Source organism: Salvelinus namaycush, chromosome 32 (genome assembly GCF_016432855.1).
Source record: "Salvelinus namaycush isolate Seneca chromosome 32, SaNama_1.0, whole genome shotgun sequence".
Taxonomy (NCBI): Eukaryota; Metazoa; Chordata; class Actinopteri; order Salmoniformes; family Salmonidae; genus Salvelinus; species Salvelinus namaycush.
The window spans coordinates 9,225,179-9,295,784 of NC_052338.1; the positions used below are offsets into that span (position 1 = coordinate 9,225,179).

Sequence of the window (70,606 nt, forward strand, 5' to 3'; positions counted from 1 at the left end):
CAGATAGGTGGTGGAGTTGGCTGTCACCGACAGTAGAAAGCTGTCAGAGGAGAGACTGCAACAGAAAGACATTTCATTAGGGGATTGTTAATCAACAGATTCGTCTGTGGAAAATCTGTTAATGTCAAAGTTATAAGTACGGTTCGTTTTCAGTTACCTGTGACAGTGAGGGAGAGGAGCTCACTCTCAGAAGAGGAGTCATGTAAAATACAGTACATCTCATGAACACAGCTGTAGTTCCCTTGGTGGAAGTCATCTGCAGCGGGGAAGAGGAAGGCAGCAGAGTGATAGACAGCTGGCTAGGTCTGGGTTGTTTTGGAGTCAGGGTACGTGAGGAGGAAGGAGACACCCGGGTGCTGTGGCTGAGTGGAGCAGGTGATGGTGAAGCTGTGGGCCCTGAACACCTCTAGAGTCCTTTGGTGGCCCCTGGAGACCCGTCCCATTGAGATGGTCATGGAGATATCGGGCTTAAGCGGGAGATCTATAAAAATAAAACACAAAAATAAAAACCTCTTTAAAGGGGCAATCAGCAGTTGCTACATCCGTGTTTTGACTTATAAGTTAATGCTATGTACCCATTGATTCTTGAAGAATATAACTTATAAATGCCTTGGAGTCACCAAAGTTGGCCCTGTGCCTCTTCCACAGTCCCTGACCGCAGGCTCAGGTCCATTACAGTACACTTCAAACCCTTCAGTGCGTTTTCCAAGTAGTGTTGAAACAGTGGAGCCACAGTCCAGCTGTCTACACAAAACAAATCAGCGACATCCTTCAATTTCCAGCCATATTTTACAGGCTACATATTCCTCTTTCCCTGTTGGTACCACTCCACTCTACCAACGCAGCGACTGCCTCCTCCCACCAGCCTCACATCATCAGACTCTGGAGAAAGAAGAGTACATACTATTTATTTATATATTCTCAACAAGGCGCTACAGCCAAGCTCCCGACAGACTACCTCTGTATCCTGCCTGTCAAAGTCAGCTTCACACGCTGACGTCCAAGACTGATTGGACTTCAGCTCCACTCTTCCAGAGCAGAAACCAGCTTCATCCACAAACTTAACAAAATCTGAACAAAAAGAGACGGTAGAACATTCAGTTTTGTTGATGATACTAGTATTTTCAGCCCCCCAAAAATATGAATATTGAATATTAAATGAAAATCTAAAATATCCTAATTTTGTTTGATACAATCTTTAATACAACACATATCAATCTTACCTGAACAGATTACATTAGCATAATTACACTTATGCTCAAAGACACCATCTCCACGTGAGACTAATGTACACTTCTCAAGAGTAGAATCCGGACCTTAGCAATCAATACATGCTAGTTGGTATCCTCCACTTCCCTCCAAACTGAGGTCTGTAAATTGCAGCTACAGCATTCCCACAGTCCATCTTTCTCCACACAATATGATCTGCTTTCAAGCCCCAATACAGTCCTCCAGTGTCCATAGAAAAACACCTCTGCTCTCCGAGCGCAGGAGCTGGTTCCATTCATCACTCTGAATGGGCCTAAACACCAGGTAGGAAAATACAAGGGTGAGGACAGATTATATGCCAGAATTATTTTGATTGTAACAGCAGTAGTGCCAGTGCTTTTGACATTGTAACAGCAGTTACTACAGAACAGTTCTTTAGCGATGTAATCTATGTTGATTTTTTTTTATACCAACCTGCTGGGCTGCCGCTTTAAGCCTGTATATCTGAGAATAAAGATAAAGAAGAAACATGAATTTAACATATCCCATAATGTGATGGGAAACATTAATATGTGTGTGTGTGTTCGTGCTTTTTAATCACACCAACTGTGAACTGAACCACACACTGAAAGTTGTTTTTCCACTTGACCACTGGTGGGTGTTTTTCTGGAAGGTTCCATCTTCATGAGGGAGTTTCTCCATACTCCACATCTTCATGGTGATCTTGTCCGTCTTTCTGCCAGAACACCATGACTCCACTGGGGTAGAAACCTGTAGCGTGGCAGGTCACTGGAGAGGAGGGGGTCTTCTAGAGCAGAGACACTGAGGGAGGGAGAGAAGAAGTGACAGGATGTTGTTGTGCCTCACACCAGTAATAGGTTTTGATTGAATAGGGCCCCATGTGTCTCAGACAGTGTCTCTGTACCTATCCTCTTCAAGACGTTGCTTAGTGAAGTACCATTTGAAATACTGGAGATCATTGGTGTTTTTGTTCCACTTGTTTGTTTCTTCATGTCCAATGAAATGAAATCCTCCATAGTGGTGGAAATAATCTTTCAGTTAAGTCTAATCATTCCACTCTCAGCCGTACAAGTTCTGGATTGTACGAGAGAGTGAGAGAAAAAAAAAGATTTTTTTTTATTTGAAAGGCTGATTTTATAGCTTACATTTTCATCCTGATGTTAGGATTTATGTTTATGCACTATAGGCTGTTAGCATATTGGTTGAAGAGGAATATTGTTTTGTTACACACATACACAAACTATACAGAGGGGGGTGTGTGTAGGTGTAAGGACTGACCACCACAGGCCATAAAAGCTGTGGACAGCCTGGAGAGGGGAGGGGTGCATCTCTCTAGGCCAACCAGGAGTTTAGAATACTGGACAATACCATATTAGGAACTGTTTTAGTGTAGAATCGACAGACCCAAGACGGAGCTAATCTACCCAGCAACCAGATGTGGACAAAGGAACGTGCCAAGGGGCTTGGACAAAGGGCCAGCAAAGGGGGGCAAAGTCTAAACTAAGCCCAGCCTCTACTGTGATAGGCCAACAGACGCGTTGAAACTACGTCATCACGGTATAAGAACAGCTGTTTACGTACTCCTTGCCAGTTCCCTGTTAACCCTGTGCGGTGATACAGCGAACCCGTATATACGAAAATTGCATTTGCCATTCATTGTTTGCGGTAATTAAACATAATTAAAGAAAGTTAGCAGACCTTGCTTTTTATTTATCCTGATACCGGATGTGTTACACGCAGCGTTCACACTGATGGTACCCACATTTCGGTTACTGGCCCAACGCTCTTAACCGCTAGGCTACCTGCCACCCCATAATTTCACACAGGTCATCAAAATATATATTACTTATTAAGCCCATATACAAAATTATATTGTTCCACTTTCAATACCTGTTTAGAGCATATCTTACTGCAAACATTATTAAAAGGTCCAGTATGACACTTTCATTCAAATGGTGGACATTGAGAAGTGTAAGAACATTACAGAATGCATGAATTTGGTCTCTAATTTGTCTTGTTGTGGATCACATTAAATGTAATGAAATAATGGTGCCAACAGAGGGCTGCCTTGCTTCTAGTCCATAGGAAACTTTGCGACAAGCATTTCGCTACACCCGCAATAACATCTAAGCACGTGGTGTATGTTTTTATATTTATTATGGCTCCCCATTACTCTTCCTGTAAAATGAAGGCAGTTTATACAATTTTTTAACTTTACTATACATTTACAACACACTGTGTGGCCTCAGGCCTCTACTCCACCACATATCTACAGTTCTAAATCCTTATGTATAGTGCGTATGTTATTGTGTGTGTGTGTGCCAATGTTTGTGTTGCTTCACAGTCCCCACTGTTCCATAAGGTGTTTTTTTGTTTTTAAAATCTAATTTTACTGCTTGCGTCAGTTACTTGATGTGGAATAGAGTTCCATGTAGTCATGGCTCTATGTAGTACTGTGTGCCTCCCATAGTCTGTTCTGGACTTGGGGACTGTGAAGAGACCCCTTGTGGTTTGTCTTGTAGTGTATGCATGATGTCCGAGCTGTGTGCCAGTAGTTTAGACAGACAGCTCGGTGCATTAAACATGTCAATACCTCATAAAGAAAAGCTGTGATGAAGTCAATCTCTCCTCCACTTGTAGAATATGTGACCAATACATTTGACTTGCATTAGATTTGGTAGATCATTGCTTTAAGTGTAGAGCATCCATAATGTACAAAGCACAAACACTTGCAATAAAAGTTGTTCAACTTGACCCATCACCAACTTATTCTACAGAACCTACTGGCCCAAAAAGAAAGAAAAATACCACCACTTCAAGTGAAATATGTACAAATGGAACATGTGGATAGGCCTTGTCTAGCTTATAGTTATACAATTAAACAAGTTAGTGTGCGCAAAGCTTTAACGTCACACAATTGCTGTATCCTATACCACCAAAACATACACATATGAAACTACACCAAACAAAATAATTATGTTTTTCCAGTTCACAGAAAAATAATATTTTAAATGTGATTGTTTTGGTGGCTTCAGTTAGGGGAAAAATAAGCTAATTTGTTTATTTGCAGAATAATATAAATCCACATTTTAAATTTACATGTACGTCTGGGTGTTCCATTGGTTCTAATATACCTGTATGACTTGAGATACATCTCACACAGTGGTAATATTACATTATATAATTCAACAAAATTACAGCACAACTTTTCAAAAGCCAAACCATCAATTAAATGAAAGTAAAACTTAAGGAAATGACCAAAGAATATTTCTGACAGCAGATCTTTTTGGATTATGTGTTTACAGTGTGTGTGCGCGCTTGTGTGTGAGACTGATGTGTGTAAGTATATGCATGTGTTATGTTCTTGAGAAGTCAAACGTCTGTTGTTTCCATTACATTGCTGTCCTCTTCAGCTCCTAAAACACATGAGAAGAGAGAGGTTACACACATAAACCCATTCTAAACAGTAGCAGTGTGTTCCATAATGGTAGTGGTTGTTTCTCTAGTTTGGTCATTAATATGAGGACATCTTAAGTGACTTACTCTGATGTTACAGAAGTGCAGAGGTTTATCAAATCTTCTGGGCACCTTTCCCAGAGTTCTCAGAGTCAGTGTCAGAAGCTAAAACAGAAATAAAGAGATTGATTTGAAAGATAATGAGTTCAGGTTAATTACCAAGTTCCTAATGCATGGCTCACAGTAAATAAAACCTTCCATATTAACTAAGTAGCTACATCAATTAACATTAAGTTTGAACCCGCATCAGAATCTACAAGGAAAAGAGAACCACTCTAAAATGGATACAGTCAAACACAACAAAGAAAAATCTCTGATCTTTTTAGAATAATGAACAATATTAAGGTCCCCACTTACTGCTGGCTGGAACAAAGCCTGAAACAGAGATAAACGTTGTGTTATTATTGATTCTGCTTTGTTGGAATATTACAATAGAAGAGCATGCTTGACAGTATTCTGAGTCCTGTATTCCTACTGCAGACATCACATACAACCTAAGTGACAACGTAATTCTTTATTTACATTAAACAGGTCAATTCAAACATACTTCTACCATCACTAATAACGCTGCACAATACTATTACTTGTAAACCAGTACTATGACTACTACTTCTAAACCACTAACTAAATCACAGCTGATAATATCTAAGATGACAGTGTAGCCTACATATGACAATAGAAAGAGGTCTTTCCACACCTTTCTTGCTCTTCTTCTTCCAAATGACAACCCCAACAACAACAACGACCAGGAGGAGAGCCACCACCCCTCCAATGATGGGGACAATGTTGGGGGCTGGGTCACCTGTAATCATCAGAACAGAGCATTCAGACTACAGTGCTAGATAGAGTTCATTTTAGATCAAAATGTACTAAGCAACATCAATAAAAATGCAGGAGGTCAATGAGAACATGTAGTCAGAAAGTTAGTGTTCCTGAGCAGGTGAGTAAACTTCAATTAGGAATATTTGGTAGGAGGGTTATGTATAGTGTATATTTGAATCTTTCTCCCTCTTACCCCAGTTTGTCTGGATCTCAGACTCAGTCAGAACCTTGATGAAGTCCTTCTTGATACCAGTGACCTGAACCACACACTGATACTTGTTGTTCTTCCACTCCTCAGACGTCACTGTGAGGTGGGTGCTTTTCTGGAAGGTTCCGTCATTGTTGGGGAGAGTCTCTCCATTCTTCACATCTTCATGGTGATCTTGTCCGTCTTTCTGCCAGGACACCATAACTCCACTGGGGTAGAAACCTGTAGCGTGGCAGGTCACTGGAGAGGAGGGGGTCTTCTGGAGCAGAGACACTGATGGAGGGACTGGAGAGAGAATAAAATAGAGGGGAAGGAAGAGAGACATACAGGCATAGTGATGAGATAAACAATTACAGGGAGCAGAACAGCAAGAGATAAAAAAAATAAAAAGAACTTGAATATGAGGTGCAGTACGGAAATGTAAATAAAGATACACAATATCATATCACTTTTCTGCCTGTAAATTCATATAATCTCCTGTGTCTCTGTACCTGTCCTCTGCAGAGTAGTCTTCCCGTATTCCAGATACTTTTTCAGCCACACAATGCATTCCTGGGTGAGGTAGCTTTTCTTGCTCTCAATGCTAGACATGTCCATTTCCCACTTCATTTTGGAGTGGAGAGCCTGCGGGACTGAGGCAATCCATGTCGCTGTCTTCAGGTCAAATGCCAGGAGGTCTTGTCCATCATATCCAATTTGGTGAAACCCTTCTGTGAATCCTGTCTCATCATCCCATGTACAGCCATACATGTCCTGGCTAATATGTATGCCTGAGAGAGAGAGAGATTACATTACAAATACTGACATGCCAACATGAACTTTCTTTACACAGCACTCACATTGAACACACACAAAACCATACGACTTCTGCATGGATTAATTTAAATTACATCAAATTTGTTATCGAAATGTAGTCACACAGACTGGGGTCTCTGAATCTCACCTCCTGTTTGATTGAAACGCTTCTGTGCTATCTGAATGTTGGTTTTAAAAACTTTCTCTGCACCGCTCAGGTCCTCTGTGGTGCTATCCCAATACCGCTGGTCAAAAACCTTCTCCATCCAGCTCTGCCTGGGGACCTTCCTCTTCGTGATGCTGTCATAGCGGCTAATGACCTGATCATTCACCATCCCCATGTCCACAAACTCAGGGAAGTCTGGGATTCCTGAGGAGGCTGTGTAGAAGTAGAGCAGAGAATGGGTCCCTGTAACAGAGAAGGTACTTTAAGGTACTGTACATGGCACGTTAATGAGTGTGCATATGCATGTTATCGTCTAGGCTAAGTGAACGTCTGTGCCTCGCATACTCCCTTAACTTCTTTGTGTTAGGGGGCAGTATTTTCACGTCCAGATGAAAAGCATGCCCAGAGTAAACTGCCTGCTACTCAGGCCCAGAGTAATTTGGACATAAATGGACTTTATCGAACAAAACAAACATTTATTGTGGAACTGGGATTCCTGGGAGTGCATTCTGATGAAGATCAAAGGTAGGTGAATATTTATAATGCTATTTCTGACTTCTGTTGACCCAAACATTTTGCTTTTTCCGTAAAGTTTTTGGGAAATCTGACACAGCGGTTGCATTGTGAAGTGGATCTAAAATTCCATGTATAACACTTGTATTTTCATCAACATTTATGAAGACTATTTCTGTAAATTGATGTGGCTCTCTGCAAAATCACTGGATGTTTTGGAACTACTGAACATAAACGCACCAATGTAAACTAAGATTTTTGGATATAAATATGAACTTTACCTAGAGAGGTTAAAAGACCTTTGCTTGAAAAACAAGGAAAAAATACGGCAATAGTACATTGTTCATCTTGAGACGCCATAGCCAATATACACTTGCTCAAAATGGTCTGAATTAATCAATGATAACTCAAGAAATCTGTTAATTATTAATTTTGATATTTTGCTGATGAGATCTTAAATCAAGCAATTTTACAACTAAGATGTTTGGAGCAGTATTTCTCAAGTGGAAAAAATGTGCATGAAAACAAGTCGTCTCTCATTGAATGAAAACAAACACTTTATTGAAGAATCCCTACGATTGACCAATCATAGACAAATGGGCGTAGCCTTCACCTACAGAACATTGGCTTGCCTCAAATTGTGCGCATGAAGACCCGAAAAATCACTTTCCGAAGCAAAAACATCAAGATGTCGTCATAATATAGGCACAAATTTTAGGATGGGAAGCATGCAGACGCCTTTAAGAGAAGCAATAACAATGTCAGCGCTAGCTAACCTTCGTTGATATTATGGCACCACTTCAACAAACACTACTAACCCTTCCTCAATAAATCAGAAAATCCCCAGTATCTTTGGAGTACCATCATACGGCGAAGACGTGGATGTTGAACATGGCAGCCCCCCATACCTCTGACTCAGAGGGGTTGGTTTAAATGAGGAAGACACATTTCAGTTGTACAACTGACTAGGTATCTCCCTTTCCCTTAAGTATGACTATGACATGAAAACCTATTGAGGTTAAAAATAACATGTTATCCTACTGTAGGCGTCAAATTTTATTCATGTATTTGATCAAAACAATACAGAACCTATAGAAAGGGGCACTCAACATGTACAGCACTGACACAAATGACAGGTGGAAAGAAATTGACAATAGAAGATTGTGGGAGCTGTACTGTTAGATTTCAGTGCGGCCTTTGATATAATTGTCAATAACCTGTTTTTGAAAAAAAAACTTGTTATGGCTTTTCAACCTCTGCCATATCGTAGCTTCAGAGTCATCTAATTGAACATATATCTTAAAAGAAATATATGTAAGCTTCTCTAATGTTAAACATGTAACGTTTGGTGTACCGCAGGACAGTGCTCTTGGCACTTTTCATATTTTGTTTACCAATGACCTGACACTGGCATTAAAACAAAGCCTGTGTGTCGATGTATGCTGATGATTCAACCCTATACAACCATAGCTAGTGAAGTCAGTGCAACCCTAAACAAAGAGTTTGTCAGTTTTAGAATGGGTGGCCAGTAGTCCTGAATATCGCTAAAACTAAGAGAATTGCATTTGGTACAAATCATTGCCTACGTTCTAGACCTCAGCTGAATCTGGTAATGAATGGTGTGGCTGTTTAGCAGGTTGAGAAGACTAAATTACTTGGCGTTACCTTAAGAATGTAAACTGTCATGGTCAAAACACATACACTGAACAAAAATATAAACCCAATATGTACAGTTTTGGTCCCATGTTTCATGAGGTGAAATAAAATACCAGTAATGTTCCATATACACAACTGAGCATTTCTCCTTTGCCAAGATAATCCATCCACCTGACAGGTGTGGCATATCAAGAAGCTGAATAAACAGCATGAGCATTACAAATGACACCTTGTGCTGGGGACAATAAAAGGCCTCTAAAATGTCCAGTTGTCACAACACAATGCCAAAGAGGTCTCAAGTTGAGGGAGCTTGCAATTGGCATGATGACTGCAGGAACGTCTACCAGAGAATTGAATGTTCATTTCTCTACCACAACGTCATTAGAGCATTTGGTAGTACGTCTAACCGGCCTCACAACTGCAGACCACATGTAACCACGCCAGCCCAGGACCTCCACATGCTTCTTCACCTACAGGATCATCCGAGACCAGCCACCCAGACAGCTGATGAAACTGTGGGTTTGCACAACGCTCATCTGCGTGCTCGTCGTCCTCATCAGGGTCTTGACCTAACTGCAGTTCGGCACCGTAACCAACTTCAGCTGGCAAATGCTCACCTTCGATGGCCACTGGCACGCTGGAGAACTGTGCTCTTCACGGATAAATCCCGGCTTCAACTGTACCGGGCAGAGTGGGCGAACGTTTTGATTATGTCAACGTTGTGAACAGAGTGCCCCATGGTGGGGTTATGGTATCGGCAGGCATAAATCGATTGCAATTTGAATACACAGCGATACATTGACGAGATCCTGAGGCACACTGTCGTGTCATTCATCCGCCGACCATCACGATTATGCACAGCCCCATGTCGCAAGGATCTGTACACAATTCCTGGAATCTGAAAATGTCCCAGTTCTTCCATGGCCTGCACTGGATCCACTTGTACGACAGCTTGTTCCAGTTCCCGCCAATATCCAACAACTTTACACAGCCATTGAGGAGTGGGACAAGATTCCACAGGCCACAATGAACAACCTGTCGCGCTGCATGAGGCAAATGGTGGTCACATCAGATACTGATTGGTTTTCTGATCCACACCCCCCATCTGTATCCCCAGTTATGAGAACTCAATAGATTGTGGGCTAATTAATTTTTCAATTGACTGATTTCCTTATTTGAACTGTAACTCAGTAAAATCTTTTAAATTGTTGCAGTTATATTTTTGTTCAGTGTAAAATCAATGATTGTAAACATGGGGAGGTCTGTCCGTAATAAAGAGACACTACACAAAGCAAGTCCTGCAGGCATTAGTTTAATCTTATCTTGATTATTGTCCAGTCATATGGTCAAATGCTGAAAAGGACCTAGTTAAACTGCAGCTGGCCCAGAACAGAGCGGCACATTTTGCTCTTCATTGTAATCAGAGGGCTAATATATCAATACTATGCATGACAGTCGCTCTTGGCTAAGAGTTGAGGAAAGACGACACATCACTTCTTGTTTTTATGTTTCTACAGTAGGGTCTCAAATGACTGTTGCTTGTTCGAATAGTAGAATACACAAGGTGCAATTTCGAAATTTGGTTGTGCATCAACCGTTCTCTTGTTATGGCAGTCACTGATAGTCACTCAATTAGCCCATGTCCACCCCATTGATTCGTGACATCATCAAAGTTGCCCATCCCAGGCCTATAGTAACATAGAACAGACTGCGCATCACCAAACACCAGGGAAAACGACATACTAAAGGTTAATATCGAAACTGATAAATGCACTTCACAGCCATTATAGCATACGAGTTCACATCTCACAGTGGACAGCCTGCCTCCACTCAAGAGCCCACATTGTTGGACATAATGAAATCAACACTTTTCCTTAATGTAATGTGTTTGTTTTATCGAGTGATGCTGTTATTCTATTCTAATTGTCTAACGTTACTCGTCTTGTTAATTTATTGTAGGGCCATTGGCGGACGAATTGTCATTTTTTTCATTTGAAACAATAAAACATCAGCGTTTAAATTGTATGAGTCACGTGTATATATCCTACAAAAAACTAACAATAATTAAAACATACTAAACAATAATGTGGAAATCACTGACCTGACAAAGCTCCATGAATACAAAAGAGGAGAATAAAATATGTCTTCATGGCGCTGATGAGTCTGGTTTTCATTAACGTTCTCCGAATTCAGGAACGGTTTGTAACTAATGCAGTAATGTAGCCAATTTAAACTGTATTACAATTTAAATTGCCTACATTACTGATTTGTTCCACCAAACTTCAGCACCGCTAAGGACACAACCAGTGAAAATGCGTTTCTGTCCTGGCAAGGCCAATTTATACCGCTCTTCTGTTTACCCGATTAACTGTAACCCAATAGGAAATCAGAAAGATACTTCGTCACCAAACACCAGGAGGACAAAAGTATTCAAGGTTATGATCGAAATTGAAAGTAAAGTCATGTCACTGTTGATGTTCAAAAACGGTTGGCAAAGGGAAAAAGGACTATAGGGTGACAGATGGATGACTGAAAATTGACTGGGAAAAAATAGGTTAAAAGCAAAGCCGTGTTCAAATTGTACCCTACTCTGTTTCTGCCGACACTCGGAAGTCGGCGATTTCCGAGTTCCCAGTTGTTTTGCACGCACCAAAACACCTCTGCTGTTTCCATACACACCATGTGACCACCCTGAGAGAAATAACTAACTTCGCCATGGTTCGTTGGACAATGCCTATGGGGAAAATGAATTACGTTTTTGTAAGGATAAATGGTGAAAATAAATGATGTGGTAAACACAGGCTTTAAGAGATATTACGTTCTGTTCTATGAGATTATATTAACCAACTAACATAGCCTAACTTTATGAATTTTGAATAATTTAGGAAATAAAAAAAAAGCACACAAATGCTTCATAATTCATAAAGGTCATGTTAACTGTGTAACGAGTGCGCTGAGAGTCGGGAAGCAAGTTCAGGGAGTGAAAACATTTAATTAATAAGTAAACAAAACAAGAAACATGAACAGCGCACCGACATGAAACAGGTACAGAAACAATGACTACTGGGGAAGAAACCAAAGGGAGTGACATAAACTCAGCAAAAAAATAAACGTCCTCTCACTGTCAACTGCGTTTATTTTCAGCAAACTTAACATGTCATGTGTAAATATTTGTATGTGTGACAGGTTAAAGGAAATACTAATTACCTGTTATACATTAAAAAGTATTAGTAAGTTCCTAGTATGTGAGGATCTTAAAACATCTAAGGTTAAGAAGATCATGCATTCAGTATTAGTTGATAGATTGATAACATTTATATAATTCTGTTAAAATCCGTCAAGCATACAAAGGGTACGAATTGTGAGAGGAATGTGTAAACGTTATGTTGATTACTTTATGTTGTCGTGGATAAAAGTGTTAATCTGTGATCTACTAAATGCTCTTAATCTATGAGCCTGAGATCGATTGCTCTGGTCTCCACTCAAATTCACGGAGAATTCGCGGTCTTTTTCTCATTGCACTAAACGTTCAATGAGTAAACATTCCGTATCACTATCGTGATTCTTTCTCCCCTTTTTCAGGTACGTTATTGATGATAAAAAAGAGTAATTTAAATGTAATAACTTGCTAACATGTCAAGAGTGTTTAAGGTTTGTTTTAGTAACATATTGAGGAAGTTAGTTAAGTTTGCAGAGAGTAATATGAGCCGTGCTCGGTTGCAGCTAGCTTCGTACTGCTAGGTACTGCTACGTAGCTGCCATTTTATGTCGATTGTGAATGAACGTGTGCGCTGTTAATAAGATATTTTGCGGCATTATTTGTGTAATTGTTTTTCAAACACTTTATTGCCTGTTGATAAATTGTGTTATGGTTTACTGAGTTAAAGCTTTGCTTGACAGTTATATTGAAAATAGTATTTGTTTCAGTGATGTACAGTGTATACTGTTATGATTTGAATAAGCCTTGTACCCTACAAAACTCTATTTCCTGTAGATCTGTTATTCTGTAAAATGTGTTACTTTTGTAAAATGATTGCACTAAACATTCAATGAGTAAACATTCCGTATCACTATCGTGATTCTTTCTCCCCTTTTTCAGGGGTGTAACATATGCACAAAACAAGATTCAACAACTGAGACATAAACTGAACAAGTTCCACAGACATGTGACTAACAGAAATTGAATAATTTGTGCTTGAACAAAAGGGGGGGGGGAAAATTAAAAATAACAGTCACTATCTGGTGAGGCACCTGCAAGTTCCCGGACATTTCTGGGGGGAATGGCCCTAGCCCTCACCCTCCGATCCAACAGGTCCCAGACATGCTCAATGGGTTTGAGGTCCGGGCTCTTCGCTGGCCATGGCAGAACACTGACATTCCTGTCTTGCAGGAAATCACGCACAGAACAAGCAGTACGGCTGGTGGCATTGTCATGCTGGAGGGTCGTGTCAGGTTTAGCCTGCAGGTAGGGTACCACATGAGGGAGGAGGATATCTTCCCTGTAATGCACAGCGTTGAGATTGCCTGCAATGACAACAAGCTCAGTCCGATGATACTGTGACACATCGCCTCGGACCATGACGGACCCTCCACCTCCAAATCGATCCCGCTCCAGAGTACAGGCCTCGGTGTAACACTCATTCGTTCGACGATAAACGTGAATCCGACCATCACCCCATGTGAGACAAAACCACAACTCATCAGTGAAGAGCACTTTTTGCCAGTCCTGTCTGGTCCAGCGACAGTGAGTTTGTGCCCATATGCGACGTTGTTGCCAGTAATATCTGGTGAGGACCTGCCTTTACAACAGGCCTACAAGCCCTCAGTCCAGCCTCTCTCACACAAAATGGCGCTGGAAGAAATGGCAGCAGTTTTACGGGAGCCCAACCAATTGTGCTATTATGTGTTTTTTTCCCTGAGCTAAAGGGTAGAGCTGCCGCTTTCAAGGTGTGGGACTCTAACCCGAAAGCTTACAAGAAATCCTGCTGCCCTGCGACAAACCATCAAACAGGCAAAGCGTCAATACAGGGCTAAGATTGAATCATACTCGTAATCATACTCATACCAACGCTCGTCTTATGTGGCAGGGCTTGCAAACTATTACAGACTACAAAGGGAAGCACAGCCGCGAGCTGCTCAGTGACACGAGCCTACCAGACTAGCTAAATCACTTCTATGCTCGCTTCGAGGCAAGCAACACTGAGGCATGCATGAGAGCATCAGCTGTTCCAGGCGACTGTGTGATCACACTCTCCGTAGCCGACGTGAGTGTCATGACTGTCCTGATCAGGTCAGGTTACAGGAGACCACGACCCTACAGATTTCCTCTCAACCCCAAGAGAGGAGGAGAGATCTAGGGGGTCTGAAGATGTCGGGGTTTTATGACCCCTCACACCCATGGTAATTCTGAAGCCACAGACCACATTCCTTTGTCCCTCTCACTATGGAGGACCAGTCTCAGAACTGTAAACATGCAATAAAGGGACTTTGGAACAATGGTTTCCGTCAACTACAATGGTGGTCATGACGATAGATGGAATATGAAAATGTATGTCATTTTTGTTTTGTTATTAAAGGTTAATAGATGACGTTATTATGAAAACATTGTAACGTTAAGAGTTTTCCTCGTATATGCTTGATGTTTATACATTGTACGTTGTGTGGAAAATGTCCAAATCAAAGAGAATGTTTCGGTAGAGATGAAATGTGAAGTTAGTTGTCTAAAATTGGATTTGAGTAAAATCTATACTGGTACGCCCAGGGAATTGCCCTGAAGGCAGTTACGCCCACTTCTGACCCAAGGGTATAAAACCTGTGAGTGCAGAATTAACATACATGACTAAGTGACCCGAGCTGCAGCCAAAGGTCTAAAAGGTCAACGAACCCAAAACGCAACAAGTTGAAGACAAAGAAATCTTTTTCTACCCAAGCTACGGATGAGTAGCGTGTCTAAGCGGGTGTATTCAAGCCGAACCACCTAGCCTCCACTCCCCATCGAATCGTGGTATCTACACTCTTTCATCTTTACGCTGTGAGCTCTGAGCTACAGAGCTATCTGTCCTCCGAAGACCGCTTCCAGAGCAAGGACAAGGGAACAGGCCAGTAAGCCAAAAGGACACGGACATCGTGAGTACACCTAGAGAGGTGCGCAGGAGAAGTGCGTCATTGAGCAGCTTGAACGGTCCACGCGGGAAAATCCACGGAGAACCTCCACAAGTAATTACATCATTATATTCTGACTCATAACAGCGGCAGTTTGGGGCAAGGCTAGGGTTAGAATGAGCATAGCTGACAATTTCACCCAAATGTATATTCCTCTCGTGTACTTTCTCTTTCTCTCTCTTTTAAATCCCCATTTTGGGTAACACGCGCCCTAGTGTGTTGGCCCGTTATACTAAGTTCTAATCAATAGCCTAGAATGTGTTTTTGTGTATGTGTATCTTTTATCATCATTTTAGCTTTTTAGTAAATAAACATTCAACTAAGACTGGTGTGGTGCTAATTCATTAGTGAGACCTGGTCCGTGCAGAATCCCGGGCTATACGACGTTCAGAACTAGACTGTTAGAGGCAACTGGTTAATTAGCGGCTGTGGTAAAATCGATATTCTGATATTCTTTGAGTTAATTTGGGAAATAGAAACTCAATAAAAACTAGTTTTCCCATGGTGCCCCAGGTTAATGAGTTAATAATTGCTTGATTCAGTTAATCACGTAATTAGAAACTTGTAATCATTCGATGAGCAACAGTCGCCACATTAACTAATACAACGTCACGACATGAGTAAGACCTTTAAACAGTTCAACATACACAAGGCTGCGCGGCAAGACGGATTACCAGGACGTGTGCTCCGGACATGTGCTGACCAACTGGCAGGTGTCTTCACTGACATTTTCAACATGTCCCTGATTAAGTCTGTAATACCAACATGTTTCAAGCAGACCACCATAGTCCCTGTGCCCAAGAACACAATGGCAACCTGCCTAAATGACTACAGACCCGTAGTACTCACGCCTGTAGCCATGAAGTGCTTTGAAAGGTTGGTAATGGCTCACATCAACACCATTATCCCAGAAACCCTAAACCCACTCCATTTTGCATACCGCCCAAACAGATCCCCAGATGATGCAATCTCTATTGCACTCGACACTGCCCTTTCCCACCTGGACAAAAGGAACACTTACGTGAGAATGCTATTCAGTGACTACAGCTCAGCGTTCAACACCATAGTACCCTCAAAGCTCATCACTAAGCTAAGGATCCTGGGACTAAACACCTCCCTCTGCAACTGGATCCTGGACTTCCTGACGGGCCGCCCCCAGGTGGTGAGGGTAGGTAGCAACACATCTGCCACGCTGATCCTCAACACTGGAGCTCCCCGTGGGTGCGTGCTCAGTCCCCTCCTGTACTCCCTGTTCACCCACGACTGCATGACCAGGCACGACTCCAACACCATCATTAAGTTTGCAGACGACACAACAGTGGTAGGCCTGATCACCGACAACGACGAGACAGCATATAGGGAGGAAGTCAGAGACCTGGCCGCGTGGTGCCAGAATAACAACCTATTCCTCAACGTAACCAAGACTAAGGAGATGATTGTGGACTACAGGAAAAGGAGGACCGAGCACGCCCCCATTCTCATCGACGGGGCTGTAGTGGAGCAGGTTGAGAGCTACAAGTTCCTTGGTGTCCACATCAACAACAAACTAGAATGGTCCAAACACAACAAGACAGTCGTGAAGAGGGCACGACAAAGCCTATTCCCCCTCAGGAAACTAAAAAGATTTGGCATGGGTCCACAGATCCTCAAAAGGTTCTACAGCTGCAACATCGAGAGCATCCTGACTGGTTGCATCACTGCCTGGTACGGCAACTGCTCGGCCTCTGACCGCAAGGCACTACAGAGGGTAGTGCGTACAGACCAGTACATCACTGGGGCTAAGCTGCCTGCCATCCAGGACCTTACACCAGGCGGTGTCAGAGGAAGGCCCTAAAAATTGTCAGAGACACCAGCCACAGACTGTTCTCTCTACTACAGCATGACAAGCGGTACCGGAGAGCCAAGTCTAGGACAAAATGGCTTCTCAACAGTTTTTACCCGCAAGCCATAAGACTCCTGAACAGGTAATCAAATGGTTACCCGGACTATTTGCATTGTGTGCCCCCCCAACCCCTCTTTTTACACTGCTGCTACTCTCTGTTTATCATATATGCATAGACACTTTAACTATACATTCATGTACATACTAGTGCTCCCGCACAGTGGCTATCCAGGCTATCTGCATTGTGTCCCACCCACCACCCGCCAACCCCTCTTTTACGCTACTGCTACTCTCTGTTCATCATATATGCATAGTCACTTTAACCATATCTACATGTACATACTACCTCAATCAGCCTGACTAACCGGTGTCTGTATGTAGCCTCGCTACCTTTATAGCCTCGCTACTGTATATAGCCTGTCTTTTTACTGTTGTTTTATTTCTTTACCTACCTATTGTTCACCTAATACCTATTGCACTTACTATTGTAAGTAAGCATTTCACTGTAAGGTCTACACCTGTTGAATTCAGCGCACGTGACAAATAAACTTTGATTTGATTTAATTGAGGACAGTCTGAGCACTGATGGAGGGATTGTGCATTCCTGGTGTAACTCGGGCAGTTGTTGTTGCCATCCTGTACTTGTCCCGCAGGTGTGATGTTCAGATGTACCGATCCTGTGCAGGTGTTGTTACACGTGGTCTGCCACTGCGAGGGCGATCAGTTGTCCGTCCTGTCTCCCTGTAGCACTGTCTTAGGCGTCTCACAGTACGGACATTGCAATTTTTTGCCCTGGCCACATCTGCAGTCCTCATGCCTCCTTGCAGCATGCCTAAGGCACATTCACGCAGATGAGCAGAGACCCTGGGCATCTTTCTATTGTTTTTCAGAGTCAGTAGAAAGGCCTCTTTAGTGTCCTAAGTTTTCATAACTGTGACCTTAATTGCCTTTCGTCTGTAAGCTGTTAGTTTCTTAACGACTGTTCCACAGGTGCATGTTCATTAATTGTTTATGGTTCATTGAACAAGCATGGGAAACAGTGTTTAAACACTTTACAATGAAGATCTGTGAAGTTATCTTTGAAAGACAGGGTCCTGAAAAAGGGCCGTTCTTTTTGTTGCTGAGTTTATATAGGGCAGGTAATCAAGGAGGTGATGGAGTCCAAATGAGTGTCATTATGCGCCTAACGCTGGTGACAGGTGTGCGCCCTAACGAGCAGCCTGGTGACCTAGAGGCTGGAGAGGGAGCACACGTGACAAACTGACTGCTATTTTCTCATAGAACAAAACATATAAGATCTCCTAAAACTGTGTTAACCTCAGACCTTATTTTCTGCGTTTATTCCAAATCCCTATAATTTTTTTCCACATGAGAGATTTCCGCGTTCCCAGTAGTTTTGAACGCAGCATCTATAAAGAGACCTGGCAGTGTGGTGCCAGGACAACAACTTCTCCCTCATCGTGAGCAAGACAAAGGAGCTGATCGTGGACTACAGGAAAAGGAGGGTTGAGCATGCCTCCATTCTTATCGGGGCTATAGTGGAGAAAGTCGAACTTTTCAAGTTCCCTGGTGTCCACATCGCTAAGAACATCACTAACAACGTATAATGGTTCAAAAACACAGACATAGTCGTGAGGAGGACACGACAACGCCTATTCCCCTAAGGAAGCTGAAGAGATTTGTTATGGGGCCTCAGATCCTCAAAAAGCTCTACAGCTGCATCATCAAGAGCATCCTGGCTGGTTGCATCACAGCTTGACATGGCAACTGCTTGGCATCTGAACGCAAGGCGCTACAGAGTGTAGAACATACGGCCCAGTACATCACCGGGGCCGAGCTCCTTGCCATCCAGGACCTCTTTACCAGGAAGTGTCAGAGGAAGGCCCCATAAATTGTCAAAGACTCCAGCCACCAAGTCATAGCCTGTTCTCTCTGTATCGTGGAAATATTTGCTCAATCATATTTCTCAGATACTGGAACTTGTGAATTCAAATAGACTTTATTACAAAGTAACAAGCCGAGCTGGCCCATGGACCAACTGCCAGACTCAGACTCAGTCCACTCCTTTTATACAGTTTCATGCTAATACATGTTTCATAGTCCCTCCACTTTATGCTAATTACCATATCCCCTGGGTTTTCAAATCTAAATTATTTCCTCTAGGTGGGGTTTTCCCTCCCCTCTAGTTCCTTGGATCAATTATATTGGTGTACATTATTTCCAGAAAATACTAAGCACAGATTACTATAGGCAATTATAAGATTGCTACATGCCGTTATCAGACTATAATATTGCTACGGAACATTATAGGATTAAGTATTGATAACTATAGGGCATTATAGAATTATACCAATAAGTACACGTAAATCCCAGGATTACACATAGTGCCTTTGCTTACTCTCTTTAGTGCTACTTAGCCTTTTAACAAGAAACACATTCTCTTAACAGAAAACACCCTGCTATTGCACGGTACTGGAGCCTCGGTACTGGAGGCAGCTTCTACCCCCAAGCCATAAGCCTGCTGAACAGTTAATCAAATGGGTACACAGACTATTTGCATTGACCCCCTTTTCTTATTGTTATCTATTATATTTTTTTGCACTGACTCTCTTGCACAGGATGTACACTCACTGGACTCTAACCACACACCCACTCATACTACTCTGACTCTCTCTCTCACACACACAACACACACATGCTTAAAGATGCCACACACACATTCATATTCCTTCACACTCTTTACACACACTGCTGCTACTCTCTGTTTATTATCTATGCATAGTTACTTTACACCTACCTACATGTACATATTACATAAATTACCTCGACTACCCCGTATCCCAGCACATTGATTCGGTACCGGGACCCCTTGTATAATGCCTCTTTATTGTTATTTTTAATGTGTTACTATGTTTCCTTTAGTTTATTTAGCACATTTTTCTTACTTACTTTGAAAAAAAACTCTGCATTGTTGGTTAAGGGCTCATAAGTAAGCATTTCCATTCCACTCTAAGGTCTACACCTGCTGTATTTGGTGCATGTGACAATCTATTCACAGAGAAGTATCAGGACCATAGACATGAATAAAGCATTTGAGTCTTTGGGTCTGAGAAAAGCCCCATAACAATGTTATGTATTATCTGACATATAAACACTGGTTATAATGACATAATTTGTGAGAAGTCAGTTGTGACAAGTTATATTCAGTTTACATGAGATTATAACTGTCAATCAGTCAACCTGGGGCGGTTAGCGTGTTGGGCCAGTAACCGAAAGGTTGCTGGATTGAATCCCGATCTGACTGTTCCCCGGTAGGCTGTCATTGTAAATAAGAATTTGTTCTTAACTGACTTGCCTAGATAAATAAAAAAAATATATTTTTAAAGATACAAAAAGACAAACATTTAGTAAAAAGAAAATAACTAATCAGTCAGCCCTATCTGTCTTGACATTTCCCTTCCTTTCTCTCTCCCCCCCTCCAATTTTTCCCTCTCTCTGCCCCAAGATGTCCAAGTGCATTTGATAGACAGACTTATTTAAAAGTGTATAAATGTTTCTTAGAATGGAAAAGGTAAGAAATGTACCGTGCCATTCAAGAGAACAGTCTTTAGAACAGTATTTGTGCGTGCATTATCCCAAATAACCACCAGGGGTAGCTATCAGACTGAGCTATTTGCAAGGGAAATCGAAGTTGCTTTCCCACATATCCGGCGAAAAGTAAGAAAGATGGCTACAGAGAGATTCCAAACCTGTCGTCTTTGATTAATTATTGTCATTCTGGATGGAATATAGCGATAGTATCACCCCCTCAAAAATACATCGTGACGGAAAATAACCTTGTCACAGGTGGTCATAGTGGCACGAGCTTGAAAGTCTCTCGTTACAATCAAGTGTCCATAGCAAGCTAGCTAACGTTAGTTGTGCTGCTAGCGTAGCCACACCGGCCAGCTGTCCTTCAAATTCCTTGGTAAGTAGCAACTAGCTAGGGTAGCTAGTCCCACTAACTAGTTAGACAGCAAGTCACCTTTTTTGGTACGCTAGCTACACAGGGATAGCATGACAATAGTGTGGCATTACGATTCTACCGGAGTCTGACAGTTTGCTCAATGATGTACATCATTGTGACAAAATAAGTTTAGAAAAGTAGTTCGCTACTTACGATACAACAAAGGAAGACGTCAATATGCATGAAATGTCAAGGAGAGTGTAATGAGATGTACCTAGGTTTGCAACTTCGTTGCTTTGACATTTCACTGTTTTTAGAACAACTAGCTAGCTATCCCAAAACATCTTCCCTTGTTGTGTTTTTACAGCATAAGTATTACTATTACCACCTGTGTGCCCAAAGACTTCAGTCTCATTCTTCACTTGTCTTAACAGCTGTCAAACTGGGTTGCTCAGTTGTAATGCAATCGACTGCAATCTAACCTATACACAGATCTTCTCTCACATCAGTCTATGTAGGCCTAATTACCTAAAACTAAATGTAATGTGTGTAACATTTCTCGTCATCTTTCATGCGTTTCCATAGATAGGGGGTTTTAAAACACAAAATGGTGACTCCAGTCAACATCCAAAACCCCAGTAAGACGTGGGAGCTGAGCTTGTATGAGCTGCACAGGAGCCCACAGGTAATGATAATCACGTTCCATATAGAAATACTTACAAATGCATCCAGGTGAGAAGTGATATAACAGCATTGTATTCACAAAAACAGTTCAGTTCAGTCCTTTTAATAGTTTCTCAGTTAACAAACATTGGTGTGAGGAACAGTGGAATCATTGATCTCACCTACTTGTGAAATTTCCATGGAAAGGAAGGATGCTTTTTTTGTGCACTTGAAACCGGGCCAAGGGCAATCAGTTTAAAACTGAGCCTTGAAGGACATAGATGGCCCATAGAGTTACCTGTATTGCCTGACACATTCCCCTCCCTGCCTGTAGGAGGCGATCATGGACAGCACAGAGATAGCAGTGTCCCCCAGGAGCCTCCACAGTGAGCTGATGTGCCCCATCTGTCTGGACATGCTGAAGAACACCATGACCACTAAGGAGTGCCTGCACCGCTTCTGCTCCGACTGCATCGTCACTGCACTCCGATCAGGGTGAGGGACACACACATAGCTATGACGATTTGAGGATGACCCTTCATTCTCTACTCTGGAGTGTGCGCCAGTTTAAATCTGACGAGAACCTCCATATTAAACGTTATAAAATGAAAGCTTATCAGACTATATGAAAGCTTATCTTTAACTCACCCTCATTCCTCTCCTCCTCAGGAACAAGGAATGCCCCACGTGCCGAAAGAAGCTGGTGTCGAGACGCTCGTTGCGCCGTGACTCCAACTTCGACGCCCTCATCTCAAAGATCTACCCCAGCCGGGACGAGTACGAGGCCCACCAGGACCGGGTGCTGGAGAGACTCAACCGACTGCACAACAAGCAGGCGCTCAGCTCCAGCATTGAGGAGGGGCTGCGCATGCAGGCACTTCACAGGTAGGAGATGAAAGGGGATGGGGAGTAGGGTTTATAGGTTTCTCAGAAATCCCAGTTGAAAGATTCTTGGAATCAGGAGAGTTGTCAGACCTAGTATGTGGACAAACGAACAACACTGCACAAGTCAGGGAAAGTCCCTCCTTTATTGAGTATTGGAAGTGTAAAATGGCCTCTCGCACTCTGGTCACCCTTGACCCCCTAGAGCCCAGCGAGTGCGCAAACCGGCGCAGGAGAGTGACAACACAACCTTCAGCGGTGGCGAGGACAATGGGGACACACGGTCACACCTCTCCCACGACTCCGCTCCCTCCCATGCGCCCCTCCCCCCGAGCCACACCCCCTCTGAGGCCGGGCACACCCGGAACCCCAAGCGGCCCAGAGAATCGGACGGGTCGGTCCCGGAGGTGGATGGGGGCAGCCCCACGCCACCAGTCCGCCGCCACAAAGAGAGCCCCGGCTCTGAGATAGAGCTGGTGTTCTGCCCGCACCCCATGCTGGTCAACACACAGGACTACAGCCAGACCAGGTGAGGGTTCTGTAGGGGGGTGTTGTATGTAGCTATGAGGTGTTCTGTTTAGAGGTCGACCGATTATGATTTTTCAACGCCGATACCGATTATTGGAGGACCAAAAAAAGCCGATACCGCTTAATCGGCCAATTTTTATTTATTTGTAATAATGACAATTACAACAATACTGAATGAACACTTATTTTAACTTAATATAATACATAAATAAAATCAATTTAGCCTCAAATAAATCATGAAACATGTTCAATTTGGTTTAAATAATGCAAAAACAAAGTGTTGGAGAAGAAAGTAAAAGTGCAATATGTGCCATGTAAGAAAGCTAACGTTTAAGTTCCTTGCTCAGAACATGAGAACATATCAAAGCTGGTGGTTCCTTTTAACATGAGTCTTCAATATTCCCAGGTAAGACGTTTTAGGTTGTAGTTATTATAGGAATTATAGGACTATTTCTCTATACCATTTGTATTTCATTAACCTTTGACTATTGTAACAGTATACTAGTGTAACAGTATAGCTTCCATCCCTCTCCTCGCTCCTACCTGGGCTCGAACCAGGAACACAACGACAACAGCCACCCTCGAAGCAGCGTTACCCATGCAGAGCAAGGGGAATAACTACTCCAAGTCTCAGAGCGAGTGACGTTTGAAACGCTATTAGCGCGCACCCCGCTAACTAGCTAGCCATTTCACATCGGTTACACCAGCCTAATCTCGGGAGTTGATAGGCTTGAAGCACAGCGAAGAGCTTCTGGCAAAACGCAGGAAAGTGCTGTTTGAATGAATGATTACGAGCCTGCTGCTGCCTACCACCGCTCAGACTGCTCTATCAAATCATAGACTTAGTTATAACATAATAACACACAGAAATACGAGCCATAGGTCATTAATATGGTCGAATCCGGAAACAAGACGTTTATTCTTTCAGTGAAATACGGAACCGTTCTGTATTTTATCTAACGGGTGTCATCCATAAGTCTAAATATTCCTGCTACATTGCACAACCTTCAATGTTGTCATAATTATGTAAAATTCTGGCAAATTAGGCAGCCCAAACTGTTGCATATACACTGACTCTGCGTGCAATGAACGCAAGAGAAGTGACACAATTTCACCTGGTTAATATTGCCCGCTAACCTGGATTTCTTTTAGCTAAATATCCAGGTTTAAAATATATACTTCTGTGTATTGATTTTAAGAAATGCGTTTATGGTTAGGTACACATTGGAGCAACGATACGCACCGATTATATGCAATGCAGGATACCCTAGATAAACTAGTAATATCATCAACCATGTGTAGTTAACTAGTGATTATGATTGATTGTTTTTTATAATTTAAGTTTAATGCTAGCTAGCAACTTACCTTGGCTTCTACTACATTCACGTAACAGGCAGGCTCCTCGTGGAGTGCAATGTAATCAGGTGGTTTTAGCGTTGGACTAGTTAATCTTGCAACCTTAGTTGAATCCCCCGAGCTGACAAGGTAAAAATCTGTCCTTCTGCCCCTGAACGAGGCAGTTAACTCACTGTTCGTTCCTAGGCCGTCATTGAAAATGTGTTCTTAACTGACTTGCCTAGTTAAATAAAGATTTTTTTTTTTTTTTTTTTTAATCGGTGTCCAAAAATACCGATTTCCAATTATGAAAACTTGAAATCGGCCCATCTCTAGTTATCTTATCTCAAATGATGGAAATTTCCATTCGGAATGTCTTTTTGCTTGGTTTTTATTGACACACATTCCTCTCAGATATGTGAAGACCACAGCCAATGCAACAGTGGACCACCTTTCTAAGTACCTGGCTCTGCGTATCGCTCTGGAGGACAGACAAAAAGACAGCCAATCAGATACAGGGACAGAGAAAGAGGGGGGTGCTAAAGGAGAGGAAGCAGCAGCAGAAGGGGCCAGCCTGAAGAATATCAGTGAGAAACAATACACCATCTACATTCCCACATCAGGGGGCCAGTTCTCTGTGAGTACACAAGCTTATCAGTCATCTTTTTTCAGGGTGGTGGGAGCTATCAGTGAATTAATTTAAATGGACCCCTCAGCTGTCCTATTTATCTCCTGCTCTACTTTCATCCTCATCCATTGCTTTGACTTGTACCTCTGACTCACGTTTCTTTTGTTCTCTATACCTCAGACTCTCAACGGCTCCTTGACTCTGGAGCTGGTAAATGAGAAGTACTGGAAGGTCAGAAAGCCTCTGGAGCTCTACTATGCCCCCACCAAGCACCAACAGCCTCAACCATCACAGCCCAAAGAGGGGTGAGGAGCACTCCCTCTGACCATGTGTGTCAGAGAGACCAAGAGTTGTGTGTTGCTTCTAGCTGCTTCGAAGGTAGTCATTGAGAACATTCCATAGATTGCCAGTCTCAACATTATGTTTTCAGTAGCTTCAAATCAAATGAGTGTAAAGTTTAGAATTCCTACAAAGCAGATGATCCATTGTTGATACAAGGGTTGACTTATTGCTGTCTGGACTGGCACACACCAGACAACATACGTAGTCCAACCTTTTAAGTATTGATGCTTGGCATTGCACCAAGACAGTTGATACATTTCAGATCCGTGTGAGGATTTTATTGGAAGATTAACCTTTGAGACTTGGGATGGCCAGAGGTCATGAAGGATTGAATATTATGCAAGAATACTGCAACAAGACATGACTGAATCACTATGCTGCTTATGGAGAACATCAAGTACCGGTAGTAACTGTCAGTGGAATGTATCCTAAACTTAGGGCTAGTTCCATAACTTTCACTTTATCAATACTTGATGCACTTTGTTCTTCTGGCATGGGTTCTCTTACCTCAGTGTTATCTTTGTACAATTAAAGCAGTATCCCACTTGGAACTATTACTCAGCTTATATATTGCAATCCCTCTTGATGTTTCAGCCTTAAGATCAAGTCAGCACAATGATTGCATTGGTATCAAATTAGTGCTGTGTCACAGGATTGAGTTAATGAAACTTGGTTGCATGTTATTCTACAAACTATTAAAATGAAACAGGTTGCAACAACTTGAGCTCCTCCTAGGACTCATCATACCACAATGTATATGAAGAGTATACACCTTTTCAAATCCAGGAATTGGTCTGTTTACAGTGCTCGTTCAGTCCCCTCTTAGAGATCCATTCAGACTTGGGCATAACATTGTGGGACATTTAGATAAATTGACATGCCTCTGACATGGTAAAATAAGGAGTCACAAATTCCATTCATGACATTACCACAACCTTTTCCTAAAGAATGCTGCCCAGGTGATTGAAATCTCTGGCCAATAAGTGACAACTACCTACCTACATGGGAGCAAAGAAAGCCTAAAGTGCTGCTGATCGGAGTAGACTATGCAACAACCGCACCAAAACTACTCAGTATGAAGAGATGAGCAAACAATCAAATATATGAACTGTGCATTTATTGACACGTGGGGAGCAGGTAGACTTTACTTCTTCTTGGACACACCAACAGTGCGACCACGACGACCGGTGGTCTTCGTGTGCTGGCCACGCACACGCAGACTGAAAGGGACAGCAAACAGTCATTAAAATGTATCCAGAAAGTCAACGTGTAAGAAATCCCATCCTAATGGAATTTAGTAGTCTTCATAGGACAAAATTATTTTAACACTGACAGCAGAAGTTGACAAATGTGCTGACCATTATACCATAATTGGTATGCTTACAATAATCACTTAAGGAACTTGTGCTACAGAGTTACAGCAATTGACTACAAAATAAGTTGGCTAAATATCTCCTTGATACACCTCAGCAGTACAGAGATCAAGCTAAGCATAGTTTAGGTTCAGCTTTTACATAGAACATATTCAAAGCATTTTCTCTAGTGAAAGTGCTTTAGTCCAGTATGCACAAAATATTAGGAAACTACGGTCCAAATAAAGGGTTTGAACTAATCCAACAAACTCGTTTTCATTTTCCATGTGCCTTCAAAAAACCCAGAATGCATCTGGAAACCAGTCCTTGGCAGAGCATTGGGATTTGCCCTTAAAATATTTAGTCATTCAAATACAGAAAACAGCCATGCAATATAGCTGGACATCAGAAAAGCGCTTACCCCCAGAAGTGCCTGAGTCCACGGTGAGCCCTTATCTTCTTCAGCCTCTCAAGATCCTCTCTCAGCTTGTTGTCCAGACCGTTAGCAAGGACCTATAACATACAAACAAAGACCATTGTAAGGTTGGATTATTGGGAGACATTTGTACATTTAGCTTTCAGAAATATTTTTGCATAAATGTATAAACTGCGCCACGAAGACAAAGGTTTACTTAAACTAGCCAATATCAATGCAATGGCAACAAACTCAAGTAGTTTAGTTACAATTTTAGAAAGAAGTCAGACGTCTCAAGTCTGCTGCAGTCACGTACCTGGCTGTACTTGCCATCCTTTACGTCCTTCTGTCTGTTGAGGAACCAGTCAGGGATTTTGTATTGGCGAGGATTCTGCATAATTGTCACCACCCTCTCAACCTGGGGACAAATACATCCACGCAGATGTAATGCAGGCCGAGTTCACAGATGACTGGGCCACACCACAATAACTCATTGAGTGATGCAAGGAGATCCATGAAAGGAGTGTAAGGCCAGGATTTAAATCCACCATGCTGTGATTTATTTGAATCCCGGCCTCAGCCCCTCTGGCTGAGTTTGTACAGGCATTTAAATTCTGACCTTTGTTTGCTAACCGGTCTTTTGACCAATCAGGTCAGCTCTGAAAAATATCTGATGTGATTGGTCAAAAGACCACTGAAAAAAATATCAAGGTTAGGCTTCCGGTCTAAACACAGCTTATGATGCATCCAGCTTTCATGTTTAGGTAAATGATATGTCCACAACTGCCCCATACAGTCCTCTCACCTCATCATCAGTAAGTTCTCCAGCCCTCTTGCTGAGGTCGATATCAGCCTTCCTCAGGACAACATGGGCATATCGCCTGCCAACACCCTGTGAAAGAAATATACATGAACCATTACTTTAGGTCTTAGTCCCACAGCCAACTGTGTAGTCATCTCTACATAGTCCTGAGAAAGTCATTCTTAACAAGCATAGCTACCTTGATGGCTGTAATGGCGAAGGCAATCTTCCTCCTACCATCAATGTTCGTGTTGAGAACACGAAGGATGTGCTGGAACTTCTCAGGAATGACCAGAGACTGCAGAGAAAAGACAGAACAGGGTCAATAGCGATTCACTTAGCTAGCTAACGTTAGCAAGCTAGCTACATCGTTGCTTCCTGAGGCCTGGCAGTGACCTTTCTTGCCAGCCAGCAAACAGTGTGACTGTATTAATAATTTGTATATCCACAACTAATGCCGTGAATTAACACCTAGTTTCAAAATCTTGAGTTCAAATGTCAGCCGCCACCTGGCCAGCTTGCTACCGTAGTGACGAGGACTGACGTTAACTCGGTAGCATTAGACAACGTTAGCAGCAATGAGACCAGCTTACCATGGACGGCTAAAAACTGTTTAGCTTATAATAACAACCACCAGCCCAACAAAGTGTGAAACTGAGGTTTACAACAACCTATTATGAAAACACCAAAGCCTATATCGACAAAAGCTGTACTTTCCTGCAGCGTAGTGTCGGCGCGAAATAGGTATTTCAGCATAGGGAGTTAACTGTACATTTGCGTCAATCTATGCAACTTCAATATGATAAATAAAGGATAATAGTTCTCAAACACAATGTTAACAATAGTATCATAGTCGTCCAATTTACAGAATGTCCATAAAAGCGACGATGAATGCAGATATTGACAATAATTTTGGTAACCCAACTCGGCACTTACCATCTTGGAAGCAGGTTCCGTTCAAAGAGGAAATTCCGAGACTCTCGCGATGGCTTTTGCCTTCGTTTCGCGAGTTCCCTGAGGAAGTGATTACAACGGCATAACTTGTCCGTCTAGGAACATGAACCGATATTAAATAGCTTTTTAAACAATATAGAAATGAATACAATATAAATTACATTTAAAACAGTGTATATTTGTATAGTAATTGTATTCGACATATACATATGTATACATATTTTAAACAGATTTCAAAATTATATTTTCTAATCGTTTTTACTCAGGTATCCCGGGGACATTAGGAAATAGCACACTACGTTTGTGTCTAGTTTTTTTTTAGGCTATGGTGGAGGGAGCAGTGACTGTAGCTGTGTTCGATGTAAACATAGCTGGCAACTCGACGGCGAATGGCATGTCATATTTACAAGATGAGGTGATGTTCGATAATGTTTCTGGCATACCAGATATATTTATGATAACTTGAATGTTCCGACTTCTGTTGTTGTCGTTTTGCCTTATTGTTGTGTTTGCATCAGATGCAAGGCTAGCTAGCCAGAGTCACTGATTGCTTGTTAGCAAGTTAAAAGCTCTTGTCGATTGCGTCGTTCCTGCACCAGAACTAGCATGCTACCTGCCAAGGTGACTCATACCTCAGAAGTCCCCTCTGGCCCCAAGTCAGAGTAGGCCAGAGCCCGATACTTTTTCAGAGGTGGGAACATAAAAAGCACCTGTCTAAAACCTGCAATGGAAAAGGCCTATTTAAGTCTTTACTCCCATGAATGGAGTCAGTTAGCTAACTCATTGAATTGTTATGTCTTCCTGTACATAGTACACCAAAGCCATGTTGACTTACTGTCATTCTGCAACAGATGCAGCCTGACACAGATGCCATGGCCCCTCTCAACCTGGGTGACTTGGACTTGACCACTGACGAGTTCATCTTGGATGAAGTGGATAGTAAGTCCTTCAGCATTGTAGTCTTTTGAATGAAGTATTGGTCCTATCATAAGGTCAAATTGGTTCATAACCAAATAGTAATTTAGATAATTAGTTCAGTGTTTTGGATAAATGTAAGATCCAACCTTTATGGAGATTAAACTAGCTACCCCCCCCCCCCCCCCCCCCCCCCAGTTCACATACAAGCTAATCTGGAAGATGACTTGGTGAAGGAGGCACTGAAAACGGTAAGATGGTACCATGGCTGCACTATGCATGTCCCTGAACATCAACACATTTAGGTTAAATTTTATTTCCTGTTAGTTTTCATTTTATATGTTGTATATAAGGCTACATTCCTGCAACTGATGGCTTCCTTTCTTCTGAATCTCTGTTTCTTTCAGGGAGTTGACCTCAGGCATTACTCTAAACAGGTGGAGGGTGAACTCCAACGAATTGAACAAGCTTCCATCAAAGACTGTATCCATTCATGTATTAATGTTTCGAATGATTGTGTGAACGAATTAGTGCATTATTTATGGTAATTCCTGATAGATTCAGTAGTTCAACCTGATAGGTAATCCTTGACCAAGCTTGTGTCAGATATCAAGGAGAGCCAGAACATTGCCTCTCTGCACAACCAGATCACAGCCTGTGACTCCATACTGGAGGTGAGTGGATGATGCCCTCAATCAAAAGTATCAAGTGGCTTCATAAGTCCATTCTAAATGGATCCTCATTTTTGCATGTGCAGAGTCTGAAAGAATGCTTTTACAATTTTATATGTAAAAATATATAATGAAGCCAATGATAAATCTCTCCCCCCCTCTCTATCATCCCCTCTCTCTTTCTTCAGCGAATGGAGTGCATGCTGAGCGGCTTCCAGAGTGACCTCTCGTCCATCAGCAGTGAGATCCAGACTCTGCAGCAGCAGTCGGTCAGCATGAACGTGCGGCTGAAGAACAGGCAGGCCGTACGCAGCCACCTCAGCCAACTGGTGGATGAGCTGGTGGTGCCCGGAGCTATGATCCAGTAAGGGCGTGTGTGTTTGTGTTGTATGCAGATTTGTAACAATACATGTACCTGTATATATTTGATAGATATGGATAGAAAGAGGTTAGGGAGCACATGTCATATTGATGTCTGTTATGAGAAATTTACTTGACAGTCTCTATTTTTATTTATTTTTCCCCCCACCTTTATTTAACCAGGTAGGCAAGTTGAGAACAAGTTCTCATTTACAATTGCGACCTGGCGACCTATTATGTTGTAAGTGGTGCTATGGGCAAGCATGTATTCTAATAATTGTTCCCGACATTTTGTCCGCCTCCAGGGTAATCGTGGATAGCCCGGTTACGGAGCAGGAGTTCCTTGAGCAGCTCCATGAACTCAACAACAAGATCAATTTTGCCAAAGAGCTCAGCTTCAGGGAGACTTTGGCCTGCTCTGACATCCAGGACATCGTGGACCGCCTCAAAATCAAGGTGAAGATACACGGAGGAAGAGAGAGAGAGAATGGGATAGGAGAAGGAGATATAAGTGAGGAATAATGGTGTGGAAGGTAATGTAGCAAAGATATTGTGTATAAAACTGTCTTTTATTTTGTTCCACAGGCTGTCACAAAGATCAGAGAATTTATCCTGCAGAAGATTTATTCCTTCAGAAAGCCCATGACCAACTATCAAATCCCTCAGAACACTCTCCTTAAGTACAGGTAATGATATAGGCATATAACGGACTGATTCCTTGCTTCAAAACCTTCCACGTGTTTGGATACTGTAAAACAGACTAAAAAGCACCACCACAATCATGTATCTACAAAAATCTTACTTTTTTCTTCGTACTTTAGGTTTTTCTATCAGTTCCTCTTGGCAAACGAAAGGACAGTAGCTAAGGAGATCAGGGATGTGTACGTGGACACCATGAGTAAGATCTACTACAGCTACTTCAAGTCCTACAGCGGCAGGCTGCTCAAAGTACAGGTGAGTGAATGACAAGGTGCTAAATCAAATCAAATGTTATTGGTCGCGCCTACCTATTTTGCAGATGCTATTGCAGGTGCAGCGAAATGCTTATGTTTCTAACTCCAACAGTGCAGCAATACCTAATAATACACACACATCCCCCAAAATAAAATAAAGATATTAAGACACATCAGAATGAGCAATGTCAAAGTCTGAAGGAGTGAAGGAGGCTACATTTTGAAGTAAAAAAAAACTTATCTTGGTTTATAGGCTCAATATAACTTAATTCAGGTTGTTACTTTAAAATGTTCTGGAAAAGAATCCTGTTTCAAAGTGTCACTATAACGTACATTAGGGGCTATGTTGTGTTTGATGGTACAACAATTTCAACAGTGTTTGATTATCAAATCAGTGAATTAGCAGATAATATTTAATACTGTTCTCGTAATATCTTTCTCTGTCTCTTTCTGTTGACAAGTATGAGGAGGTGGCAGACAAAGATGACCTGATGGGAGTGGAAGACACGGCCAAGAAAGGTTTATTCTCCAAGCCCTCCCTGAAGAGCAGGAACACCATCTTCACCCTGGGCCAGCGGGGGGCCGTGCTGAGCCCTGCCGAGCTGGAGGGGCCCATCCTCATCCCCCACACTGCCCAGAGAGGGGACTGCAGGGTGAGGCCACTGGCAGTGTTGTACAACCCAAATCAGACCACCCAAGCTATACCATATACTACCGCACAAGTGTAACAGACATTTTGAATTAAATTAACCTACCTTATTATAAGACGTTAGGTACTACTTTGAAATCTATTTGAGCATGCAGAGTGTACGGTTGTGAGGCAAGACACCAAGCCAACCGTAAACGTGTAGATATCGTTAAGCTGTACTGCTCCAATACACCTGTGCTTCTCTCAGTGCCTTCTTGTCACCACACTCATCTCAGAGGAATGTACAGAGTTATAATATTAACATTCATGTAGATTATCAAATCACCCAACCAACCTTCTTCCTCCTCTCTCAGTATCCCTATGAGACGCTGTTCCGCAGTCAGCACTACGCCCTCTTGGACAACGGCTGTCGAGAGTTCCTCTTCCTGTTTGACTTCTTCATGGTGGCTGGAAACTCTGTGCTGGACCTCTTCAACAGCGTCATGGGAAAGACACTCAGCTTGTTCCTGGTACGATAATACTTCTCATACATTGCTGTAAAAAAAAATTGGTAAAGGCATAACCCAGCAGGTAACAGTGGAGTCCTTTATTTTGGAAAATGATGGTCTCTAATTATGATATGACTCTTTCTCTATCATGCCTATACCCACCTCTCTCTCCCTCCTTTCCTTCCATCCCCCTCTCCCTCCCTTCCCCTGCAGAAGAGCATGTCCACCTATGTATCGGATTGCTACGATAGCATCGCTGTGTTTCTGTGTATCCACATCATCCTGCGTTTCAGAGCCATCACAACCAAGGGGGCCATCCCAGCCCTGGACAAGTCAGTAACAATCTCTGTGCAAATACTCCATGACACTCCATACATTTTTAACTCTTGAGCATAATGCTATATATGACATATCCTATTTCCTGCAGTATGCTATACACTCACCGGCAAGTTTATTAAGTACACCACCCAATGCACGAAAATGGATCGCTCCTACAGACAGTGAGTCAGTCACGTGGCCGTGGCTTGCTATATAATGCAGGCAGACAGGCATCGAGGCATTCAGTTACTGTTTGATTGAGTGTTAGAATGGGCAAAATGAGTGACCTAAGCAACTTTGAGCGGGGTATGATTGTCGGTGTCAGGCGCACCGGATCCAGTATCTCAGAAACGTCCGCCCTCCTGGGCTTCTCACGCACAACAGTGTCTGTCTAGGGTTTACCGAGAATGGTGCGACAAACAAAAAACATCCAGTCAGCGACAGTCCTGTGGGTGAAAACATGTCGTTGATGAAAGGTCGAAGGAGAATGGCAAGAATCGTGCAAGCTAACAGGCGGGCCACAAACAGACAAATAACGGCACAGTACAACGTTGGTGTGCAGAACGGCATCTCAGAACGCACAACTCGTCGGTCCTTGTCACGGATAAGCTATTGCAGCGGACGACAACACCGGGTTCCACTCCTATCAGCTACAAAACAACAAGAAGAAGCGGCTCTAGTGGGCACACAATCAACAACACTAAACAATTTGAGGAGTAGAAAAACATTGCCTGGTCCAACGAATCCCAGTTCCTGTTGCGTCATGCTGATGGCAGAGTCACGAGAGTCGCTAAGCAGCGTGGGTCTATGGACCCATCCTGCCTGATACAGGCTGGTGGTGTACTGGTGTGGGGAATGTTTTCCTGGCACACATTAAGTCCCTTGTTGCCAATTGAGCAACGAATGTTTCCAACTCCTTGTAGAATCCAGGCTGTTCTGGAGGCAAATGGGGGGGTCCAACCCGGTACTAGATGGATGTACCTAATAAACTGTCTGAGTGTATATTCTATATGTAAGGGGAGTCCGTTGATTGTTAAAACCTATGATACAGTAGTCTTTTTACTGTATGTTCTGTGAAATAGAATGTTTGATGCCTGACATAAGACATACTAATGTAATTTGTTTAATGAAAATCAAATATTCATGTCAATGGATTTGGTACAGATTTGTTAAAAGAAAACAACCTCACTAGGGTAGGGGGCACTATTTTCACCTCCGGATGAAAAGCGTGCCCAAAGTAAACTGCCTGTTACTCAGGACCAGAAGCTAGGATATGCATATAATTGGTAGATGTGGATAGAAAACACTCTAAAGTTTCCAAAACTGTTAAAATAATGTCTGTGAGTATAACAGAACTTATATGGCAGGCGAAAACCTGAGAAAAATCCATCCAGGAAGTGGGATTTTTTTATGTTTGTAGTTTTCCATTGACTGCCTAGACAGTATCCAATGACTTAGGACTCAGATTGCACTTCCTATGGCTTCCACTAGATGTCAACAGTCTTTAGAAATTGTTTCAGGCTTGTATTCTGAAAATGAGGGATTAAGACCACTCTGAGTGAGTGGACCCTGGTAAGTCCCAGAGCTGTTTCTGCGCGCGACCGAGAGCACATCTTTCTTGTTTCTCTTTTATATTGACGAAGCTATTGTCCGGTTGAAATATTATTGATTATTGTGACTAAAAACAACCTGAGGATTGATTATAAACATCGTTTGACATGTTTCTACGAACTTTAATGATACTTTTTGGATTTTTCATCTGCCTGTTGTAACTGCCTTTGAGCCAATGGATTACTGAACAAAACGCACCAACAAAACTGAGGGTTTTGGATATAAAGAGGGACTTTATTGAACAAAACAAACATTTATTGTGTAACTGGGAGTCTTGTGAGTGCACCCATATGAAGATCATCAAAGGTAAGTGATTAATTTTGTCGCTATTTCTGACTTTTGTTACTCCTCTACTTGGCTGGTAACTGTTTGTAATGTTTTGTGTGCTGGGCGCTGTCCTCAGATAATCGCATGGTATGCTTTCGCCGTGAATCCTTTTTGAAATCTGACACAACGGTTGGATTAACAAGAAGGTTATCTTTAAGCCGATGTATAACACTTGTATGTTTTATGAATTTGTATTATAAGTACTTCTGTTTTTGAATTTGGCGCTCTGCAATTTCACCGGATGTTGGCCAGGTGGGAAGGTAGTGTCCCGCATACCCTAGAGAGGTTAAAATAAAACACATCTTAACTCAGAATCGACCCTTGATGCACATTTTCATAGGTCTATTATGTATTTGTTTCTCCATGGGGTGCCAGGTACTGGGAGGCGGTGCTGGAGCTGCTGTGGCCCAGGTTTGAGCTCATCCTGGAGATGAACATTCAGAGCATCTGCAACACGGACGCCCCAGAAACTGGGCGTGTTGGACACCAGACCACACTATGTATGAACACACACACGTTTTTGACGTATTTCACGTATCAGTGTCTAATAATACCAGACAGTTGTTGACACCAGTTGTGTTCATGTTTCAGATCACACGTAGATACGCTGAGTTCTCTTCTGCCATCGTTAGCATTAACCAGACATTCACCAGCGAGTGAACCAACACCCTCCTTGGCCAACTGCAGGTACACAACTAAACAACAATAAAAACAGTTAAATAGTGGGGATCCTACAATTAGCATGAACATTTGACATAGTGGTTTGTGTGATTTTTATAGCTACCACTGGTATTTTCAGGTTGAAGTGGAGAACTTTGTCCTGAAGATGGCTGCAGAGTTCCCTTCACACAGGGACCAGCTCATCTTCCTCATCAACAACTACGACATGATGCTCAATGTACTCATGGTGAGAATAACAAGTGTAAAACCAGAAACATGAACGATTAACTTATTACCCACCTGAAATGACTCCTTTGTTCAGTTCTTTACATTTTAAGTCATTTAGTATACGCTCTAATCCAAAGCGACTTACAGGAGCAATTATGGTTAAGTGCCTCGCTCAAGGAGATGTCAAGAGATGTTTCACTTAGTCGGCTCTGGGATTCGAACCAGGTACCTTTTGGTTACTGGCCCAACGCTCTTAACCGCTAGGCTAAGTCTTCTGAATATACAGAATTAGAAGATGTCATAGGAGAGGGCAGCCGATGACAGTAAAGCGGTTGAGGGCTTCCAGCAGCTCCTCCAGGCCAGGAGCCAGGTAAAAATGCACAGGGATTCTGGGAAATGTAGTTTTGTCATGTGTGCCAGATTCACAGATAATCAGAGTTTACTCAAATGAAACACTCCCCTCTTTCTTTTTCCTTTCATCAGGAGTTTATTCAGGAGATTCTGTCCTCCCCCTTTGGTGGCATGATAGCGTTTGTGAAGGCGAGCGAGGCGTTGATAGAAAGGCCAGCTGGATAGACTAAAGAATGGTGAAGGTGAGTAGGGAGAAAAATATTCAGACCTTTTGATCATTTTAATTGTTTTCTGAATTTGCCCTTGTCTTTTTCACTGTAACCTTCTTTCTCCTACTTTCTTCCTTTCCTGACTTGTTCTTTATTTACAGCTACTGTTTGGACCATTTGTTTCTCTTCTCCTGTGACATCTTTGTTTGACTTTTCACCCTAACGATTGTCTTGCATTTCTCCCACACATTTTCACACCCTTCTTCCCCTCTCTTCTTGCATCCGCTCTCACCATACCTCCCATCCCTAAACTCATATTGTTCTCTTCTTTGCCCCCCCCCCCCCCCCCCCTCCTCCCCCTCCCCCTCCCCTTTCTCAAACCCTCTTTTTCTTTCTTCTCTCTCAGCCCGGATCACCCAGTTAGTCAGGGGGTTTTCCAGCACATGGAAACAGGCTGTGGAAGCTCTGAGTCAGGATGTCATGAGATCCTTCACCAACTTTGCTTTTCTAACAGATGCATTTAATCTAAACAATGAATATTAATCTACAGTATGTAGTTAACTATAATAAAAACGAAAAAGCTATGATAGGAAACAGTGGATGAGAACAAATCTTCTGGAGGTTAAAATAATTTCCTAGACAGATTTGGGCTTGTGTTTCTTGTGACCATGAGGTGGTGCAGGTTGATGAGCTCTGAGCGCACGGCCAGGCTGCGGAAGTTGGGCTGGGACAGCACCTTGTGGAAGCCATGGTAGTATTGGATGAGCGCCCCCTGGAGGATAGGAGGACAGGAGTAGAAAATCTAAAGTTGAATGAAAAGCTTCAGAAGGAAAAATGAACTCATAACAGCCCATGGCTCATAGTTGATACATCTTAAAATGAAAAATATGTCAATTTAAGGGACCCCGTTTTGCTCAAGAGCACCACTTGAGGCAAAACTTCTGTATACTTTAACATGTTTGACACTGAAGCTCTGCTTCAAACATTTGTTCTTATCATTCGAGTTTAATCGTGGATAAGACGTTTGTACATTTTCTCCCTAAACAAACACCTTATTTGTTTTATGGAATGTAAAAATTTAAAAACTCCAAGAATAAAGGCCCTTTGTGTGTTCTTTCTAATTAGATCTTGTTAGTGACTTTTACCATATGTGTAAATGGAATGCTGTCAAGAAAGTATTCCAACCTAATAAACACTTGATTTGGTACAATTATATGATTGCGATCACACACAAACAGTGCGCGCACGAGCGTGCAGGGGGAAAGAAAACCCTTGAATCTCCAATTTGCCGTTCGCGTCTGGTACTCTAAAAAGCTGGACAGGGTTGGCAGGTCTGCAATTAATGATGTAAAATGAACAAACAAAACTAAGTCTACGTAACTTCCAGAAATTAAAACTAGTCTTTAAATATAGAGACGGACAATTGACAGGACAGTCTAATTTCATACAGAATTGGAATGACCCAAACTCTGTATAATACATGGACAGTAAGCTATAGACCTACACTACTGACAGTAGCAGAGAAAGTGGCATCACACTGAATAATGGGATTTTATTTTCTTGACACAGATTAAGTCTAGTCCTGGCCTAGAAAGCAGTTTCAATGGATATTCTCTATTGAGCTCGCTATTTAGTCCATTAGGAATAGGGTTAATCTGGTCCTGGAAACTGGCTCAATCTTTATTATTTATAATTTTATTAAATTCCCTGGAACACATTGGCCAGACTACAACCAAAATCTTTTTAGCATTTTTAAAATGTCTCTTTTCTTGAATTTCACAATTTCACTGTTTTCACGGGGGAAAGCACCCTAGCACTCTGATTTGTGATTTGGCTTTGGGTGTAAAAAAATATTGCAGACGGTCTGGGAAACCAGCCAAATAGGTTTAAACCTTGCTTACATGGCAGATCGGTGTTAGAGGAGATGTTGAATCAGGGGACTGAACAGCAGGACAAATAACATAACCAGAGAGGAGGACCTGTTATATGTTGATTTACCTGGAGAGAAGATTGAAATAACTTGTTCAGACCTGTCCATCACTCTGCAGTATCATCAATTTGGTATACTTTCCTTGCACAATAAGTATCTTGAATGAACTGCATTTTAACCTCTGTGTCTTACCTACAGGTGCTGGTTTGACCTGGGTCTGATGTAATCTTTGAGTTTCATCAACCTGACATGCTAATGGGGGAAAAATGTAGTAGTTAGAGATCCCAAACATTACTTATATTATTAACCAAGTTCTTCATAAGTATACCCAGAGAGGGCGATATGTTGCCACCATGGCTCAGGTATGTTACCTTCCACTGTAAGCTGAACCGTGCTAACCGGCAGCCCATGGGAATCCAACACGGTATAGGTCCCACAGTCGTCTATTTTCAACCCTTTGAGGACCACAAGCCCTTCAGCCTCAAGACGACCCCTGTTGACCTCCTCTTCACCCCTCATCCACAGGACCGTCAACTCTGTGCTGTTCCTCCCCCGGAAGACCACTTTCATGGCCTGGGGAGTGTGGAGCTTCAGGGCCAGGGTTTCACCCACCCTCAAGGACTCCTCGGACGTGTAGTCTGGAGAGAATTACAGAAGAAATTAGGTAAGATATCGTGAGGAAAGTGGAACGCTGGACCAATCTGAAACTGTGACTTCTGCACTTTTCAGGTGGTCTAAATGAAGTGCAGTGCCATAAAGTTAACTTCTGATCACTTTCACCTGGCCTTATAGCCCCACCTTGTAGTAAAGATAGTTCTACCCTTACCATGGACTGAGAGCTGGACACTCTGGATGAACACCCGCCTCTTATTACGTGCCCTGTCAACCACCATGAAGCTCTCGTAAAGCCCCACATCCCCAAACTGCACGTCACTCAAGATCAGAGAGCAGTCTCCCTCCCACAGCTTTTCCTCAGGTACCTCCACCCGCCCCTCAAACTCGGTTGCCTGCCACTGTTGCGCCCCCATCTGTTCAAACACGGTCTCGTCAGGTGTCTGCCACTGGACATGGCAAACTGGGACGTTGTCTAGCTGGGACTTCCACTTGCAGGGAAGGATGGCTTGGCTTCCCACATTGCAAGAGATGGAGACAGGAATGGAATGCAGGGGGGAGGAGGCTGTAGGAGAAAGTTGGAACCAATGATTGGCAAAAAAACTACAAATCCATGATTTCCCAATGTTCATGTTCTAATTAAGCAATTAGAACATGAACACAGGGTGTGGTATATGGCCAATATACTACAGCTAAGGGCTGTTCTTATGCATGACGCAATGCGGAGTGTCTGGATCCAGCCCTTCGCCATGGTATATTGGCAATATACCACCAACCCCGAGGTGCCTTATTGCTATTATAAACTGGTTACCAATGTAATTAGAGCAGTAAAATGACATGTTGTCATACCCATGGTATATTGTCTGATGTACCACGGCTTTCAGCCAATCAGTATTCAGGGATTGAACCATCCAGTTTATAATTGTGGATAGAGTTAATTTATACTCACCAACATAGCCGACAATCCACAGACAATGAAGATGTATGAAATGTCTAAAAAAAGAAAAGGAAGAAGAAGCAGGATAAGAGGAAAGCATATATATGTGTATATATATATATATATGTATATATGTGTATATATACACTGCTCAAAAAAATAAAGGGAACACTTAAACACAATGTAACTCCAAGTCAATCCCACTTCTGTGAAATCAAACTGTCCACTTAGGAAGCAACACTGATTGACAATAAATTTCACATGCTGTTGTGCAAATGGAATAGACAAAAGGTGGAAATTATAGGCTAATGCAAGACACCCCCAAAAAAGGAGTGATTCTGCAGGTGGTGACCACAGACCACTTCTCAGTTCCTATGCTTCCTGGCTGATGTTTTGGTCACTTTTGAATGCTGGCGGTGCTCTCACTCTAGTGGTAGCATGAGACGGAGTCTACAACCCACACAAGTGGCTCAGGTAGTGCAGTTCATCCAGGATGGCACATCAATGCGAGCTGTGGCAAAAAGGTTTGCTGTGTCTGTCAGCGTAGTGTCCAGAGCATGGAGGCGCTACCAGGAGACAGGCCAGTACATCAGGAGACGTGGAGGAGGCTGTAGGAGGGCAACAACCCAGCAGCAGGACCGCTACCTCCGCCTTTGTGCAAGGAGGTGCACTGCCAGCGCCCTGCAAAATGACCTCCAGCAGGCCACAAATGTGCATGTGTCTGCTCAAACGGTCAGAAACAGACTCCATGAGGGTGGTATGAGGGCCCGACGTCCACAGGTGGGGGTTGTGCTTACAGCCCAACACCGTGCAGGACGTTTGGCATTTGCCAGAGAACACCAAGATTGGCAAATTCGCCGCATATCTGACACTAATTGATATTATAGCTTTAAAATATTAAGATTTTGTCAACGGCATGAAATCAGTTTCGTTTCTCCAAACCAGTTAGGATTCTATTGAGTTCCTTTAAAGCGGCTGGCTGTGCCCTTCTCTGAAAACGAAACTTAAGAATATTACGGTCCTAATTGCACGCGGTGCATCTAATTTAGTAAACAATCTTGTCCATACATGATGTCATCCACCAAGAAATGCGTACATCTATCTTCTCGTTTAAATTAGTTGCCCGATGTGAGCGCATTGCCTAGTGGTGCACGGTGAATACAATAGGAAACAAGCATTTTGTCTGCGCAGATTCAATTAGAAGAAAAATAATTGTTTAGATAATTTGCTAATTAAAATAAATACATGTGTCGCTTACCGGTCCTTGTCTATGCCATACATTTTCATTGAAACAGACTGCGAGTAGGCTGACTCCTCGAACTTGTAACAAACTGCCAGTAGGCTGACCTCTAGAAATGTGTGATTGAGCAGTGGCAGCAAGCATACAGCATAAGCCTCGGGACTGTCAGCGGAGTTACCAGAAACGAAACCTGGGGAAGAAATAGGCCTGCCTACTAATTAGAGATTAATTTCATTTTAAGAACGGGGAACTTCGCAGCAAAAAACAAGCCACACACAGCAAGCCACACTGTCTCAATCGCAGCTCAGTTTTTGCACAACAAATGTGGTGGTCTCTTTCAGGTCCATAAGTACCGCCGTCATTCAGGACAGGTGCACCTGTTTTGAGTCCCACATTTTTAGCCCAAAAAAAGATACAATTATGTCAAATCACGTTATACGTACAGTAGCTTTGATTGGACTGATCATGTCAACATCATCCTTTCAAAATCTTAGCAGTCATTATCATGAATCAAGTCGACAATCTACTGGCAAATCCTTTTCAATCCTTGTCATATGAAGAGAAATAATGAAGAGAAATTATAGATAAAACGTATCGGTGCTCATCGGCAATTGGACATAAACATTTTACAACAAGTTGGAAATCGCAAATTCAACAATGAGTGGTTTGGAAGGAAGTAAGCACAGCACAACAAGGTGAGTCCAAAAATGTCTTGTATGCCTCTGCGTAAATGATGTAAAATGCCAGGGAAATATACACTGCTCAAAAAAATAAAGGGAACACTTAAACAACACAATGTAACTCCAAGTCAATCACACTTCTGTGAAATCAAACTGTCCACTTAGGAAGCAACACTGATTGACAATACATTTCATATGCTGTTGTGCAAATGGAATAGACAACAGGTGGAAATTATAGGCAATTAGCAAGACACCCCCAATAAAGGAGTGGTTCTGCAGGTGGTGACCACAGACCACTTCTCAGTTCCTATGCTTCCTGACTGATGTTTTGGTCACTTTTGAATGCTGGCGGTGCTTTCACTCTAGTGGTAGCATGAGACGGAGTCTACAACCCACACAAGTGGCTCAGGTAGTGCAGCTCATCCAGGATGGCACATCAATGCGAGCTGTGGCAAGAAGGTTTGCTGTGTCTGTCAGCGTAGTGTCCAGAGCATGGAGGCGCTACCAGGAGACAGGCCAGTACATCAGGAGACGTGGAGGAGGCCGTAGGAGGGCAACAACCCAGCAGCAGGACCGCTTCCTCCGCCTTTGTGCAAGGAGGAGCAGGAGGAGCACTGCCAGAGCCCTGCAAAATGACCTCCAGCAGGCCACAAATGTGCATGTGTCTGCTCAAACGGTCAGAAACAGACTCCATGAGGGTGGTATGGGGGCCCGACGTCCACAGGTGGGGGTTGTGCTTACAGCCCAACACCGTGCAGGACGTTTGGCATTTGCCAGAGAACACCAAGATTGGCAAATTCGCCACTGGTGCCCTGTGCTCTTCACAGATGAAAGCAGGTTCACACTGAGCACATGTGACAGACGTGACAGAGTCTGGAGACGCCATGGAGAACGTTCTGCTGCCTGCAACATCCTCCAGCATGACCGGTTTGACGGTGGGTCAGTCATGGTGTGGGGTGGCATTTCTTTGGGGGGCCGCACAGCCCTCCATGTGCTCGCCAGAGGTAACCTGACTGCCATTAGGTACCGAGATGAGATCCTCAGACCCCTTGTGAGACCATATGCTGGTGCGGTTGGCCCTGGGTTCCTCCTAATGCTAGACCTCATGTGGCTGGAGTGTGTCAGCAGTTCCTGCAAGAGGAAGGCATGGATGTTATGGACTGGCCCGCCCGTTCCCCAGACCTGAATCCAATTGAGCACATCTGGGACATCATGTCTCGCTCCATCCACCAACGCCACGTTGGACCACAGACTGTCCAGGAGTTGGCGGATGCTTTAGTCCAGGTCTGGGAGGAGATCCCTCAGGAGACCATGCGCCACCTCATCAGGAGCATGCCCAGGCGTTGTAGGGAGGTCATACAGGCACGTGGAGGCCACACACACTACTGAGCCTCATTTTGACTTGTTTTAAGGACATTACATCAAAGTTGGATCAGCCTGTAGTGTGGTTTTCCACTTTAATTTTTTTTAATTTTTAATAATATGTTTATTATTTTCCAATAAAAATAAAGTAAAAAAAGACAGCAATACAAACAATGACATTCATTGTACAGTTGAATGAGATGGCCACTTTAGAGGACAAAACAAAAGTTAACTCACACATACACAAAATAAAACAAAATCCTATTAGGTGGTACATGTATAAGAAGACAGCATATAGTCATTACAAGCAGTGTAGTTAAGCCAAAAATAAATATTGAGTGTAGTACAGCACAGAGTAGCAGCAGATCGTCAGCCCAGTTATGAAGCGGGACTAGACCATTTATCCAGTATCGGCTGCCATATTTTGTAAAACAATGGGCTTCTATTGGAGGTGTTGTATCGAATCTTTTCCATATGTATTACATTCCCTAAATCCCGTAACCACATTTCAAAGGTAGGTACAGTCTCCAATTTCCAAAATTGCAATATGAGCCTTTTGGTTAATAGAGTACAAAGAGAGACAGCTTTCCCTTCCTGGTTATTCCCATCAACTGTACCAAACAGAGCGAACAATGGGTCTGGGGCTAGAACTCTATCAATGGCCTTAGATAAGTAATCAAAAATGAGAGCCCAGTAAGCATGTAATTTAGGGCATGTCCAGAATAAGTGGGTCAACGTCCCCTCCTCCTGCTTGCACCTCTCACACAGTGGTGAGGTGTCCGGGAATATTTTATGCAGTTTTACTTTTGAGTAGTGTAACCTGTGAATCACCTTAAACTGTACAAGGTTGTGTCTGGCATTCACTGAACTGTGGTTTATATTCCTGAGAGCTTCTATCCAGTCCTCATTTGAGATTTCTGAACCAAGTTCTTGTTCCCAAGCCATTTTAATGGTGTCTGTGGATACCTCTATGTGGGCCTGTAGCACATCATACAGTCTAGAGACCGACCCTTTTGAATGGGGTTTGACAAGGATCAAGCTATCTAATGTAGGACTATTTGGCTTCATGCCATACTGTGGGATATGTGTCCTTAAGAAATTCCTGATTTGGAGGTATCTGAAAAAATGTGTTGTTGGCATGTTGAACTTTGCCTGTAGTTGTTGAAATGAAGCTAACTGACCATCTATGTATAGATTACCAATTCTTGTGAGCCCCTTCTCCCTCCACTGTGAAAACACCACATCATCCAATGCAGGGTGGAAAGCATGATTCAGGCTAATCGGGCTGTCTATGTAAACAGTGGGTATGTTAAGAAAATCCCTAATCTGTTTCCAGATCCTAAGCGTATGACAAATGACTGGATTGGAGTCATAAGTGGCTTTTTTCACATATGATGGGCTATTAACAAGTGCAGGGAGTGAGGAACGTTGACAGGAGGCCTGCTCAATCAAAAGCCATGAAGGCATATCCTTCTGTCTCATCTCAGGTAAACTTTCCCTCCAGAAAGACACAATGTTCAGATTAGCAGCCCAATAATACAGTTTGAAGTGAGGAAGGCCAAAGCCCCCCTCTATCTTGTACTTGCATAAATGCTTCTTTGCAATTCTGGCTGCCTTGTTATCCCATAAAAATGGAGTTACTATTGAATCCAGTTTCTTAAAATAGCTTTGTGGTATGAAATTGGGTAGACATTGGAAGAGTTAAAGAAACCTGGGTAGGACAACCATTTTAATAGCGTTTATACGACCAACCAAGGAAATAGGCAAAGTTTTCCAAAAATCTATATTTTGTTTAAGCTGATATATTTTCATGTCCCAATTCGCTTTCAATAGCTGATCAAGGTCTCTTGTCACTACAATGCCAAGGCTTGTGAACTTGTCCCTCACTGTTCTAAACGGGGTAGATTGCAGAAATTGCATATCCACCGGCCGTGATATTGGCATCAACTCACTTTTTTGCCAGTTTATCTTGTAGCCAGAGAAGGAGCCGAATGTGTTTATCAAGTTAAGTAAGGGTGGAATACAAGTTTTAGGCTTGGACAAAAACAAAAGAACATCGTCTGCATATAGGGAAATTTTGTGCTGTGTGTCTTTTATTTTAACAGAAGCTATATCGGGACATGCCCGAATGCGAGTAGCAAGGGGTTCCATGGCTATAGCGAAGAGAGCAGGCGAAATAGGGCACCCCTGTCGGCACCCCTTGAACAGGCGGAATGACTGCGACATTTCCTGATTGGTCACCACGGAGGCCATTGGGTGTGCATAAATAATTCTTATCCAATTAATAAATTCCTTTCCAAACCCCAAATGCTCCAGAACCGACATCATATACTTCCACTCAATCTGATCAAACGCTTTCTCTGCATCAAGAGCTATTACCACTGCCTCAACTTTATGATCATGATACATTACGTTGAAAAGGCGTCTCAAATTGTAGTATATATGTCGGCCCGGGATAAAACCTGTCTGGTCAGGGTGTATGATGTCGGAAATATATTTTTTCAATCGGTTTGCCAATATCTTTGTCAACACCTTGTTTTCTATGGGGAGTAACGACACGGGGCGATACGACGACATCTCCACGGAATCTCTATCTTTTTTCAAGATCAGGGCTATTGTAGCCTCATACAGTGTTTGCGGGAGTTTGGCATTTTCTTTTGATTGTTGAAACATTCGCAACATAAGTGGAGATAGACTAGCGCAGTACTTCTTATAGAATTCTATTACATATCCATCGGGCCCCGGGGCCTTGCTGTTTGGAAATTGTGCTATCGCTGTGTTAATTTCCTCTAAGGTTATCCCTGCATCGAGTGCAGCAGCTGCCACCCTGTCTAGTATAGGAAGTTCACATTCAGCAAGAAAGCGTCCCATAGTTTGTGGATCAGTAGCATCGCATTTTGATTGGTATAGCTCCGAGTAAAACTGCGCAAAGCATTTATTAATGTCCTGCGGATCTGTTACTATTTTACCCTTCTTGTCTTTTATTTTGTGAATAGCTCTAGATGCCTGTACATGCCTTAGCTGTCTTGCTAATAATTTATGTGGTTTGTCCCCCAGTTCAAAATAACTTTGTTGCGTTCTAGCAAGTAAAGAGCCCACCCGTTTCGAAAGGATGGTATTGTATTCATATTTTAACTTTGTGATCTTCTCAAGGACTGTATATGAGGAATTTGTCCTAAAAACGTTCTCCTGTTCCCCTAACTCTCTTTCAATTTCTCTCAGCCTAGTATTGGCACGTTTCTTCCTCTCTGATGTATAAGAAATAATGTAACCTCTAATCACAGCCTTTAGAGATTCCCAAAGGGTGGAGTCGTCAACATCCCCCGTGTCGTTAGTTCTGAGGAAAAAGGCAATCTGCTCCTTCAAATACTGACAAAAAGCCTCATCTTTCAACAGGTATGCGTCTAAGCGCCACGGTCGCCGACCTGTCGACATATTGTTGAGTTTCAGCACCATGGACAGAGGAGAGTGGTCCGTAATTAGAATGGGGTGATAGGTAACCGATTCAGCTGCTGAAATTAGTTTGGAGTCCAACAAGAAATAGTCAATTCTGGAATATGATTTATGAACTGATGAAAAGAAAGAATAATCCCTGTCTGTTGGGTGCGTCAGTCTCCAAATATCGACAATGTTAAGGTTTGTCATCAATGTATTTAGACAGACACTGGCATTTGATTGTTGAAGTGACCTTGATAGCTGTTTATCTAAAAGAGGATCTAACGTACAGTTAAAGTCACCTCCAACAATAACACTTGTATCCGAGATATTTGGTATGGCCTTAAATACCCTTTGAAAAAATAATGGATCATCGAAATTGGGTCCATATAAATTGACCAAGGTTATTGGTTTTGAATTCAGTGTACCAGCAACAATAATATACCGACCATTAGGATCTGAAATCGAGGTTGAGTAAACAAAAGGAATGTTTTTCCTTATCAGGATTGCTACCCCTCTCGCTTTTGCATCAAAGTTAGACTGGTATATCTGACCGATCCAGCTGACTCGTAGCTTGGCCTGCGCCGAGCGTTTAATATGAGTTTCTTGAAGAAGCACTATGTCAGCACCCAGTGATTTAAGATGAGAAAAAACCTTAGCTCGTTTCACGACATGCCCTAATCCATTACAGTTCCAGCTGACTATCTTTATTCCACCTGGTCTACTCTGTGCTCGGTCACTATGTGGCATTTCTTATTTTAAAGCAAATTGCTGCTGTCATACAAAACCCAGAAGAAAAACGTCCCGCCGTACGGGAGCTTGTCATGCCACCTGTATTAATAAACGTGAACATAAAACACAGACCCCATCCCCCCTCCCATCCCTTTACTGAGTGACTTCCCCAAACGAAGCACTCCTTGGCTAACACACAAACCTTAGGGTGTCTAGACATACAGCTTGAACTAACTCGTCGTCTATAGATGCTCCGCATATAAACTAATATTAAATAACACTTAACTCTCACGTTAGGGGGTGAGTGGCGCCAAAACATGACATGCCAAACAATGCTATATTAGCCACAACATCTCACCTATCCTATAAGTCCCAATTTCTGATCTTCTGATCGAAAAGACATAGGCCGGAAATTCAATTCAAACACATTCCTGGCCTGTATTTGGCCATTTAGCCGGATGGCACAGCCGTTCTGTATCCTCAGCCGGGGAGCTTGCTTGTCAAGAACAGATCGGCCTCTTTTGCGTTGTCAAACGTACGTGTTGATCCCTCGACTGTCACCTTAAACCGGGCTGGGAAGAGGAATCCATATCGGATGTTGGCCGCCCTGCATTTGTTGCGTACCTCATCATACTCTTTCCGTTGGTTCCTCACCTCCAAGGTAAGATCTGGGTAGAAAGACACCCTGGCTCCGTTGTAGTTAAGGGGGAACTTTTGACTAGCCAGCTTGAGGATGAGATCCCTGGTGTGGGGATAGTGCAGCCTTACAATGAATGGCCTTGGTGGCCCGCCCTTGGCCGGCTTCGTTGCCTGTGATCTGTGTGCGCGGTCGATCAGGATGGCCGTTTTGAAGTGTTCACTCCCCAGCAATGCCGGTATCAGCTCCGAGACAAATTCAGTGGGTTTCCCTTTCTCAGTGTCCTCCTGGATCCCACATATTCGGATGTTCTGGCGTCTTGAATGCGACTCGAGCATTTCCAGTCGGGCCTTCAGGGTTTTGTAGTCATTTTTGAACGTTGCGCACTGTTTCTCTATGTCCTGTAGTCTGGCCTCGTGATCGACTGTCGTCTGCTCAACCTCGTGCACCCTTCTCTTAGTTGCCTTCACAGTTTCGGCCAAAGTCCCAATACTCTTTGAGATATCAGCCAACCTTGTGTCCACCTTCTTGCTTAGTGCGATTATGGCAGCCAGTATGTCACTTTGAGTAGGATCTGTGGGGAACTCTTGGAAGCTAGCCTCTTCAGCTAGCTCCTCGTGGGTCGGCGACGTTGAAATTGCTTCGTTGTCTATCTCATTCCAATTATCTTGTTTAGCGCCCCCTTTTTTGGTGCCTTTCCCCTTTGTCATATTTGTTTGAAGTTATAGGTTGTGAGAGGTTAAGATAAATACTAATTTGTTTCAGAATTGAGCGGAGCTCTAGCAAAGCACGTCTACTCCATAGCACGCTCTCTAGCGCCCCCCTTCCACTTTAATTTTGAGTGTGACTCCAAATCCAGACCTCCATGGGTTGATAAATTTGATTTCCATTGATCATTTTTGTGTGATTTTGTTGTCAGCACATTCAACTATGTAAAGAAAAAAGTATTTAATAAGAATATTTCATTCATTCAGATCTAGGATGTGTTATTTTAAGTGTTCCCTTTATTTTTTTGAGCAGTGTATATATACTACAGCTAAAAAAGTAATACTAAGTGTATGTTGTGTAGTAAACTGTTAGTAGCCCATGTGCATCATGCTAATAATTTGGTCCCCTTTCCCCTCTTAATTTCACCTACTGTTCTGACTTGGCACATGTAGCCTATAGCCTGCTTTAGAGAAATGTAATCATTGAATATTGTAAGAGCTTTCATTGTCTGCTTATATGACCCCACTATTTATCCTATGGTTCTGACTTAGTGTACAGGGAGAATTCTGTAAGAACAGCCCATGTTCTGAATTATGTCATTGTACATTTAAAAAATGCTGAACAAATAGCTATATTGACAACGTCCGTCCTAGCTCACTCAATAATGTCTTCATCGAAATTACGGATTGCCTCTTATCCGCTCGTCGTTCCCTTATGCCATAGATTGTACATCTCAATTGACAGTAGAAACCACATTTGTTTAAACAATTAAGCCATATCAGCTATGTTTAAAAAAAAGGCTGAATGAACTGTTTCGCTGCCAGACAAGGCTCCGTTGATAGCCAGGTGTAGCAGTGGTAAGGTGTTGGTACTGCTGTTGGGACAGTTTTATGTAGGCCCTAACAGTTTGTGGGAACGGTTTGTCACTGTTATAGTGCAATTAATGTATTGTTCAGTGTTGTGTTGTGTAGTGGCTTTGCTGGCATGCATAATGGTGTTTTCCCGCTAATCGCATTATGGAACGAACATTCACACAGTAGCCTACTGTCTTGTCCGCATTGCTGTGCTTATAGTGCGAAGAAATAATAGTTTATCAACATTTTAAGCTAAGCATTCTGATCTGTTGCATGAGCCTTATTGCTTTAGATATTTTTGTGGATGTAGCATAGGCCTACTGGTTGTATGAATTCAGGATCTATCGTCCCACAACTGTCCCAGAGTCTGTTTTGAATATAGGCTATTTCTTTCTCGCACAGAACGACAAGCTGACCAATAGAATATACACTTCCTAAATCTGGGGTGCAGCTCCTAATATTGGTTTACATATCAGACAAAGCTGAGTCTGCTTTTTAAGTTTGTTTTGTTTCCTGTTTATCATTAGGGGCCAGGTAAAGAGTAAGCACTTCTTCATAACCAGTGGTTGACGGTCAGGGTACATAGGCTACTCGTCATCAATTCTGTTCAAGGTTTCTGTTTCTGCTCAGCTCTTCTCCCACAGCTCTCCTAGCTCTGGGCTGGGCAGCAGTGTGTGGTAACCACGGTGTGGTTTGTGTTCCAGACGCAGAAGTGGCAGAGAGGGTCATGTGTCATGTTGGACACTCCTGGCCTGTGTTGTCCCCGGTCTCGGCCTTGTTTTGCGCCCTCTGTGTCTTTGGACTCTGTTTCCGGTCAGGTGAGCTTGCTGCAAATCCTTGGCTTGCTGCCCGAGATTTACAAAGGCTACATTTATAGAGGAAAGTTTGCACTTCTTTTTAATCAATGCATAAAAACAAAGCATTGTTTTATACATTTAATTATATATATAAAAGTAACAAACAGTAGTTTAATATGAATTAACCATTCATTAATGCATTTTCAAATCACTAAGCATATCTTCATGTAGATTACTGATAAAAACACCAACAAACTAGCAGGCTAATTGTTCATATACAGTGCCTCAGGGAAAGTATTCAGACCCCCTGACGTTTTTCACAATATGTTAGGTTACAGACTTATTCTAAAATTGATTAAATAAATAAAATCAAATATTGGAAATCAATAATTGGAAATTAAATACCATAAGAGTACCACCAGGTGGCAGTGTAGTATATTGTTGCTGTATTGATGCTGTGACTACAGCTTTTCAATAGAAGTCTTTTTCAGCGTCGCCCAAACTAATATTTTGGGGTTATATGTACTTAAAGCGCTCTTTTCCCAAAACAACTGGTTGAAAATATGTGGTTAGATGAGGCGGGGTCACTGGAAATAAAGTATAATGTAAATAAACAATGCACTCTTATTTTAAGTCTTGAACACATCCATAATAGGAGCCTATCAGGTAAAGTCTACATTTACACAGCAAACATCTCAAGCAATCTGATCCTAATCCTATGACTATAACAAATTAACCTTGTTACTTAGTTGATTTAGAATTGTAATGATCTGATGTTACATCTCTTAATTTTCTGATCATACTATGTATGATTAAGACAAACCTATTTACTTATCTATCAAACATTTTCTGCCTGGATTACAACACTTCCTTAAGCAGCAGACCATAAGGACGGATGGAGTTTTCCACAATAGCTCTCTCTTGAACAGGAGATGATCCCTCAGGCACATAAACCAGCCAGTAACTCTCTCTTCGACACTGTTGCCTTTTCTGGGGGTTGATCCTATTCTGTAGCACCACCTTGTAGGTTTTGTTATCTACTTTGGACGTGAATCTCTTGGAGAACTTCTCAGCTACGTTAATGTCCGGTGTTGAGTACACTCCTCTTCCGACAGTAGCACCATCTCCATCTCCATCATTCCTGATGATGCCCTGGGATCCGTCCATAGCAGGTCCATGGTAGGACACTGGCCAGGCCTCGTCTCCGGTCCCCAACCATCCATCTCCATCCCTGTATTTGTTCAACACCTTCAGGGCAATGCGGTTCCAGCCACAGGGTCGGACGTACTGCTCCTTTCCCCGAGTAAACACTGCTTCACCATCCTTAACATTTGTAAAGTCGTAGTCATACCGAGAATCAAGGAACTCATTCACGTTCACAGAAACAGTGGTTTGTGGAATGTATGCGGCAGATGGGGCATCTGGTAAAGCTAAGGCACCTTTTAAAGACAATGTCCCCAAACTTGGGTACTCCAACTCTAGAAGGCCCTCTTGTACGTAGAACTCCTTTAGTGCGACCACATTGACAAAGTCCTGTGGGGTTAGTGAAAGTGTTCCCGCGGTGGCCGATTCCACGTTGCAACCTGAGACAGCAGACAGAGCCTCCAAGATGAGATTTACGTTTGGCATGGTGAGAGTTAGAAATCTCCAAAACATTTTCGGTAAGAAGACTTCACAGAGAGCAGAAAAATCCTTCCTGTGTGTGATCCGACACGAAGGCGTCTGCTCTTGTAATTTCACCTATACATAGACTGTGCTGTGGAATGTAATATTTACTTTCACTTTCTGTTGCAGTGACTGGAAAAACAAGCGGGTGTACGGTAAATGTACACTGACTGTACAAAACATTAGGAACACCTTCCTAATATTGACTTGCACCCCTTTGGCCCTCAGAACAGCCTCAATTCGTTTGGACGTGGAATCTACAAGGTGTCGGTAGCATTCCACTGGGATGCTGGCCCATGTTGACTCCAATGCTTCCCACAGTTGTGTCAAGTTGGCTGGATGTCCTTTGGGTGGTGGACTATTCTTGATACACACGGGAAACTGTTGAGCGTGAAAAACCCAGGGGAGTAGCAGTTCTTGACACAAACCGGTGCGTCTGGCAATTACTACCATAACCCGTTCAAAGGCAGTTAAATATTTTGTCTTGTCCATTCACATTCTGAACGGCACACATACACAATCCATGTCTCAATTGTCTCAAGGCTTAAAAATCCTTTTATAACCTGTCTCTTCCCCTTCATCTACACTGATTGAAGTGGATTTAACAGGTGACCGCAATAAGGAATCATAGCTTTCACCTTGATTCACCTGGTCAGTCTATGGCATGGAAAGAGCAGGTGTTCATAATGTTTTGTGCACTCAGTGTAGATATAGTGAACAAATCTTGATCATCCCCATTTATTGTTATGGTTGAATGGTAGCAGCAAAAACAGGAGTGAATGTAAACACTTAAGACTTGTAAATAGTTTACTTAAAGGGACATTACAAATAAAAGTTTATCTTTTGCAAATCTGCAGTTGTTACATAAATGTTTTTGACTTCAAGTAATTATATATACCCATTGATTCTTGAACAATATAACTTATAAATACTTAATGTGCTTAGTTGAACTGTCTTACCCGATCAAAACCCCAATTATAATCTTGTTTTTATATTCTCAAAACATTGTAGTCGATATCCACGCTTATAAACCCAGGGTCGTTACAACATGATTAAAGCTATCATTTTGATCTCATAGATGGTCAGTCCTTGCATCAATAGTGCGGTCTATGAATTTGAGAGTGGTTCCATTTCTTCAGCCCCATTGGTCAGCTATTTATCCAAACGATGGCGGGATAACCCATTTGTTATTGTTTGAACTGCAGATTGCCTCTATGAATTGTTTCCTCTTTCAGGTAAAACAACATATTTGTGTAGCTCCTGTGTGAACAGGATTTCAAGTCTCAAGGTTAAAGTACTTCTGTTCGTCATAATCGTTAGGACTAAACCTTGTCTAACTGTAAATCTATGCCTGAAGGACTCTGAGACACACACGGAAACATACACATATTTAAATTGACATTTTAGCAATGTTTTCATTGAGTGATATTCATTTGTACTCACTTCTTCCCCATCACTTTGTGTGATATCAGACCCTATAATATATTTTTTTAAATATTTTTTTAAATGATAGCAATACTTGTTGGGAGAATGCACACATTTTACACAAATCAATTACCATATACCCAGTGGCGACCCATCATTCAGGGCAGGTGCACCTGTTTTGTGCCCCACATTTTTTTTTTTTTGTTAAATAAATTTATCCCCTTTTCTCCCCAATTTTCGTGGTATCCAATCGCTAGTAATTACTATCTTGTCTCATCGCTACAACTCCCGTACGGGCTCGGGAGAGACGAAGGTCGAAAGCCATGCGTCCTCCGAAGCACAACCCAACCAAGCCGCACTGCTTCTTAACACAGCGCGCCTCCAACCCGGAAGCCAGCCGCACCAATGTGTCGGAGGAAACACCGTGCACCTGGCCCGCCACAGGAGTCGCTGGAGCGCGATGAGACAAGGATATCCCTACCGGCCAAACCCTCCCTAACCCGGACGACGCTAGCCCAATTGTGCGTCGCCCCACGGACCTCCCGGTCGCGGCCAGCTGCGACAGAGCCTGGGCGCGAACCCAGAGACTCTGGTGGCGCAGTTAGCACTGCTCTAGACCACTGCGCCACCCGGGAGGCCCCGTGCCCCACATTTTTAGCAAAAAAAAAATGTATATCATTGAGTTAATGAAGCTGCATACAAACACGGTCTCTTTTTTGTTTTCCTGAGTAAGGCAGCTCCAAAATGCAGGTGTTTCAGTCTAGCTCAGTGCTTTCTGTGGTGGGGCAAGCCAGCAGAACATATGGAGTGTTAAGCCTTGATTGGCTCAGTGTTCTGTCACTCATGGGGACACTAGTCACCGCAAAGTCTAAGGGGAGACCTCGAAAATTCTAGCCCTTTGGGTGCTGCCATGGAGTTACATTAGAAGTGCTTATCTAAGAAGGCTCAAGGTCATTGGACACAGATAACATTATGTCAAATCATGTTATATGTACAGTACCTTTGATTGGACTGATCATGTCAACATCATCCTTTCAAAATCTAAGCAGTCATTATCGTGAATCAAGTCGACAATCTACTGGCAAATCCTTTTCAATCCTTGTCATATGAAGAGAAATTATAGATAAAACGTATCGGTGCTCATCGGCAATTGGACATAAACATTTCACAACAAGTTGGAAATCGCAAATTCAACAATGAGTGGTTTGGAAGGAAGTAAGCACAGCACAAGGTGAGTCCAAAAATGTCTTGTATGCCTCTGCGTAAATGATGTAATATGCCAGGGAAATATATATATACTACAGCTAAAAAAGTAATACTAAGTGTATGTTGTGTAGTAAACTGTTAGTAGCCCATGTGCCTCATGCTAATAATTTGGTCCCCTTTCCCCTCTTAATTTCACCTACTGTTCTGACTTGGCACATGTAGCCTATAGCCTGCTTTAGAGAAATGTAATCATTGACTATTGTAAGAGCTTTCATTGTCTGCTTATATGACCCCACTATTTATCCTATGGTTCTGACTTAGTGTACAGGGAGAATTCTGTAAGAACAGCCCATGTTCTGAATTATGTCATTGTACATTTAAAAAATGCTGAACAAATAGCTATATTGACAACGTCCGTCCTAGCTCACTCAATAATGTCTTAATCGAAATTACGGATTGCCTCTTATCCGCTCGTCGTTCCCTTATGCCATAGATTGTACATCTCAATTGACAGTAGAAACCACATTTGTTAAAAAAATTAAGCCATATCAGCTATGTTTTTAAAAAAGGCTGAATGAACTGCTTCGCTGCCAGACAAGGCTCCGTTGATAGCCAGGTGTAGCAGTGGTAAGGTGTTGGTACTGCTGTTGGGACAGTTTTATGTAGGCCCTAACAGTTTGTGGGAACGGTTTGTCACTGTTATAGTGCAATTAATGTATTGTTCAGTGTTGTGTTGTGTAGTGGCTTTGCTGGTATGCATAATGGTGTTTTCCCGCTAATCGCATTATGGAACGAACATTCACACAGTAGCCTACTGCCTTGTCCGCATTGCTGTGCTTATAGTGCGAAGAAATAATAGTTTATCAACATTTTATTAAGCTAAGCATTCTGATCTGTTGCATGAGCCTTATTGCTTTAGATATTTTTTGGGATGTAGCATAGGCCTACTGGTTGTATGAATTCAGGATCTATCGTCCCACAACTGTCCCAGAGTCTGTTTTGAATATAGGCTATTTCTTTCTCGCACAGAACGACAAACGAACTAATATAATATACACTTCCTAAAACTGGGGTGCAGCTCCTAATATTGGTTTACATATCAGACAAAGCTTAGTCTGCTTTTTAGGTTTGTTTTGTTTCCTGTTTATCATTAGGGGCCAGGTAAAGAGTAAGCACTTCTACATAACCAGTGGTTGACTGTCAGGGTACATAGGCTACTCGTCATCAATTCTGTTCAAGGTTTCTGTTTCTGCTCAGCTCTTCTCCCACAGCTCTCCTAGCTCTGGGCTGGGCAGCAGTGTGTGGTAACGACGGTGTGGTTTGTGTTCCAGACGCAGAAGTGGCAGAAGTGGCAGAGAGGGTCATGTGTCATGTTGGACACTCCTGGCCTGTGTTGTCCCCAGTCTCGGCCTTGTTTTGCACCCTCTGTGTCTTTGGACTCTGTTTCCGGTCAGGTGAGCTTGCTGCAAATCCTTGGCTTGCTGCCCTAGATTTACAAAGGCTACATTTATAGAGGAAAGTTTGCACTTCTTTTTAATCAATGCATCAAAACAAAGCATTGTTTTATACATTTAATTATATATATAAAATTAACAAACAGTAGTTTAATATGAATAAACCATTCATTAATGCATTTTCAAATCACTAAGCATATCTTCATGTAGATTACTGATAAAGACACCAACAAACTAGCAGGCTAATTGTTCATATACAGTGCCTCAGGGAAAGTATTCAGACCCCCTGACGTTTTTCACAATATGTTAGGTTACAGACTTATTCTAAAATTGATTAAATAAATAAAATCAAACATTGGAAATCAATAATTGGAAATTAAATACCATAAGAGTACCACCAGGTGGCAGTGTAGTATATTGTTGCTGTATTGATGCTGTGACTACAGCTTTTCAATAGGGAAGTCTTTTTCAGCGTCGTCCAAACGAACATTTTGGAGTTATATGTACTTAAAGCGCTCTTTTCCCAAAACAACTGGTTGAAAATATGTGGTTAGATGAGGCGGGGTCACTGGAAATAAAGTATAATGTAAATAAACAATGCACACTTATTTTAAGTCGTTTTATTACACTTGAACACATCCATAATAGTAGCCTGTCAGGTAAAGGCTACATTTACACTGCAAACATCTCAAGCAATCTTATGCTAATCCTATGACTATAACAAATTAACCTTGTTACTTAGTTGATTTAGAATTGTATTGATCTGATGTTACATCTCTTAATTTTCTGATCATACTATGTATGATTAAGGCAAACCTATTTACTTATCTATCAAACATTTTCTGCCTGGATTACAACACTTCCTTAAGCAGCAGACCATAAGGACGGATGGAGTTTTCCACAATAGCTCTCTCTTGAACAGGAGATGATCCCTCAGGCACATAAACCAGCCAGTAACTCTCTCTTCGACACTGTTGTCTTTTCTGGGGGTTGATCCTATTCTGTAGCACCACCTTGTAGGTTTTGTTATCTACTTTGGACGTGAATCTCTTGGAGAACTTCTCAGCTACGTTAATGTCCGGTGTTGAGTACACTCCTCTTCCGACAGTAGCACCATCTCCATCTCCATCATTCCTGATGATGCCCTGGGATCCGTCCATAGCAGGTCCGTGGTAGGACACTGGCCAGGCCTCGTCTCCGGTCCCCAACCATCCATCTCCATCCCTGTATTTGTTCAACACCTTCAGGGCAATGCGGTTCCAGCCACAGGGTCGGACGTACTGCTCCTTTCCCCGAGTAAACACTGCTTCACCATCCTTAACATTTGTAAAGTTGTAGTCATACCGAGAATCAAGGAACTCATTCACGTTCACAGAAACAGTGGTTTGTGGAATGGATGCGGCGGATGGTGCATCTGGTAAAGCTAAGGCACCTTTTAAAGACAATGTCCCCAAACTTGGGTACTCCAACTCTAGAAGGCCCTCTTGTACGTAGAACTCCTTTAGTGCGACCACATTGACAAAGTCCTGTGGGGTTAGTGAAAGTGTTCCTGCGGTGGCCGATTCCACGTTGCAACCTGAGACAGCAGACAGAGCCTCCAAGATGAGATTTACGTTTGGCATGGTGAGAGTTAGAAATCTCCAAAACATTTACGGTAAGAAGACTTCACAGAGAGCAGAAAAATCCTTCCTGTGTGTGATCCGACACGAAGGCGTCTGCTCTTGTAATTTCACCTATACATAGACTGTGCTGTGGAATGTAATATTTACTTTCACTTTCTGTTGCAGTGACTGGAAAAACAAGCTGGTGTACGGTAAATGTACACTGACTGTACAAAACATTAGGAACACCTTCCTAATATTGACTTGCACCCCTTTTGCCCTCAGAGCAGCCTCAATTCGTTTGGACGTGGAATCTACAAGGTGTCGGTAGCATTCCACTGGGATGCTGGCCCATGTTGACTGCAATGCTTCCCACAGTTGGGTCAAGTTGGCTGGATGTCCTTTGGGTGGTGGACTATTCTTGATACACACGGGAAACTGTTGAGCGTGAAAAACCCAGGGGAGTAGCAGTTCTTGACACAAACCGGTGCGTCTGGCAATTACTACCATAACCCGTTCAAAGGCAGTTAAATATTTTGTCTTGTCCATTCACATTCTGAACGGCACACATACCCAATCCATGTCTCAATTGTCTCAAGGCTTAAAAATCCTTCTTTAACCTGTCTCTTCCCCTTCATATACACTGATTGAAGTGGATTTAACAGGTGACCGCAATAAGGAATCATAGCTTTCACCTGGATTCACCTGGTCAGTCTATGGCATGGAAAGAGCAGGTGTTCATAATGTTTTGTGCACTCAGTGTAGATAGAGTGAACAAATCTTGATCATCCCCATTATTGTTATGGTTGAATGGTAGCAGCAAAAACAGGAGTGAATGTAGGAGTGGAGTGACTTGTAAATTGTTTAATTAAAAGGACATTACAAAATAAAAGTTTATCTTTTGCAAATCTGCAGTTGTTACATAAATGTTTTTGGAATTTAAGTAATTATATATACCCATTGATTCTTGAACAATATAACTTATAAAAACTTCATGAGCTTAGTTGAACTGTCTTACCCGATCAAAACCCCAATTATAACCCCAATTATAATCTTGTTTTTATATTCTCAAAACATTGTAGTCGATATCCGCGCTTATAAACCCAGGGTCGTTACAACATGATTAAAGCTATCATTTTGAGCTCATGGATGATCAGTCCTTGCATCAATAGCGCTGTCTATGAATTTGAGAGTGGTTCTATTTCTTCAGCCCCATTGGTCAGCTATTTACCCAAACAATGACGGGATAGCCCATTTGTTATTGTTTGAACTGCAGATTGCCTCTATGAATTGTTTCCTCTTTCAGGTAAAACAACATATTTGTGTAGCTCCTGTGTGAACAGGATTTCAAGTCTCAAGGTTAAAGTACTTCTGTTCGTCATAATCGTTAGGACTAAACCTTGTCTAACTGTAAATCTATGCCTGAGAGGTTTGGATGGCATGAAGTCAATATTTAATCACTGACACTGACATATATATTTCATAAGGAAGTGAGTCTGCACTATGCCAGTATGAAGCACGCTGGTAAGGCCCGCCCCATTGCTCAGGGAGTGCCAGGATTGGCCCAGAGAGATGTTATCTATGCAACAGTGGCCCAATGTGTTCATTCAGGCGAATGGTGCATCTGCTGACATTGTTCTTTGAATATCTGTTCTTGATGGAAATAAGATTGTATTTTCATTTGTGCATGTTTGAGTGTTTCTGTAAATGTTGAAAAAGCTAATGTAATAATTGTTTTTTTTATCCAAAGAATCTCAAAATAATTGTTTTAAGCCAACAGGATATAGAATTAGTTGGATAAAAGAATAGTATCTTGCGTATCTTGAAAGACTCAAATACATTTATTATAGGATTAAAGAGCAACCTTTGTAAAATGTACTCGTACTGTAATACAAAGAGGTAAAATACAAACTGTTTTGTAAAGGAGTCAATTAGTCAAATCAATGTGTTATTCTCTCCAAACCCTGGAATGCTGGTCTAGCAGAGACCACAGCGGAATAGATGACCTGATGCTGGTCTAGCAGAGACCACTGTGGAATAGATGACCTGATGCTGGTCTAGCAGAGACCACAGTGGAATAGATGACCTGATGCTGGTCTAGCAGAGACCACAGTGGAATAGATGACCTGATGCTGGTCTAGCAGAGACCACAGTGGAATAGATGACCTGATGCTGGTCTAGCAGAGACCACAGTGGAATAGATGACCTGATGCTGGGCTCCCTGTACCCTCGATCTTTCCCTCCAGTTCTGCCGACCCAGAGATGCATACTGAACCTCAGTGTCTTCCACATGAGAAGGACTCTGAGACACACACGGAAACATACACATATTTAAATTGACATTTTAGCAATGTTTTCAATGAGTGATATGCATTTGTACTCACTTTTTCCCCATCACTTTGTGTGATATCAGACCCTATAACACAAAATATTTTTTTAAATTACTTGTTTTCAATGATAGCAATACTTGTTGAGAATGCACACATTTTACACAAACCCTATTCGATAGACTTTTCTGTCAGCAAACAATTAGACAGTGTTCTTTACCTAGATTTGACAAGCACCTTGTCTGGAGTTCAGTTCCTTCCTGCTTGTGTCCTGTCACTATAGGGAATACAGTAATTATGTCACATTTGTAAAAAAATAAAATAAAATGTAATGTCTGTATAGGCCAATTTCATTTATTGGAAACAATATAATTTAGAGGATTTTTTTTAACCTGTACTGCATTTCTTTCTTTTTCTCAGTCTTCCTTTCAGCAAATTGCACAGCAGACCAGCCAGAAGCACCACGATGCATAGTTTAATGACAGCTATTATCATCACAACTAATAGACAAAAACATGAAGCACAATTTGATATGTGAAAATGTGACCTGATAACATAACAGGATGAAAGCCCAGTTCATGCTCTCTGAAGTGAGCACACAGCATGGATGGTCGCTAACAGTAAACACAAAGTTGGGTGGGTGGCATATACAACACATAAATGTTCAGTGCCTTCGGAAAGTATTCAGATCCCCTGACTTTTTCCACATTTTGTTAACGTTACAGCCTTATTCTAAAATGGATGACATTTAAAAAAATCCTCAGCAATCTACACACAATACCCCATAATGACAAAGTGAAAACAGGTGTCGAAATGTTTGCTAATTTATAATACATTATTTACATAAGCATTCGGACCCTTTGCTGTGAGACTTGAAATTGAGTGCAGGTGCATCCTGTTTCCATTGATCATCCTTGAGATGTTTCTACAACTTGATTGGAGTCCACCTGTGGTAAATTCAATTGATTGGACACGATTTGGAAAGGCCCCCATCTGTCTATATAAGGTCCCACAGTTGACAGTGCATGTCAGAGCAAAAACCAAGCCATGAGGCCAAAGGAATTGTCCACAGAGGGGTCTTCTGAGTGGCGCAGCGGTCTAAGGCACTGTGCTAGAGGTGTCACTACGGACCCGGGTTCGATCCCGGGCTGTATCGCAACCGTCTGTGATTGGGAGTCCCATAGAGCGGTGCACAATTGGCACAGCGTCATCCGGGTTTGGGGGGCTTTACTTGGTTCATTGCGCTCTTGTGACTCCTTGTGGTGGGCGCCTGCAGGCTGACCTCGGTCATCAGTTGAACAGTGTTTCTTCCGACACATTGGTGCTTCTGGGTTAAGCGGGCGGGTATAAAGAAGCACGGTTTGACGGGTCATGTTTCGGGGGACGCGTGATTCGACCTTTGCCTCCAGAGATCGAAATTGGGGAGAAAAAGAAAGTTACAAAAAAAAGGGACTTATGTTCTTGCTTTTGTATCGTGACTTCGTTCCATCTTTCAATTTCAAGACCCTCGATATTGACCAACACCCACTGCCATTTCAGTTTCACCACAAAGAGCAAAAACAGGGTTTGTGTCTGAACTTTCATGGACAACCTACCATTTATAGAGCGTGTCTCTCTGTTCTCTCTCCCAACAACATCTGAAAATAGGTGAAGAATATTGGTCATGGAATTTACTTTTACAGCTCACAGTTAAAACCCTGGATTTTGGTGTAATTTTCATACTTTCAAGAACTGCAAAGTGTTGCTTTGTGTTACCTGTTTGCATAAGAGCAGTGGTACTCTGGATGTTGAGATGATCTGGGTTTGCAAAAAAAAAGTTATGCATGACATTTTAAGTTAACTGGGAATGGCATTGTAGTGGCCTCTGAAGCTTCCCCAAAGCTTTCTCTTACTGGTTTTCCCAGCAAGTGTTGAAGAGGACTTTTGAGCCTGATCTTTTTATTAAATGCTTTATGATACTCTCAAAGGAAAATACATGGACAGTTAAATAGATACAGTGTAGCTATAAGGGAAAAACAGGAGAAAAAATGCTATTTGGAAAGCTCTACCTGTCAACACTGTTACTTTGGCTTCCTTTTCCCCATTACACAGGTACTCTCCAGAGTCCCCTGGCTGGAGATTGAGGATCTGCAGGGCACCATCTTCATCATAGGAAAACCTTTTCTGTGGGTCCTTTCTCTCCTTTTTCATGGTCCCATTTTTGAACAGAGTCAAGATGGGTTCTCGTTTCGCATGACTATCTTTCCTGAAGAACCACCTCCGCTTGGCTTTGCTAGATACTATACAGGGAAGCAATAGGGCTCGGCCAGCAGAAACCGCAAAGTTTTTGCCTGTGGGAAGATATTTATTGTATTAAATATTGGTAACATGATGTGGAAATGTCTTTGACACTGATAGTAATATGCTCATTAGATGAACAAAATAGACTATGTTTCTGCTCCCACTTAACAAAGCAATGTTCAACCTCGATATAGAATCGAAGATACCAATTGTGACCCATTTTAAATACCTGGGCATTGATGTTTTAGTTAAAAATGTTTAGAAGAACTACAAAGTCACAACTACAATTACAGCAGATCTCGACAGATGGTTTAATCTAACATTAACTTTATCAGGTCGAATTTTGATAGTCAAAATGAATGTCTTGCCTAGACTCAATTTATTGTTAGCACACTTTGTTAGTACTGAGGTAAGATTCGAAATTCAGTCTTACATTTTATATGGAAACAGAAACGGCCCAGAATTAAAATACATACACTCCAGAAACCCAAAGTTTTTGGGGGTCTAGCTTTACCCAACTTAAAGTTATATGCTTTGATGAATGATGAAGGGTTATTATCCTTTCATGACCTAAAAAATATGTAGAATTTAACTGATTCGTCATTTATTTGTATTTTACATTTTTTTGCCGTTAAGAACCACTATGCGCACCAATGGAGCCTTTCCATCCACTCACTGAGTTTGTATGTAACCAGAACACAAGAGGAGGTTTTGTATTCAATCTATATACACTGCTCAAAAAAATAAAGGGAACACTTAAACAACACAATGTAACTCCAAGTCAATCACACTTCTGTGAAATCAAACTGTCCACTTAGGAAGCAACACTGATTGACAATACATTTCACATGCTGTTGTGCAAATGGAATAGACAAAAGGTGGAAATTATAGGCAATTAGCAAGACACCCCCAAAAAAGGAGTGATTCTGCAGGTGGTGACCACAGACCACTTCTCAGTTCCTATGCTTCCTGGCTGATGTTTTGGTCACGTTTGAATGCTGGCGGTGCTCTCACTCTAGTGGTAGCATGAGACGGAGTCTACAACCCACACAAGTGGCTCAGGTAGTGCAGTTCATCCAGGATGGCACATCAATGCGAGCTGTGGCAAAAAGGTTTGCTGTGTCTGTCAGCGTAGTGTCCAGAGCATGGAGGCGCTACCAGGAGACAGGTCAGTACATCAGGAGACGTGGAGGAGGCCGTAGGAGGGCAACAACCCAGCAGCAGGACCGCTACCTCCGCCTTTGTGCAAGGAGGTGCACTGCCAGCGCCCTGCAAAATGACCTCCAGCAGGCCACAAATGTGCATGTGTCAGCATATGGTCTCACAAGGGGTCTGAGGATCTCATCTCGGTACCTAATGGCTGTCAGGCTACATCTGGCGAGCACATGGAGGGCTGTGCGGCCCCACAAAGAAATGCCACCCCACACCATGACTGACCCATCGCCAAACCGGTCATGCTGGAGGATGTTGCAGGCAGCAGAACGTTCTCCACGGCGTCTCCAGACTCTGTCACGTCTGTCACATGTGCTCATGTGCTCAGTGTGAACCTGCTTTCATCTGTGAAGAGCACAGGGCGCCAGTGCCGAATTTGCCAATCTTGGTGTTCTCTGGCAAACGCCAAACGTCCTGCACGGTGTTGGGCTGTAAGCACAACCCCTACCTGTGGACGTCGGGCCCTCATACCACCCTCATGGAGTCTATTTCTGACCGTTTGAGCAGACACATGCACATTTGTGGCCTGCTGGAGGTCATTTTGCAGGGCGCTGGCAGTGCACCTCCTTGCACAAAGGCGGAGGTAGCGGTCCTGCTGCTGGGTTGTTGCCCTCCTACGGCCTCCTCCACGTCTCCTGATGTACTGGCCTGTCTCTTGGTAGCGCCTCCATGCTCTGGACACTACGCTGACAGACACAGCAAACCTTTTTGCCACAGCTCGCATTGATGTGCCATCCTGGATGAACTGCACTACCTGAGCCACTTGTGTGGGTTGTAGACTCCGTCTCATGCTACCACTAGAGTGAGAGCACCGCCAGCATTCAAACGTGACCAAAACATCAGCCAGGAAGCATAGGAACTGAGAAGTGGTCTGTGGTCACCACCTGCAGAATCACTCCTTTTTTGGGGGTGTCTTGCTAATTGCCTATAATTTCCACCTTTTGTCTATTCCATTTGCACAACAGCATGTGAAATGTATTGTCAATCAGTGTTGCTTCCTAAGTGGACAGTTTGATTTCACAGAAGTGTGATTGACTTGGAGTTACATTGTGTTGTTTAAGTGTTCCCTTTATTTTTTTGAGCAGTGTATAAAAAACTACTAGAAGTCCTCCATAAACCAATGGGAATAGTTACGGTATAGAATACAGACCTTAAAGACTACAAACAAAATACAGATTGGAAAAGAGTCTGGAACAATATCTGTTAAAACGGACAGTTTCAGTCAGCTGATTCTAGCCATCCCTTCTGGATAGTTCCGGTCAGCAGCTTAGACTCCCATTCAGAGGACCCCCAATTTTGTTAGTGTTTTATTGGTCAAGGTCACGCCAAATACCTAAGTTGTGTGGTCTTTTGTGTAAAAGTACCATGTGTTCAGCTTGTTTGTTGGCTCGCGCTAGCACTACTGTTAGCATATTGTATTGGAATGCATGATAATTTTAGCATGATTGCTAGCGATTAGCCGTTTATTAGCATTCTTACAGAGCAGTTTCACTGGTGGTTGTCCACTTGAAATTGATCATTGGTTCAACCATTATCGCCCAGTCAGTGGTACATTTTCAGCTCACATCATCAAGGACAGCAACCAATATATAGATTTTTTTTGTTTTGTTATTCTAGAGTGGTGGTCAGACAAGTGTTACATTTCACACGGTACCTGTCACTCATACCTTTCAGTACCTCCACGTCTGCCACTAGCTGGTCGTTGCAGTGGTAGTCCCCAGAGTCGGATGGCTCCAGCTCTTTAATAACCAGAGATCCATCAGGCTGGAGGTCATATTTCTGTTGGTTCATGTAAGTAACCGACTGGCCTTGTTTGGTGACTATGATCCTGTTGACCTGGTGTCGCCACTGTAAGTCAACAGTGCCACTGCAGGCCAGGTACAGGCAATGCTCCTCAGGCACTGAGACTCTTCTAACTGAGTGAAGAAATAACAAGTGTGAAGTAGGTTTAGACTAACTAGAATAAACTGGACGAACTGATATTGTGGGAAATATAGACATAGACTTCTGAGCATGTCTGCTTTGTGTCACAGCTAATTTAATCCAAGAAAACATGTGGGATAGTGTGTTGGATCAGGGTTGTTTTCTGAGAGCCTGACTTGTCCCAAGCCTATGGAATCATCTGAGTGCAGTCTACTTCTACAGTGGCTGTATGTAGAAGAATATAACTGTTATCATTGCATGCAAGGCTGTGTGTCACTCATATCTCCCTGAGTCCATTGCTTCCTGTGTGATCCAATATTCCTCTTTATTTAATGGGAACATGGCATATCCTTAGAGTGGGAATAAAATTAATTTTTCAAGGCAAAACCATTAAAACAAACACTAGTATTAATGGTGTTATTGTTTGGAAAATGTTACTGTCAAGGTGTTGACAAAATGGATTGAATTTAAAATGCCTAGACACAAAACCCCATAATGTCAAAGTGGAATCGTGTTTTTCGAAAATGTTAAAAACAAATTAAAAATTAAAAGCTGAAATGTCTTGAGTCAATAAGTATTCAACCCCTTTGTTATGGCAAGCCTAAATAAGTTCAGGAGTAAACATTTGCTTCACAAGTCCCATAATAAGTTGCATGGACTCACTCTGTGTGCAATAATAGTATTTAACATGATTTTTGAATGACTACCTCATCTCTGTACCCCACACATACAATTATCTGTAAGGTCCCTCAGCCGAGCAGTGCATTTCAAACACAGATTCAACCACAAAGACCAGGGAGGTTTTCCAATACCTCACAAAGAAGGGCACCTATGACTTGGTTGACTGGAGTCTTTGACGGGGTTGTAGTGGAGCGGGTCGAGAGTTTCAAGCTCCTTGGTGTCCACATCACCAACAAACTATCATGGTCCAAACACACCAAGACAGTCGTGAAGCAGGCACAACAACACCTTTTCCCCCTCAGGAGACTGAAAAGATTTGGCATGGGTCCCCAGATCCTCAAAAAGTTCTACAGCTGCACCATCAGGAGCATCCTGACCGGTTGTATCACCGCCTGGTATGGCAACTGCTCGGCATCCAACCAAAAGGCGCTACAGAGGGTAGTGCGTACGGCCCTGCCATCCAGGACCTATATGCTAGGCGGTGTCAGAGGAAAGCCCAAAAAACTGTCAAAGACTCCAGTCACCCAAGTCATAGACTGTTCTCTCTGCTACCGCAAGGCAAGCTGTACGGGAGCACCAAGTCTAGGTCCAAAAGGCTCCTTAACAGGTTCTACCCCCAAGCCATAAGACTGCTGAACGATTACTCAAATGGCCACCCGGACTATTTACATTGACCCCCTCCCCCTTGTTTCTACACTGCTGATACTCGCTGTTTATTATCTATGCATAGTCACTTTACCCCTACCTACATGTACAAATTACCTCGACTAACCTGTACCCCCGCACATTGACTCTGTACTGGTACCCCCTGTATATTGCTTCGTTAATCTTATTTTATTGCGTTACTTTTTCTTTTTTTTTCTTCTTTTTTTTTTTTCGTAAATATTTTCTTAACTCTATTTCTTGAACTGGATTGTTGGTTAAGGGCTTGTAAGTAAGCATTTCACAGTAAGGTCTACAACTGTTGTATTCGGCACGTGAAAAATAACATTTGATTTGACCTATTGGTAGATAAAAAAATATCCCTTTGATGATTATCCGGAGAGGAAGGAAACCGCTTAGGGATTTCCCCATTAGCCAATGGTGACTTTAAAACAGTTACAGAGTTTAATGGCTGTGTTAGGAGAAAACTGATGATGGATTAACAACATTGTAGTTACTCCACAATACTAACCTAATTAACAGAGTGAAAAGAAGGAAGCCTGTACAGAATAAAAATATCCCAAAACATGCATCCTGTTTGCAACAATGCACTAAAGTAATACTGAAAAAAATGTGGCAAAGTAATTAACTTTTTTTCCTGAATACAAAGTGTTATGTTTGGGGCAAATCCAATCATAGGAGGTCGGTGGCACCTTAATTGGAGAGGACGGGCTTGTGGTAATGGCTGGTGCGGAATCAGTGGAATGGTATCAAATACATCAAACAAATGGTTTCAATGTGTTTGATGCTATTCCGCCCCAACAGATCCACAGATGATGCAATCTCTATTGCACTCCACACTGCCTTTCCCACCTGGACAAAAGGAACACCTATGTGAGAATGCTATTCATTGACTACAGGTCAGCGTTCAACACCATAGTGCCCTCAAAGCTCATCAATAAGCTAAGGACCCTGGGACTAAACACCTCCCTCTGCAACTGGATGCTGGACTTCCTGACGTGCTGCCCCCAGGTGGTAAGGGTAGGTAACAACACATCCGCCACGCTGATCCTCAACACAGGGGCCCCTCAGGGGTTCGTGCTCAGTCCCCTCCTGTACTCCCTGTTCACTCATGACTGCACGGCCAGGCTGACTGCACACCATCATTAAGTTTGCAGATGACACAACAGTATCAACAGTGTCAACAACAGCCTGATCACCGATAACGACGAGACAGCTTATAGGGAGGAGGTCAGAGACCTGGCCGTGTGGTGCCAGGACAACAACCTCTCCCTCAACGTGATCAAGACAATGGAGATGATTGTGGACTACAGGAAAAAGAGGACCGAGCACGCCCCCATTCTCATCGACAGAGCTCTAGTGGAGCAGGCCGAGAGCTTCAAGTTCCTTGGTGTCCACATCACCAACAAACTAACATGGTCCAAGCACACCAAGACAGTCGTGAAGAGGGCACGACAACACCTATTCCCCCTCAGGAGACTGAAAAGATTTGGCATGGGTCCTCAGATCCTCAAAACATTCTACAGCTGCACCATCGAGAGCAAGCTGACTGGTTGCATCACTGCCTGGTATGGAAAATGCTTGGCCTCCGACCGCAAGGCACAACAGAGGGTAGTGACTACGGCTCAGTACATCACTGGGGCCAAGCTTCCTGCCACCCAGGACCTCTATACCAGGCGGTGTCAGAGAAAGGCCCTAAAAATTGTCAAAAAGCCACCCTAGACATAGACTGTTCTCTCTGCTACCGCATGGTAAGCGGCAGGAAGCACAACAAATATGGAATAAGTCAAGGGTATGAATACTTTCTGAAGGCACTGTACATGAAGTAGAATCTCAAATCAATTTAGGAAATAAAGTTAAATAGAAATTGCTCATAATTATTCTAATACACTAGTGTATACTCCCTCTTTTTATGTTCTGTTCATTTTGTCTTGGATGGAAGGAAAGTATGGTCGGTGTGTGTAGTACTCAATCAATGCAAAGAACAAAATGGTCACTGTACCTGTACCTGTACCTGTTGCACTAGAGGTGAGGGAAATCATTAGAAAAAACAACAAAGGCTTGAAATAGCTCCACATCTTTCACCAAAACTCTTAACACTGCAGAGTTAATCGGTATACGTGATAGTAACCCCTCCTTCCCTTTTCCTCTGTTCCCTGTTTAAACCAGACCAAGACCGCGTGAGTCTGTGTGGTCATGACTAAGACAGTGACATTATGGTGACTAATGGGCAGCATTATTCCATAGACTCAACATTAGGATAACATTTGATAGTGGAAATCCCAAATGTTTCATTATGCTTCAATGAGAGGACATTGACACATCTTTTCACATATACCTGTTATATACTGTGTGTCTTATTGCATTTCATGCTAATTTAAAAATGCATTCTTTTTTTGATTGATTGGTAAATAAGAAGCCACTCACAATAGGGCTAGGCCTATCTTGAAGTTGAGACCGTGTTTAATTACATCCTCGTGAGTACAGGTCTGAACCAGGTGGGACCCCTGCAGAGTGACTTTCCAAACAATGCTATTAGAATGATGACAGTAGTAGCGAAATAAATGCTTTCTACTAGTTTTGTGCAGATATACCGTACCAGAGACGGTTCAGAAATGTTGGACATACTTAGTCTACTTCATACAGTGGAGGGCGCCAAACAACAACACTCACCTGGGTGCACGTTTAGTTTTTTGCCCTAGCACTACATAGATGATTCAAATAACCAACTAATCATCAAGCTTTGATTATTTGAATCAGCTATCTGCATTGACCCTTTTTGCACTAACTTTTTTTAGTCATCACATACGCTGCTTCAACTGTCACTTTATTCATAGTTGTACATTCATTGTCAACTTTTACATAACTACCTCAATTACTTCGTACTCCTGCATATCGACTCCGTACTGGTACCCCTGTATATAGCCACGTTATCATTACTCATTGTGTATCTATTATTACTTGTATTATAAATGTTCAATTATTTCTCTATTTTCTCTGCATTGTTGGGAAGGGGCCGTAAGTAAGCGTTTCACTGTTAGTCTACCCGTAAGTAAGCGTTTCACTGTTAGTCTACACCTAGCATTTGATGAATACAATTAGATTTTGATTTGATACATAATTAAAGTGATTAAACAATTTAATTTATTTCAGAGGCTATCGTTTTTCTCCTGTTGTAGCTAGATTTTCATTCCTTTTCATACATCACCTGAGCAAAAAAAATGTTCCTTATTCTTTGACAGTTGATTGTTTTTATCACCAGCCCATTTGACAGGAATGCCTAATTACATGTCTAGTATTTGATATTTTTAATGTCTCTCAAAATTCTGATGCGTGAGTGGGCGGAATCACCTTTAAACATCTGCTTTCTGACCACCCACAACTGTTTACGATTAGTAAATAGTAATACTATTACTGGACAGGTCGATTGAAAAATCTATCTAACAAATCGTTGCTTTGATTGGATCCTGCATTGAAAATGGGACGGGCTTTTGCCGGAAATGTCGTTTCCGTGTCTGGATGTAATCAAATGCGAGATGGTGCTGTGGACCGAATGGATACTATGAAACAAAATAAATACAATATCTAATGTTTCGATGGACCCAATCGCAAATTAAAGCTTCATTCGCTGTACAATTGATTTCGCGGATTTATCTTTTTTGTTTGATATAATTGATCAGTGATTACACCCCGCCAACAAACGTCTTT

At 42.4% G+C, this 70,606-nt stretch overlaps 6 protein-coding genes across 10 annotated transcripts in view; 3 read left to right on the plus strand and 3 right to left on the minus strand.

Moving 5' to 3' along the window:
- Window positions 1–3,872: 3,872 nt before the first annotated feature.
- On the minus strand, window positions 3,873–11,232 carry LOC120027448 (class I histocompatibility antigen, F10 alpha chain-like). Its single transcript, XM_038972386.1, has 8 exons — window positions 11,008–11,232; window positions 6,720–6,980; window positions 6,268–6,546; window positions 5,762–6,061; window positions 5,444–5,548; window positions 5,104–5,121; window positions 4,774–4,851; window positions 3,873–4,646 (listed from the first exon to the last, which is right to left on the minus strand). Exons 1-7 carry the CDS (start codon window positions 11,078–11,080, stop codon window positions 4,802–4,804), a joined length of 1,086 nt encoding a protein of 361 aa, XP_038828314.1. The 5' UTR covers window positions 11,081–11,232; the 3' UTR covers window positions 3,873–4,646; window positions 4,774–4,801.
- Window positions 11,233–20,666: 9,434 nt separating this feature from the next.
- Window positions 20,667–25,987, plus strand: LOC120027029 (E3 ubiquitin-protein ligase RING2-A-like). 2 transcript variants are annotated; one of them, XM_038971873.1, is made up of 7 exons: window positions 20,667–20,917; window positions 21,482–21,581; window positions 21,894–22,054; window positions 22,229–22,444; window positions 22,647–22,970; window positions 24,719–24,941; window positions 25,113–25,987. In XM_038971873.1, the coding sequence occupies exons 2-7, from the start codon at window positions 21,504–21,506 to the stop codon at window positions 25,239–25,241; spliced, it is 1,131 nt and encodes a 376-aa protein (XP_038827801.1). In that variant the 5' UTR covers window positions 20,667–20,917; window positions 21,482–21,503; the 3' UTR covers window positions 25,242–25,987. The 2 variants fall into 2 exon arrangements, with proteins under 2 accessions (XP_038827801.1, XP_038827803.1); XM_038971875.1 differs by lacking the exon at window positions 21,482–21,581.
- A 382-nt stretch (window positions 25,988–26,369) lies between these two features.
- On the minus strand, window positions 26,370–28,871 carry LOC120027030 (40S ribosomal protein S18). Its single transcript, XM_038971876.1, has 6 exons — window positions 28,780–28,871; window positions 28,043–28,141; window positions 27,847–27,933; window positions 27,358–27,459; window positions 27,048–27,139; window positions 26,370–26,494 (listed from the first exon to the last, which is right to left on the minus strand). Exons 1-6 carry the CDS (start codon window positions 28,780–28,782, stop codon window positions 26,419–26,421), a joined length of 459 nt encoding a protein of 152 aa, XP_038827804.1. The 5' UTR covers window positions 28,783–28,871; the 3' UTR covers window positions 26,370–26,418.
- Window positions 28,872–29,112: 241 nt separating this feature from the next.
- Window positions 29,113–35,779, plus strand: LOC120026963 (vacuolar protein sorting-associated protein 52 homolog). The gene is made up of 14 exons (XM_038971762.1): window positions 29,113–29,212; window positions 29,649–29,736; window positions 29,911–29,963; window positions 30,120–30,195; window positions 30,319–30,386; window positions 30,572–30,747; window positions 31,049–31,199; window positions 31,329–31,429; window positions 31,565–31,697; window positions 32,158–32,349; window positions 32,699–32,854; window positions 33,047–33,165; window positions 35,465–35,589; window positions 35,681–35,779. Exons 1-14 carry the CDS (start codon window positions 29,123–29,125, stop codon window positions 35,689–35,691), a joined length of 1,539 nt encoding a protein of 512 aa, XP_038827690.1. The 5' UTR covers window positions 29,113–29,122; the 3' UTR covers window positions 35,692–35,779.
- Window positions 35,780–36,902: 1,123 nt separating this feature from the next.
- Window positions 36,903–41,423, minus strand: LOC120026964. 2 transcript variants are annotated; one of them, XM_038971764.1, is made up of 7 exons: window positions 41,275–41,421; window positions 40,029–40,072; window positions 39,294–39,644; window positions 38,839–39,105; window positions 38,660–38,719; window positions 38,439–38,535; window positions 36,903–37,309 (listed from the first exon to the last, which is right to left on the minus strand). In XM_038971764.1, the coding sequence occupies exons 1-6, from the start codon at window positions 41,301–41,303 to the stop codon at window positions 38,453–38,455; spliced, it is 834 nt and encodes a 277-aa protein (XP_038827692.1). In that variant the 5' UTR covers window positions 41,304–41,421; the 3' UTR covers window positions 36,903–37,309; window positions 38,439–38,452. The 2 variants fall into 2 exon arrangements, with proteins under 2 accessions (XP_038827692.1, XP_038827691.1); XM_038971763.1 differs by lacking the exon at window positions 38,439–38,535 and having other exon boundaries at window positions 41,275–41,423.
- A 28,995-nt stretch (window positions 41,424–70,418) lies between these two features.
- Window positions 70,419–70,606, plus strand: part of LOC120026967 (cyclic AMP-dependent transcription factor ATF-6 beta-like) — a 14,862-nt gene continuing 14,674 nt past the window's right edge. For all 3 annotated transcript variants that reach the window (XM_038971782.1, XM_038971783.1, XM_038971786.1), the window contains exon 1: window positions 70,419–70,606. This exon is cut by the window's right edge and continues 85 nt beyond it. The gene's annotated coding sequence lies outside the window, so the exon portion shown is untranslated.

Coding starts and splice junctions, on each gene's coding strand:
- LOC120027448 (XM_038972386.1), bottom strand. CDS start 11,080: ATGAAAACCAGACTCATCAGCGCCATGAAGACATATTTTATTCTCCTC. Junction 6,981..11,007: donor TATTCATGGAGCTTTGTCAG/GTCAGTGATTTC, acceptor TCTCTGTTACAG/GGACCCATTCTCTGCTCTAC. Junction 6,062..6,267: donor GACTACTCTGCAGAGGACAG/GTACAGAGACAC, acceptor TTCTCTCTCCAG/TCCCTCCATCAGTGTCTCTG.
- LOC120027029 (XM_038971873.1), top strand. CDS start 21,504: ATGGTGACTCCAGTCAACATCCAAAACCCCAGTAAGACGTGGGAGCTG. Junction 21,582..21,893: donor AGCTGCACAGGAGCCCACAG/GTAATGATAATC, acceptor CCCTGCCTGTAG/GAGGCGATCATGGACAGCAC. Junction 24,942..25,112: donor CATCAGGGGGCCAGTTCTCT/GTGAGTACACAA, acceptor TCTATACCTCAG/ACTCTCAACGGCTCCTTGAC.
- LOC120027030 (XM_038971876.1), bottom strand. Junction 27,934..28,042: donor TCGCCATTACAGCCATCAAG/GTAGCTATGCTT, acceptor TTTCTTTCACAG/GGTGTTGGCAGGCGATATGC. Junction 27,140..27,357: donor AGGATGGCAAGTACAGCCAG/GTACGTGACTGC, acceptor TGTATGTTATAG/GTCCTTGCTAACGGTCTGGA.
- LOC120026963 (XM_038971762.1), top strand. CDS start 29,123: ATGGTGGAGGGAGCAGTGACTGTAGCTGTGTTCGATGTAAACATAGCT. Junction 30,387..30,571: donor CCTGTGACTCCATACTGGAG/GTGAGTGGATGA, acceptor CTCTTTCTTCAG/CGAATGGAGTGCATGCTGAG. Junction 31,698..32,157: donor GCAGGCTGCTCAAAGTACAG/GTGAGTGAATGA, acceptor TCTGTTGACAAG/TATGAGGAGGTGGCAGACAA.
- LOC120026964 (XM_038971763.1), bottom strand. CDS start 41,303: ATGAAAATGTATGGCATAGACAAGGACCG. Junction 38,720..38,838: donor GGTTCAGCTTACAGTGGAAG/GTAACATACCTG, acceptor TTCCCCCATTAG/CATGTCAGGTTGATGAAACT. Junction 37,310..38,659: donor GGTCAAACCAGCACCTGTAG/GTAAGACACAGA, acceptor CCTATCCTCCAG/GGGGCGCTCATCCAATACTA.